This window comes from Lissotriton vulgaris, chromosome 8 (genome assembly GCF_964263255.1).
Source record: "Lissotriton vulgaris chromosome 8, aLisVul1.2, whole genome shotgun sequence".
Classification (NCBI taxonomy): Eukaryota; Metazoa; Chordata; class Amphibia; order Caudata; family Salamandridae; genus Lissotriton; species Lissotriton vulgaris.
Genome location: NC_141696.1, coordinates 110889457 through 110961545, shown reverse-complemented (window position 1 = coordinate 110961545; position 72089 = coordinate 110889457).

Sequence of the window (72089 nt, the reverse complement as noted above, 5' to 3'; positions counted from 1 at the left end):
TTTAACTGGATTTTTGGTTGAGGAGAATCCTCCTCCCATCCTACATCATTCTTGTATAATGCGGGCATTTGGGCAACTGCCCATTTCCTGGAATAAGTATATTTTAAATGAATTGGAATGTGGTTGGAGAAGGCTGGCATAATGATGTCCTCGCCATGTGGGCACTCCCTGACAAATTCTAGTGGCCAGTCTTGTTCAGCGAGAAGAATGTCATAACCCTTATAAAGTCACTCCCAAAACAGTGCTCTCACTTTTCTTGGTATGTCTCCCTCCATCCGGAGTGTTACTTCATATAACTTATGTGGAGAACTAACCATGGTATCTGCAGTTTCAACTTGAATGAATTCATTCAAGTCCACTGTCTCCAGATGAGCCTTCAGGTTCTGGCGAGCTATTGTGATCTCTGCTGGGCTGTCCAACATTGTCTGAGCCCATTCTCCGTTCTTGAGTTGTGTCCTCAAGATCCTCGGCATGTCTGATTTTTAGACCTGCTACCTTCTTTTTGGTGAATTGAGGTTTCTTGTTTTTCTGAATGTGTTGATCGTCTTTGTACTTCACGTGTTCTTCCTTGTTTTCTGACCGTCCTCTTCTTTTGGATTTCTCTGATAAAGTACGAAAGATACGTGAGGAATGTGTATCAGTATCTTGATATCTATCAGGTTTTTCAAATTATCCCTATTCCTGAGGGTATACCTCCTTTCAGAGGGCTCCTTTTGAGGAGACCTACCTCTGGAATGAGAACGCTTCTCTTTAGAAGTTTGTTTGCTATTTTCCCACTTCTTTTTAGAAGGAGTAGGAGTGTTTTTAGTAAAGACCTTTTCAGGACTTTCAGCTATATAATTCTATTAAATTTTGTAAGTTACTAAGTAAGTCTTCATCCAACATTGATTCAATGTCAGGGTCAGGTGTGTAGCCGGCCAGAGCCAACCATATTGCTCCTGGTCTACCTAGTGGACCGAGCCTGGGTATGTAATTTAAATGTTTTAGGGCGCCTTTAAACCAGAGCTCATGCTCCTGGTATATGAGTTGAATTTCATTATCCTCGAAAGGAATGTATTCCTCTGGTGGTTCATCTTCTCTGTAGAAGTGAAACACATGTGTTACTGGATTTCTTCAGGGAAGACTATCCATGAATAGAATACCTCTGTCTGGTGATATTCGTGTGCCTCTATAACAAAAACTGCCCTACCACCTCTCGATGATAGGACTTGTTTTATACGTTTTATAGTGATGGCTTTCCTTAAATTTAGAGGTATGGCTATAACATCCTCGTCGGTTTCTTGAAAACCTGAGATGTTAAAAACTGGATCGGCTGGATCAGCCGCAGCTCCACCAGTTTTGGTGTTGTTGCCCTTATTCGACATTGTTTAATGAAATCTGCAGAGCAAGTTTCAAGGAGACAAAGATAAGATGCACAATATTTTGGAACACTGTATCCTTCAACGTTGAACAAACCAAAAAGCTAATACATATAATTTTTTTGTCCTACTCGGCTATGGCGGATATTATCCCTTTACCCACTCCAGACGTCTGTTGGAGTATTACGGAAAAAGGGGTCTCTGAGAAAAGCACGACTGAGTAACTTCAGTATCTAGCGTCAAATTAGTGCCTTACTAATCGTTGGGCACCATGTAGTGTAGTTCCTATACTCCCAATAGGCTCTGCGCTTTGGAATAATACACACTATAGATTTGACATAGGACTGAGTCAGTATGTCTCTTATCGAGTATATTACACTTAATTGTGTGTTCCAGCAAACTCAGAGGTCACTAGAAACTTTCTCGAATAAACAAGAAGGGATTAGTTTCTGACAACCGCATAAACATGACAACAGCTTTGTTTCCCCAAGAATAAAACGTATCTTCAGAGTCGTGGAAACAATAGATAACTATTTCACTCAGTCAATTATGCAAGCTTCGTTTCTACATAGTTGCATAGAAATAGAGAGATGGGTGTTTCAATAAAAAGGGGTTTATAGAACAGTCTTCTTTCTCATGCAAGAGAGGTGAACTGCTACAATCGTTAGACAGAATGCAAAGTGTAATGCGTACAGCGCAAACAGTAATGTAAAATAATACTGTAATAGCATTGTCTGGTGCTATGACATATAAAAATACATACATAAATAACGCAGGCTAAAATACTCAACTGGTGCTCCTAAAATATGCCTACCCCAGTGTACCTAACTTAGGTCTAGTACGAGGGAAGAAGTGGGTGCTGTCTTTAGCATAGGTTTAGTTTTCCAATAAATGCCAAAGGTTTCTCTAGGTTCTAATCAGCTCCATACCTTAGAATGAGAGAGGTTGGTATCTCTTTCACTGGACTCGATTTCCCAACACCCCGCAAAGGGAGTCAGAAACACTGGAGCTGGATTTTTGGCGGAGGAGGACAGCTTCTGATCAGTGCGTCAGCTGGAGAGTTGGCTTCCTTCTGCATTTGCTGTAGAGAGCTGCATCGTGCAAGTAGGTAGTCGAACTGCACCGAACCACACCGTGCTGTGCCATAACAAGTGTAGGTATATTTATACCTTGAAGGTGTTTAGGAATGCCAGCTTTGACGTAAAGTCGGGCATATGAACGTCATGAATGAACCCCTAAGGAATAGATGCTCATGCATAATAACTGAGGGCCATATTATCAACCCTGGGCGATAAAATTATTGCAGTTTTATCTGCAGGAAACTGCCGATAAAGTGGCAATAATGGGCTTGAAAATATGCTCTATGGAATTCCAATCAAAGGTCATGTTAAATGTCCTTCACATCTAACATGAGCTTCGATTGGAATTCCATAGAGCATATTATCAAGCCCATTATCGCCACTTTATCAGCAGTTTCCTGCCGATAAAGCGGCGATAATTTTATTGCCCCGGCTTGATAATATGGCCCTCTGTTCTTGAAGAAATCAATATTCAAGCAAGGGGAAGTCCCTAACAGCTTAAGAGTCTGGTTTTCCAAGAAATCGTTGTGACGTAGATGAAGGGATGGAAGTAGCCATGCTTGTATTTGGGCAGCATGGGCTATGCCTAAATAAGGACTGGATTTCTATGCCTATATAAGGGCAACACTAATTGTACCTATATAAGGGCATGAATCTGGAAATTCAATTGTAATCTAAAATCGAACACAACAGTGTGAGTATCCATGGCCGCAGGGCATGCGGCCTGTCACCTGGTAAGAAAAATATGATGGTGAGGCAACATGCAGACAGACATGAAAGTGCAAATACATTTCAGTGTGGGCATGACATATGAGTACCTGGTAAGTATCCTTCATCAAAGTCACCTCTTTCTAATTTGTGGTATGTGCCACTGTGTCGCAAGATGTATGAGTCATGGGTGCTCCCAGGATGTTGAGGGAATGTGTGGTTTTCTATTACGGAATATGTATTCTATGCGGGATGGGGTTCATATGGGCACATGGGTCCCATCTATGCACCCTATGACCTGTGGAAACCTTGCTATTCTGTAAAATTGCAGTTTTGTATTTTCAAGTTCAACATCATCCCTAGGCATGTAGATTTGTTGATTTATGTGGTGTAGCATGGCAACTAGGAAACTGAAAGAAATGTGAAAGTGTACTCTGCAACACACCTCCAGCCACTGCAATCACATTTTGGTAGCTACCAGCGGCCAATAGGAGGAGGGAGCACAACACCTGCAAATGTGTGGGGATTGTATTGTTGTGCAAGGTTCTGCTGTCCAGTTGTGGCTTCAAGGTGTCTATGAGGATGACGGTGCCACTCGCTGTACTGGTCATATATCTCTCCCTCTGTCTTCTCGAACAAGGTTAGCCTGACTCTGAATATCCTCTCCTGTCACCGCCTCCGCTGCTGAGCAGCCAGTATCCGCATCCTCCTCGCTATCATGTACAGGGCAGCCATTGTGGAAAGATTTCTGATGCAGTCTGGGTCTGTTTTTACAGGTTGGGCCTGGTTACCACTGGTTTCTGATTCATGGTAAATTGCATGAGCAAACAAACCATTTTGCGAATGTTCGCTATTTGCGACTAGTCTGCACATTGTGATTTGCGACTCATAATTTGCAAGTCGCTATTTTTGGTGTGTAAATACTGGTCGCTTTTATTGTGACTGTCGTACATCCGTGCGACCAATTTTGCATGCGCAAATCGGTTTACGACCGATTTTGCGCTTGCAAATTGGTCGTAAATCTGGGCCTTAATGTCCAATGAAAGCAAAGCTCTCGGCCGCCGAGGATGGATTAGGAAAAAACGTGGGTAAAACAATAGATGGTAAGTTGAAGATAAGTTAGGTATAAATGAAGGATTGGTGCGCAGGATAACCCTGTCTGGCAAAAACTGAAGATATGGCTCTTTCAAGGTGAAAGCTTGGATTTCACTGATAAGCCTAGCTGACGTAATGGCCAAGAGAAAAGCCCATTCCAACAAAGGAATTTCAACTCGCATTTGTGCACTGGTTCAAATGGAGAGCACAGTAGCTGCAACAGGACTATATTTAGTTGCCACAGTACTGGAAGAGGTTTAACAGCCGGGAAAGCTCTAAAGAGTCCTTTAAAATTCTTTGATAAGTCTATTGGACCACAAAGAAGACTGACCTGAGTGTGTTCTATATCTAGAGATTGAAGCAAGGTCAACTTTTATGGAAGAATGTGAAAGCTCTGCTTTGGCTAGATGCAAGAGATAAAACAACACCTGCCATGGAGTAGATGAACAATGATGCAATGACTGAATGGTACACCATGCACAGAATCTCTTCCATTTATGTGGAACATGAGCCCATAATTCTATCGATGCCCAGGCCGCTGGCGCAAACCGCCTCTTAGTTCCCATGTTGAATAGTTACCAAATAAAGAGACGGGCGCTGGAAGCAGGGATCAAGAACATAGTTTAATTCTCATGAGGAGAGCCAGTCATTTCGGACACGAAACACAGTGTCTTTCAGGAGGTGCTCTAACAAGTGAGCTGAGACTCTTGGCTTTTATACCTTACAAAACACTTGATAGTACAATCAGGACAGTGTGACGCAAAAGAAAGACATCCCTACAATCCTCGTGTCAATCCTACCCCACATATGTTCACAATGGGGACCCTTGACCTGCTGATAAGAGGGGAGGGCAATCACGCAGCTGAGTGTTCCGTCAACTGTTTAGGATGTGTGCGCCTGATCATAGCCCAGGGGGTGGGGTGGCTAGGATCAATAGTGGATCCTTTGAAGAGGAGTGACTTCATACAATAAGGGCAGTAAATGGTATCTCCTGGCTCAGGCGATGGCCTCGGACATGTGTGGTCAGCCGGACTCGGGGGAAGGGGTCATCAAAGGAGTGGTATTCATGCCGCGTGGACAATCGAGCGCGGAAGGAAGGCTTGTCAACAGAGGGGCATTCATGGAAGGGAAGGAGGTGTTGGTCAGGCGCGGCCGTGACTCTCAAGGACAGGGTCTTGCAGAAGAAGAAGGTTTATGACTTGCCCATGTGAGGAGAAGGGAGGGGTAGCCAGGGTGGACACAGGGACAGAGTCACACAGAGAGAGAGAGAGAGATCTGGTGACCCGTACATGAGAGAGCGGGGGCAGTCAGGTGCAGCTGGGGAGGGCTACGTCAGCTAAGGCGAAGGATGCCTCTTCAAGAGGGAATGGGGGGGTTTTGTGCGGGTCAAGCAGGAGAGTTGCCTTTCACAGCAGGGTCGCGCAGAGGGAGAGGGTTTCATGGTCTATGCATGAGAGGGGGTTCAAGATACGCGCAGGAGAGAAGCCGGGGATTCCAATGGGTAAAAGGCCATGGTGCCTAGAATAGCTGTACATATGCATATGGGTACGGGCTCTTACTGGCAGGGTGATACGGTCAATAATTTACAGTATTCATGGTGCTCACAGGGAGAGGAGTGGGAGAAGAAGGGGAATGAATGCTGTCTATGGACATCAATTTCTTCAACTTTCACAGTCGCCCCTTTTTACATAACAGCAGTCATTTTTGCAATTGATGGGTTTACAGGTAGACAGGCATCGTTGATGAATTAGCATTTTGTCGATACTAACATTTGGCGCACAATCATAGACAGTCGAGGTGATGGGCAGAACGCAGCACATAGGAAATTGCATTTTCGTTGTGTTCCTGACAATTAAACGCACTACATAGCATAAATCTTTCTAACTTAAAAATGTGACCAATGAACAGTTTTGACCAGGTAGTTGAGAGCGGAATTCAGTTCAACATACAAGATTTCTTCGTCACAGTGTCTTTTTATCATTGAGCCATCACTGGTAGGCTCTAGTCCGTGTACTTTCGTTGGCGCTGTTGAGCACCGGCGGTGGAGCTATAGGTCCAGCTCGGTTCTATCCTTACACGTTGCAGGGTGCGGTCAGTCCTCTGCTGTTAGACCACAGTCCTGTTCCCTAAACAATCCGTTTGGTGGCGCCTTATGCTCGGCACCTACTTTTCCGTGGCAACACCCTATTCCCACTGGAATGCGGTTCTTTCCTTTGGCAAAAAGTCACGTGGAAAAGAGGGTGAGTGTGGTTCAAATAGTCGATAGGAGAGAGGGCGGAGTTGGGTCAGAGTTCCTGGGACACACAAAAAGGGACCAAGGGAGCAAAGGATAACAAGCAGGCAGGCCCATCAATCGGGCCCAAAGAAGGGGGACGGAGACTCCAGGCACACGTGGGTTAGCAGACGGAGGGCTTCAAGGCGGCCCGTCATTTTTCATTTTCCACGTTGAAATTGCGGTCTCGTCCCGTATCTTGTTGCTCTGCAGCTCCACCTTTGGTCGAGGTCACACGTGTCCCAAGATCTGCAGTCAGGCTGTACGTCACGTCTGACCCATCTCCTTCGGTGATCGTGAATCTTTGAATAGGTACAAGACAAGGTTTTAGAGAAATGGCAAAAGAAGATATCTACGCATGTGAATTCCTCCCTCAATTCTACGCATTTGGGAGATACGCTCACTGGTCACAGTCAGAGGTCCATTACTAAGCAGTGCATGTGTCAGTATTCCTACTGTGTTCATGGCAGGTCTATTCATCGTCCTATTTATAACTCAAGTGAGGAAAAATGAGATTCCCATCAACTGTGCATTACATCATATTCAACATTACGGAGCATTTCCCTTCAGGACTGGCTAACCTTTTCAAACAGGGCGGGGGTGTCATTATCAAGAGTCAGGCAAAACAAGGTTTTCTCGAGGGTCAACAGTTACTCATGGTCATCATGTTTATATCCGGGACAGCAACTGGGGTCTATCAAAAATGGGGCGGGGATGCTTCGGGCGCTTGCGCTTGGGCGCAAAAAGGGGGGGGGGTGGGGCAATCTGGGCATTGGGGGTCAATCTAGACGGTGGTGTTCGCCTCTGAAGAACAGACATAAGGTGCCATGGACATACAGTTCCCCTATAAATGGCCAGATTTGGGGGACTTTTAGTCGTCTTACCTGTCCTTTCCTTCTCAGCCAATTCAAGTTCATTCATTTTGCAGAAAGGAGAGGTAGTAATATGGCGAGATATAATCAATTTAGTTTCGGTCAATTTCGCTGAACACCTTCGCGTTCAGTATGTATCAATCAGACTGGTGCCGGTGGGGCACAATTTTACCAAAAAGAGGGAGAGAAAATAGGGAGACTCCCATAGAGAGTGAGAGTTGTCCGCAATCTAAACGAGCCATTCGGTACACGTATGACATGTAGAGAGAGGGAGAGAGAGAGAGAGATAAAGGGGTGGTGAGAGAGAGAGAGAGAGAGAGAGAGACGTGTACGAAAATAGGTCATTTAGTGCGCTCACAACACAGAACAGCAAAAGGTCGGGTAACACGCAAATACAGACAGAGGGAAGACATAAATCCGTACATCACACACACACAAACTCAGACAAGGAAGACAGCACATGCATTACACATATATAAGACATTCACCACAAGACAGAAAACAACAGGTGGCCAACAAAATTCATATTATATCCTACGTATCTTTACTATCCTATTTGTCTACGTGCTTAGCTCTTTCTACCCTTCCCTCCTTTTTCTTCTCGCTTGTCATGTCTGCGAGCGTTCTCAATTGCCAATACTTACACCTCTGTTGGTTGATCAGAAATTAACCTGGTTGCGCTATCCACCCATGGTTGGATCTTTAACCATTTTTCAGTTCCTTCCTTTGGGTGGGAAGTTCTCCAGGCTGAGGCAACGGCAAGTATTGATCGGGAGAACAGTCGGACAACTTGGCTATATCTATAAGAGTGTGAGAAAGGGGGCAGTGCATTTTGAAGATCAGCAATATTTCTAACTTCCTAGACGGGTGGTGTCGTGGCAACCCTTACCCGTATATTTTTCTTTGTCCTTTCCCTACCTAGTCAAACGTCCAGTTACATTATTTAACGCGTCATTTCTAGTCAATTTTTCGTCATTCAGTACCTGTCCTGTTTCTATGTTAGTCCATCCTCCCAGTTGCTATGTTCTGAGGAGGAACAGTCATGTTTAAGTCTACGTCTTTTAAAAACTTATCGTTATGAGGACTATGCACATATTCCCTCCTTCCCTTTTCGTCGGTGGTTCGACCATCGTTCTCCCATATTTCAGCCGACGTTCTGGCGTGACCTGCAGAAGGGAGGAAAAGAAGGGGTGGGGGGGGCAGCATTCAAAGCACATCAGCATGCAGTAGTCCGAAAATGTTTTTACCTACCACATACTCGACCTATCTCCACGTACTGCATTTCTTTACCATCTCGGCGTTTAAGCCCAGAGGGACCAGTAATGTCAGATAGATAATAATTGACGGTCTGCGTATCTACATGAGTTACTTGGTCGTAACCCTCTTTGTCGGGTGCAAGGGTGACGGTCAGGTGGCATTTCCGTGGTGTCGTTTAAGGGTGTCTAAAACACTTTTCTGGCTGCCTGTGACACATAATGTAGCTGCTAAATATCTGATCCTTTTTGATCTACATCCTTCATCATACTTATTCTTCGCTCACAGTAGTAAGACATCCAAAACTCATTAATGCAACTGCTACGACCATGCTTTCTTTTTCAAAATACTTTTAATAAACGAAATTGGTGGCAGTTCATTGCATAAAGTGCAGCAGTGCAATAAAATCGTATTAAAACTTCCCTACAGAGCAAGCATGATGCATGTCAGTAATTCATCTTTAATAAATTCATTATCCAATGTTCATTCATTACCTAAATTACACCAATTCATTTTCTAAATCATAATCAGTACCCACCCTAAGTCAGTTCATTGTCCAAGCACATACTCAATATCCTTCGTATCTACGTTCATTATCCAAGAAAACTGTATATATATCTCGGGACAAAAAGCTGCGCAATCAGGGTGCAACAAAGTTTATTCAAAACGTCTCATTTTGTGTCGGCGCCATTTTGGGTGGGGTCAGGCGAGTTCCAGCACAGTCAGAATGTCTCTAGTCTCGCATGGTTGGCCCAAAACCTTCCGTTGGCAGTTCAAAAAGTTTTGTGCTATGTGGTTAACAGTCTAACAAATATGGACCATTAGTCAAAGAGTGGGGAGGGCGGCAACAATTTTCCTACCGGGTCATTCTGGTGTTACTCCGGAACTGAACAAGTCTGTGCCGTGGCTGCATTTTAGCCATTTCCAATCCGAGGCTGGCGCCGGCAGGAGCTGCACCGACGTCGTGGTTCCCAGTGAAGGGGGCGGGGGCGCCCATGCGGAGGGATCGGGGTGCCCCCCGGCTCTTATAGAATCTTCAAGGTTGAGGAGAGAAGGCATGGGGTGCGTGCCCGTCCTGGGCAGAAGACTGCTTTTTGATGTTGACCCTCTTTAAGTAAGAGCATTGGGGTGTCGCTGGAAGCCTCCACCTGGAGGGAGGTGGGGGAGGCTCGTTCGCGCCGCCTCCCCCTTCCAGCGACCCCGCGCCGTTCCTCGGCTCCGTCGCTTCGATATTGGCCGTGCCAGCCATTGAAGATGGGGGGGGGGGTCGGTGGCTGAGGCAAGACATCCCCCCCTTTTCTCTTGACATGTGGCGGGACTACCTGGAACTGTCAGGCGTGGTCATGTGGCGGGACTACCTGTAACTATGCAGGCGATGGCATGTGACGGGACCACCTGGAACTGTCAGGCGTGGTCATGTGGCGGGACTATCTGCAACTCCCAGGGTTGTCCGACCTCGCCTTGGCTCCGGTCCTCGTTGATGGCCAGATCAGGCAAGAGAGGGGGTGGGGAGTGGTCGGCGGCTGAGGCAAGACAGCTCCCTCCCCCCGTGGCCTGCAGGGCAGCAGAAGAGAAGAGATGGAGAGGTCTTTGTCATTCTTTAGACCGCCTGCCCAACATCATCTCCTACCGACCGTGGCCAGGCGAGCCCCTCGTGCCTCGAGGCCTCGCCTTCCGGATGGGCGTAACCGCGGACCTGTTGCACTTCGGGAGCTTCCGGAATGGGGGTAGGTACCTATTGAATTGTTTCTATTTCATGTGACCGTTATTTGGGCGTGGCGGGCAATGAGGCAGACATGTTGGGAGCAGGAATAGGCAGTGAAGCCTAGCTACCTCGTGGCTATTTTTGCTGTCAAACTTTTAGCCATTTTACATTTCTTATTACGAACTATTTCTAATGTTTCTTATTTTTAGTGAAGTCAAAAGCTCATCAGGGGGTTACTGACTTAGCCTGATTTTTTTTTATTTTTCTTTCTCTTCCTTAGCGTGTTTCGAGCTAAAGCTTTCTGTTAGTAGGGAACGGTGATCACTTCATATTTTTATGTGTCCTTTTCACTAGGGGGTACTCCTGGACGGACCAGACGAGTTCCCCCCAATAAATGTTCCGGGGTGGAACGAGATTATCGATCAAAAGGGGAACATATATTCCTTCATTAGGGTATCATCCTGGACAGACCGAGCGATGTACTTCCACTTACTAGGGTAGCCTCCTGGACGGACCAGATGGTCTACTTCCACTAAATGGCCCATGAGCGGGGAGCATATGTCCTCCATAAGGGTAGTCTCCTGGGCGGACCATGCGAGCTACCCCCCAAATAACCAAACAGTGGGGAGTGGGTAGGACTGACGAATTCACAAAGGGGCATAACCTACCCTTTACTACTTGCAAAGACTAGACAGAATATTTCTACTCCACGTTGTTTGCAGGCAGAAAATACCTCAAACGAAACAATTCCTGGAACAACAATGTCCAGGCAACCAACCAATCAGTGGGGAGAAAAACAGGCATGACGGATTACAACGGGGACAAACGTCTGCATTACCTGCCCTTCGCTATCCAGAAAGGAAGACAGAATATTTCTACTCGTCTCAGTTTGTAGACAGGGAAGATCTCAAAGAGCAACAATCGATTATTAATCGACTTCAAACAATCAGTGGGGAGAAAAGTAGGCATGACGGATTACAACGGGGACAAAAGTCTGCATTACCTACCCTTCTCTATCTGCAAAGAGGGACGACGTTCCTATTCGCCGCTGTTTGCAAACAGAGAATGTCTCGTTCTCCAGAAGAGAACCAATATGTCAAGTAGCCTTCAAAGCTAAATGAACCAATACCAACAATATCAGTATACAAATACCGATTTCAATACAATCAATCAATCAATCAGGTGGATAGGACCACCCTACCAATCAGGCGTAAAAACACCCTACTTAATCTTACCCGGACCGGACCATACGGACAGTTCTTCATCTCCCTCCTCCAGCGCCCGATCGTTCTCTTACTCCATGTAGCATTCCTGTGGGATTCCAGTCAGGACAATAGGTCACTCAAGAGAGGTCCGTTCAGAATTGGCGAAGTTCTTTTGACCGGCAGCCGGGCGAGGGCCCTCTCAAGGCAGGCATACCCCGATCATTTTAGACGTTCACTTCTTCGTCTGGATCTCTCTTACCGAACCTTATGTCACTGATGGGCCCCGCGTTGGGACGCCAATTGTGGAACATGAGCCCATAATTCTATCGATGCCCAGGCCGCTGGCGCAAACCGCCTCTTAGTTCCCATGTTGAATAGTTACCAAATAAAGAGACGGGCGCTGGAAGCAGGGATCAAGAACATAGTTTAATTCTCATGAGGAGAGCCAGTCATTTCGGACACGAAACACAGTGTCTTTCAGGAGGTGCTCTAACAAGTGAGCTGAGACTCTTGGCTTTTATACCTTACAAAACACTTGATAGTACAATCAGGACAGTGTGACGCAAAAGAAAGACATCCCTACAATCCTCGTGTCAATCCTACCCCACATATGTTCACAATGGGGACCCTTGACCTGCTGATAAGAGGGGAGGGCAATCACGCAGCTGAGTGTTCCGTCAACTGTTTAGGATGTGTGCGCCTGATCATAGCCCAGGGGGTGGGGTGGCTAGGATCAATAGTGGATCCTTTGAAGAGGAGTGACTTCATACAATAAGGGCAGTAAATGGTATCTCCTGGCTCAGGCGATGGCCTCGGACATGTGTGGTCAGCCGGACTCGGGGGAAGGGGTCATCAAAGGAGTGGTATTCATGCCGCGTGGACAATCGAGCGCGGAAGGAAGGCTTGTCAACAGAGGGGCATTCATGGAAGGGAAGGAGGTGTTGGTCAGGCGCGGCCGTGACTCTCAAGGACAGGGTCTTGCAGAAGAAGAAGGTTTATGACTTGCCCATGTGAGGAGAAGGGAGGGGTAGCCAGGGTGGACACAGGGACAGAGTCACACAGGGAGAGAGAGAGAGAGATCTGGTGACCCGTACATGAGAGAGCGGGGGCAGTCAGGTGCAGCTGGGGAGGGCTACGTCAGCTAAGGCGAAGGATGCCTCTTCAAGAGGGAATGGGGGGGTTTTGTGCGGGTCAAGCAGGAGAGTTGCCTTTCACAGCAGGGTCGCGCAGAGGGAGAGGGTTTCATGGTCTATGCATGAGAGGGGGTTCAAGATACGCGCAGGAGAGAAGCCGGGGATTCCAATGGGTAAAAGGCCATGGTGCCTAGAATAGCTGTACATATGCATATGGGTACGGGCTCTTACTGGCAGGGTGATACGGTCAATAATTTACAGTATTCATGGTGCTCACAGGGAGAGGAGTGGGAGAAGAAGGGGAATGAATGCTGTCTATGGACATCAATTTCTTCAACTTTCACATTTAGAGGTGTAACATTTGAGCGTTGAAGGAGCTTGACACTTTTGTTGTATTGACTTGCATTCCTCGGATAGGCTTAAGTCTCCAAATTCAGCATGGTGAGGAGCCAAGCCGACATATGAAGAGAGGGAATTTGCGGATAAACCACTTGGCTCTGGTTCATACAGAGAAGATTCTCTTTTGGAAGAAAGAGATTCGGAGCCCACCCTGATAAGCGATGCAGCTCGGTGTACCCGAAATGCCTTGCCCAGCCGGGGATAATCAGAATGAGCAGACATGGCTCCTGCTTCCTTTTTGGAAGGACTTGAGGGATGAGTGGAAATGGGGGAAAAGCGTAGGCGACACATCCTCGTCCAAGAAAACTGGAAGACATCTCCCCACGATTCTGGATGAGGATTCAAGGTTGCGAAAAAAGGAGCATTTTTTGTTGAGGGACGTAGCAAACAAATCTAACATTGGAAGACCAGCTGCAGCTGCTACTCGTAGAGATTCTACTCGTGGCATTGCTTGGAAACCCTGCGCTGAGAGAGTTGGCCCACTCGTTGCAGACTCTTAGCATGTTTTCCACTCGCAAGGAGATGTGGTTGGCAAGAAGCCATTCCCAAATCTGTTGAGCTTGAAGGGAAAGCGTTTGTGATCTTGTGCCACCTTGCCTTTGAAGGTAAATCTTTGTATTAATATTGTCTGTCCAGTCGAGCACCGACAAACCCTGGATTCAAGGCAGGAAAGCTTTCAAGCCCAGGAACACTGCCTTGAGCTTTAGAAGGTTTCTGTGACACCTGCATGAACCATTTGCCATGAACCTGTAATTCCTGAAGGGGAGCCCCCCATCCTTCCATCGACGCATCCACGGTGATCTCCAGCTACAGCACAATGTGAAAGAAAGATAGGCCTTGCGAAAGGTTTTTCTTGCTCATCCACCAGGACATCGCAGCTCTTATTGCTGCTGAAATGTGAACCTTGTCAAAGAAACGATCCTTGAGAATTAATCCACTGTGCATCCAGCTGCTCCTGCAGCAGTCGCATGCAGAGACGGCAATTGGGAATTAGTGAGATGTAAGAACATCATCCCCAACATGGACTTGTATTGCCTCACATAAACAAACTTTTTTGCGGAGAGAAGCGGTGTTGTACCTTGAATATGCAATATTCTTTCGTGAGTAGAAAAGGCTTTGCCTAGATCGGTGTCCCAGAAAAGGCAGAGATTTGGAAGGAATGAGGGACAAATTTTCCAGATCGAGGTGAAGCCCTTGAGACAGGAAGAGATTCTGACAGGCCTGTGTTGAAATTTTTGCCGTCTGAAAATTCGGAGCTTTGATAAGCCATTCGTCCAGGTAGGGAAACACCTGGTGACCTGAACGTCTTACGAAAGCTGCTATCGGTGCCATGCACTTGGTGAAAACCCTGGGAACGGATTTTAAACTGAATGGAAGCACTTTAAAATGACAATGGCACCCTGCCACTTCAAACCTGAGAAATTTTGGATGCTTGGGTTGATGGGAATATGAAAATAGGCCTCGACGAGATCGAGAGAAGGCAGATAATTCCCTTTTTCCATGAGAAGAAGAATCTCTTGGCAAGAGAGCATCCTGAAAGATTGTTTTTTGATGAACTTGTACAGCTTTCTGAGGTCTATGACCTGCTTCCATTTTCCTGTCTTTTTCCTAATGAAGAAGAAATGTGATTGTGCTGGTTGAGGGCTACTTCCTCTATGGCCTGTTTGAAAAGAAGCGATCTTATCTCCTTTTTGAGATCCAGAAGATGACAAAACGAAACTGTCTGCGGTCGGACGTTTGGAGGATGCTGAACCAATTCCAGGGTGTGACAGTGCTGGAAGATGTCTAAAACACATTTGTCTGAAGAAATACAGTTCCATTTCAGAAAGAATTTGGAGAAGGTGGGACCTAATTGTAGTGGGACAGTGGTGGCAGGGGCCTGGTGAATCTCATCGTCTCCTATTGGAATCATGGGATTTTCCAGCAGAATGCCGCCTCTTGCATCCTGTTGGTCTTAAATAACACCGAGCAGCATTCAATCGGAAAGTTTGGTTGTGTTGCTGGTAGGTATTCTGCGGATATGGCTCGTAGCGCTGTTGGAATTGCAGCCGGGATAAATACTGCCCCTGAACACTACCCCTGAAAGGACTGAAAACGGCATTGCTGGAGACTGCCTAAAGCCCTAGTCGTGTCTGTGTTCGATTTTATGGACTGCAGTGCTTCGTCTACGTGCTTAACGAACAAGCACTTTCCATCGAACGGCATATCAAGTACCTTGACCTGTACTTCTGGACGGAAGGTTATCACTCTCAGCCAACCCCAACGACACAGCACCTCTCTCCTGCCATCAGGCGAAATGCGGTAAATGAGGCATCCATGGCGATCTCAGTGAGCTCTGAAGATGCTCTTTCCCCTTCAGACTGAATGTCCTTGGCCTCTTTCTTTATATCGTCTGGAAGATACTCCAACAGTGCAGAAATGTCTGACCACATCTGTCGGTCATATCTCCCTAAGATGGCCATGGCATTGGAGGCTCTAATGGAGGTGGCCACCAGAGCAGAGAACCTCTTTCATATGTTGTCATGGCGGCTACCTTCCTTGTCAGGTAGAGCTGTACATGGAGAGGATGGATTTTTGGATCTCCTCTGTGCTGCCTGCATGATGACCGAGTCCGGCCTAGAATGGCCAATGAGGCAAGTGGGCGAGTTGCCAGGGGCCTTGTGTTTTTTGTCCAGCTTTGGAATCACAGCTGGAATGGAAGCAGGTGTTTTCATGAGCTTGAGGCCCTCTTGCCATAACAAACCCACTATGGGGATTGCTCTGATGGAACGCTAAATGCCTGCCTTGAAGTAATACAAAAAACATTGTTTGTTTAGCTGGCATTGGTAGATCGAACACTTGGAGGCACACTAAAAGATTGTGAAACCCACTGATGTCTACAGGTGGAGAATCAGCAGAATGTGGGATAGGAGATTGTGGCATGGGGGGCTATGTAGTCATCCCATTAATCATGGACATCTATGTCAGTATGAATTTCACCTTCTTCTATTTGTTGCTGGGCCGCCTCCTGGGTAACCTCTGTGATGATTGGTGGAGGCAAAACTCTTTCCCTAGTGGATTTAGGAGTACTTTGGACAGCCAGATAAATAGGAGCCTCTTGCAGAGGCCGTTGAGGAGCGTTAGCATCTAGAAAAAGTCTATAATAATCATCAATTATATGACGTAAATCTGACACTAGGGTAACTGGAACGTTCACTGATGGTATCTCTAAAGTAATGGCATTCCTCCTCCGATCATCATATGGTTAACGCTCCTAGAAGGAATCAGGCTGCTACACACAAGAAGGATCTCTATCCGTAAAAGAATATTCCCCAGCAAGGTAAGAAGAAGGAACATTGTCCTCAACCTCTTCATCATCTGTATCTTGGCATTTGACCCTTAACTGTGATGGACAATATGTAGGGCCCAACAAACCTTCATCTTCCAAATCTTGGAAATTCAAAAGGCAAGCTAGAGGCAAAGAGGAAATCTTAGAGAAATCCAGTATTTGCTTGGGATGTAGGAAGCTGGTTTTTCCCTCTGTCGACAAGCCAGACGACGGTACCATCACCGATTTAGTCATCTGCCACACTGCTGACGCTGCATGGACGTCTTCACTTGCGGGACTCATTTTTTGCGGCTGTGGTTTGGCTTATGTAGGTGAGACGGGTCGCGAGTTTCGCGTCCGTTTCAGCGAACATAAGTCCGCCATTAGGACGAAAAAATTGTCAGCCCCCTTAGTTCAACACTGTCTGGAGAAATCTCATACAGAAAATGAGATAAAATGGTGTATCCTAGAAAAAGTGACACCTAAGTTAGGTCAAGCTAATGATATTACACGCAAGAAACGGGAAACATTTTGGATTTATTTATTGGACAGTGTGAAATATGGATTGAATGAAGAACTTGCTTGGCATGTGACTAAATAAATATCTCCGATATTTGAGACACATTTGTACTGGCCCTGATATGAGTGTCTGATTCTGTCTTGATCTCAGGGTTGCCAAAACTGCCATTTCCAGCTAACTGCACCCTTAGAGATTCCTTTAAGCCTGACATCCTTTCTTACAATTAGGCAATTACAATCTCGAGTTTATTAACTCTGTTTCAGAAGAATTGCCATACTGATATAATTGGAGCCCCGTGACAATATGTATTTTTCGATGGTGGGGTTCATCATCTTGACCCTCTCTTTCGGTCTTGACTAAATTAACTACAATTTTTTGTAACACATAAGTAATTTTTTTTCCCTAACTATGCCCCCCACAGCCCTGTCGGATGACTCTTAGCTTCCACGGTTGTCCTATTTTTATTTTCTTACCTGGCAGGTTTTTGTTAACTGACAGAGACTGTGCTCGCCACTTAGTCTGTTTTTTATGTCTATTGGGTGACGCATTGGCAATACGTACATAGAAAGCGACCCCACGTGAGAAAATGAGTCCTATAGGATCGGCTTTAAAACTTAGGATCAGTCAATGCCTGGAAATCTCCGGCGGAGGTGGCTTCGTGCGGCGTGGACATACGGCCCCAAACTGCGGTTTTTACAAGGTAAGGGAACCAACGCGTCTAGGATCATGAGACCCGCTAGAGTAACTCTTCGTTAAAATCTAATTACCGGCATTTCCGGCTGGTCATCAGTTACATTTATATCCTGGCGGTGCCGGGCTTACATGCCCTGCGCAGCTGCCTAATATCACGGGAGGCATATTTAACACAGCCCGGCTGCTAGGAGTGCCGTATGCTGGAAAGCGGCGCTTAAACGCTTAAATGTGTTTCGAGCTAAAAAGCACTAATGCTACTAACCATATGCCTACTGTCTAAAGTTAGACCAGCGATAGGCTTGGTGTTTTATTTAAAGCAATTGTTTGGATACTCTGAGCCGCCCCGCATGGAGAAGACACAATAACGTTCTCTCATTCCATTTTCAGGGGACTGACTGGAATAATCTAAACAGATATAAAGGACCTCTCACGCATATTCAAGTAAGATCACGCTTAAGACTAGGATGTACTTGTCGATTTGTGCTAGCTCAAACAGGGCTACTGTAAGATAGAAAGTTTAAAAAGATTACTTACGATGAATCTCTTTTTCTATTATCATTATAGATTATGGTGTAAAATATGCCAGCTGATCGTTGAAGCCCTAAGCCTCCACCTAACCTCAACCATCTATGAATAAGCTGCAAATCTTTAAAAAAAAGCTAAAGAAGTTTCTTAAACTTTAAAATAAAGGTATTTACCTTTCGGAACTTTTGAGCCTCAGTAGATATGGATTCCACTGTGGTGGTTGTAATGAGCCTTTCCCTAAATGTGCATTTAAGATAAAACATGAGATATCTCTTCTTTGCAGCTACTTACTGGCGGCATAGGACGTCTTGCCCCCTGAAATGTATTGAAGACGTTCTCTCTGGTGATTTTATTGCTGTGTAATAAGACTGGTAAGCTCAAGAGCTATGTCCCATGGTAGAACAAAGATGATTAATTGAGAGTATAGCTTGAGGTTTGAGACTTTCCTTTCAACTCTATTGTATGACAATTCAGAATTACTAAATTACAAGTAGTGTGGTTCCAAATACTTAGCCCCAGTTATATATCTAGGATTCTTGGGTATATGTATTAGGTCTGGTCCCTTTCCCTAAGAAACATAAGTCTTGCATAATTTTAGAATCTTTTTTGTTGTGGTCATGTTGTTGAGCTCCTGTCGTTGTGCAACAAAATTAATTTGTCTAAACGTTTTGGTGGTGACAATATGGTTACATATTTTTTGTAAATATATATACACATCTTTTTCAGATCCCTTGGTATCTGCACAGTTATGATGAAAATGGTCCTGATGAAGGCGGTTTAAGCTGCCGAAACGCGCGTAGACCTGCGACGGGAGCCTAAAGTTACATCTTGGCCCGACCTTTTTTAGCGTTGTCATCTTGCTAAAATATTAACTCAGTTCCTTTCACCATCTTAGTCTGGAGTTTGAGTGTGGTATGATTGTTAGCACGTGAGTGTGTTGAGAGATATGGGTGTTACCAAGGGTTATTACTAAATAATTTTGTATGTTGTATATATTTTTCTGTTGTAGATATTTAGGATTTAACTGTACTTGTCCGGGAAAAAATTTTTTTTTGATATGAATTGAAAAATGTTTGTCTTGTGATTTCTGATTGATAACAGAACTCATATAAACTAAAAGAGAAAAAGAGAAAAATAAATTTTATACGTTTTGAATAATTTCAGTATTTTTTCTATTTTTTGTCACCTGGTTAGATATTTATAAACTTAGTTGTGTAAGTGAATTAGCAGGCCACCGCAGGAACAATTTTCACATTAGAATTGTTGCTTATTCCCCTCTGTTCCTGGGCCACAACGTACTCTTTTGAGGGGGTCCCTTCGTACATGTTGCCGTCTTCACTTGCGGGACTGCCATCGCCATAGTTGCCGACGGGCGGTGGTTGACAGTGAAATTCTCGTCTCGTTTACGATGACGAATTAGTCGCAGTTTGAAACGATCCTGCCAATTATGCTATTGCCAACGTTGTGACCGTCGTCCTGTGGTAAATATTTGATTTACCGTCCTAATTTCTATGCAGGTAAGTACTTAATCAATAATAACTCAATCGGAAAGAAAGAGGCAGAGTCCGTGGTGTTAGAGTTTCTTAGGGGTTTTATTCCTTAAAAAGGAATGGTCAAGACCTGGATATCATGTTCCTGCAACCACAGGGGTTCAGGAAGGGATAGAGCAATATTTTATTGACAATACATAGCTTATATACTTAAGTTGCATTATAGAAACCAATACAGTAGGCGTAACAGCTGAGAGAAACAAGATAACAGCATCCACGTGGTAGTGATACGTAATTAGAAGGCGTGAACTAGGCGTGAACATAGAGGTGTGTGCTAGAAACGTCACAGGTAGGTGTCACAAGTGGGTGGCAACAAAGCAGAATCTTGTAATGTCAGCAGAAATCTGAGGCTTGGATGCGCGCGCAGCTGCATGACGTGTGATTGACGTGCAACTGGAGGGTGCAGGGGACTTGACATTTACACTGGCGGAAAGAGACAGAAGTCTGGCATGTCAGATCAACTCGTACTTCTATCATATCTGATATCTGATGTTTGGGAACCATATTATCTAAACGGAAAAGGTCTCTGGGGCAGAAGCTATTCTATACTGACTGTGTGTGCGTGTATAAGCGCCTAAGTGTCTACATGAGAATGCGAGGGGCATGGGCCTACCATGGTAACAGAGGCTATGAATTACTTGCACGGAGACAGTGAGGCCGGGCCCTTTGCTCTGCAGCTGGGGGGATGTTTACTTAAACTAGTAGGCAGGAATGCATTTTCGAGGAGCGGAACAGATAATTCGAAGGTTGAATACAGTCTTGGCAGGCAGCAGGCTGAGCTAAGCGCCGTTAGCCGCACAGGGAGTAAGGCAGAGGTCACGGGTACAGAGACAGCCTGGGCTGAGGCTGGGCTGAGGCTTCCAGAGTCAGAAAACAGGAAAAAAGGCTCGATGGCAGAATTCAGGGCCTACTTCGCCAGAGCTGAAAAACGTGTAAAGTACACCACAAAAAGACGTTGGCATAGCATACTTGGAAACGGAATATTCAACCCATTCAGGGTGGGTCTGAAAGAGGACATGTTAACGTTGGACGCAAATGTATTTGCGTCTTCATAGCTGGCACAGGAGGGAAGTTACATGCACTTTAAGCTGGTACATGGAGACGGTGGGGTACACGCTAGGGAACATTACTTGACCATAAAATTTATATTTCCTCATTCCCTCCTTGTTCCCTACGGACCCTTCATGATATATCGATCCTCATGAATCGATCAGTCTGTTCTTGTAACATCATTTGCTCATCTTTCTTTCTTTCACGTTTTGAGAAAAAACTGGAATGTTCAATGCACGATGTGGCACACAGTCCACAAATCGCTGGCCCACACTGTAGGCACAGGCAGCAACTGAATACTATGACAAGGGCAATGCCTAGGAAGGATAGGATCTTCCATCCCCAAGCGGTTAACGTTGTCCAGAACCAACCGGACCAAGTCCAGGTGCCTGGATTCTGATGTATCAGATTTGCAATTTTATGAAGACGTGTAATAGCTTGATATACCGTTGGCGCGTTTTCTGGGATGAAAACACAGCAACTTGACCCGATGACCTTACAAGCTCCGCCTCTGTCTGCCAAGATGACGTCAATAACAAGACGATTCTGAAGAACAACAACCCGCATGGCGGACTGCTCCTCTGTTAAGTTACCCAGGGCGGAGGCAGTTTCATTCACTACTGCTTCAAGTGTTCTAGTTAATCTGCGGATTAGTTTACTATTTTGGACGGGGCCTGTGAAGAAAAAGAATCCTTTATTGAAATCTGTGTACTGCTCCCATGCCGTTTCAGTATAGTCGACAATCGGGAGATCTCTTCGGAGTCTATTCTTTACTAGATTTGTATTTCTGTGATAGTCAGGAGGAGCTAGAAAAACAGGGGGCAGAAGGAATGCAATATAACAGGTACCATCCCAATCTGGAGGTAAGCGTATGTATGCGGTATGACCACAAACAAAGTAGGAATGACGAGTAGCTCTAAAGGAAGATTTGCCTTGGTCACTGAATTCGATCACAGTAGTACATTTGCTATGGCCTAGGTGTACTGAACCCTTCTTACTGACACATAAATCACCAGTGACTGGTAATACGGACATAGCAGGGAGAACTGGTGCAGCTTCGGATTCGACAGTAAGAATCATAAGGTTAATTGTATAGTTACCTAATCCATATACTTCATTTTCTAGATCAGTTCCTATTCTAATGGGAAGTCCCTTTTTGTCAGGATAACAGGCATTAAGCAGAACTAAGTTCAAGTTTCCCCAAACCCAGCTCCCTTTAAAAACAGCAATATCAGGATCTAAGGAATTAATTATTCTAAACCAGGCACCACAGGAGCCATTGTGAGTGAACGGGTACGGAAAGAGAGGCAGAACTCCCTTGTATTTCTGGTAGGGAGGGAGTCGGCCACATATCCAGCAGTTTGTAGCATTGTTAGTCTGATGGGAGTGATGTAACATACTAATGAATGTGTTGTTGCGCAGCGCAAGTCTGTAAGAAAGTTCGTGGGGAGGTAATTCACTAAAGGAATGTTCAGCAGTGACATTATAAGCAGATTGTTCACGCTTGAAAATAGGGTAGTATATAGGAAGCAATATACTAGCAACAATAATCAGAAGGCTTAGAAAAAACATAATCAATAATGTCACTATACAGTGACTACGGAGTGATTTGCAATATGTGCGTTTCTTGAGTTGTCTCTCTCTCTCTCTATCTCGATCTAGGGGGTACATGTCAGAAACTATTTAACCGATTCACCTAGGGGAGGACTTAAACAATTAAACTGTCTGACTTGCTAGATCGGAGTTTCATGCGGTACTCTTCTTGGGGAGTTTTCTCTTGTTTTGGAACTTTAAAGTCACTAGGTTCGATACAGTCTTTGGAAGGGGTGGACGAGTCTTTTTCTGGCATCAGTTCATTGCACTTTTTTATATGGCTTGTATGGATCCACCCCTTTCTGCCTTCAACTTTGATAGCGGTCCTCGTTGTAAGAAGGACGGTCTTCGGCTCTTTCGAGCGGGGCTCCAGCGGACTTTTCCTGTTGAAGTTCCTAATTAGGACCAGATCTCCTGGACGGACATCATGCGGCTTTACATCAGTGTTGTCAGGGAAAGCTGCGGCAACCTGTGAACGACATGATTGGAGTGCAGACATCAAGGAGGCAAGGTAATCTGTCAGCATATTACAATCAACATCGGTAATTTTCTTAGGTATGGGCGTCCCCCACATATTCGGTGGTCTGCCAAAGACCACTTCATACGGGGATAGTCCTGATCTCGAATGGGCAACCATTCTCATGTAGAACAGTGCAACGGGCAGTGCGACTATCCAGTCGACCCCTTTCTCTTTACAAACTTTAGCAAGATGGGTCTTTAATGTCTGGTTATGCCTCTCTACAAGGCCAGCGGCTTCGGGATGTCGGACACAATGGAATCTCCACTGATATCCTAGCAGCAAGGAAACCTGTTTCATGAGTTCGGATGAGAATGGCTGTCCGTTATATGAGTACACGACACGAGGCAAGCCGTATCGTGGGAAGAATTCTCGAACCAGCTGCCTGGCAGTGGTCGGGGCAGTGTAATCTGGGACTGGATATGCTTCGGTCCAACGGAAAGTGCACAAACAATTACGAGGACATATTTGAATCCTCGACAACGGTCCATCTGGATATAATCCATCCGGAGGACTTCAAAAGGGTGATCGGGAGGATGAAATCCACCTTGCTCTACAGGGACGCTTTTACCTGGATTGAACTGACAACAGATCATGCAAGTACGCACTTTCTGTTTTGCTGCTGCTCGTAAGTGTTTGTTATACCAGAGATTCTGTAAACTGTCTAACATCGCTTTCTCTCCTAGATGTGCTGGACTATGTGCTGTATTGATTATGACTTGAACCATAGAGTCGGGGAGAAACCATGTAGATTTTCCCTTCGTCATCCATCCTTGATCTGTCTGGATCCCTCCTAGTTCAGTCCATTTCTTTATTTCATCTGCAGTAGCATGTGTCTGAATATCAATTACATCTAGGGCGGGATCCCTGACTGTCATACAATGTGTCGGTACTATTGTCTTTGTCACATCAGTTGTCTGGGTGTGAGTCAATGCTGTATGTTTTGCTGTCTGGTCTGCCAGGTCGTTACCCTGGGAAACAGAATCTGTAACTTTAGTATGTGCTTTACACTTCATGACGGATATGCCTGAAGGCAGATGTATTGCTTCTAACAGTGCTTGAATGAGGGGACCGTGTTGAATCTTGGCACCATGAGAGGTCAAGAAACCTCGTTCTTGCCATAACATTCCGAAGTCGTGTACAACTCCGAACGCATAACGGGAATCAGTGTATATGTTAACATTTCTGTTCTTGGCTAGTATACAGGCTTGGGTCAGAGCAATAAGCTCTGCTGCTTGAGCGGACAGTGTATCAATACGATATGTTTCTTTGACTTCAGTTTCAGTGGTCACTGCATATGCGGCCACTAATTCTCCTGTACTTGTTCTCATACATGAACCATCCACATAAAGTGTCAGGTCTGGATTTGTCAATGGAACATCTGTTAAGTCTCGTCGGGGCTTTGTTACTGCATTAATGATCTCTATACAATCATGCGGAGCTGGATCTGTCATAATTGCAGGTAACAATGTAGCGGGGTTCAGAATGCTGCAGCGTCTGATTTCTATGTGTGGCTGGAATAGTGTCAATTCATAACCTGTCAGTCGTGCTATAGTCAAGTGTTGAGTCTGGGTTCTGTTTAAAAGAACCTCTACAGAATGTGGAACTTGTACTGTTAATGGATGTCCTAAAACAATTGAGTCGCTCTGTCTGATTGCTAGTGCTGTTGCTGCTACTGACTTTAAGCACGCAGGGAGCGCCTGGGCTACTGAATCCAATGTACTTGAAAAATAAGCGCAAGGCTTATGTGAACCTGCCTGATCTTGAGTGAGGACAGACAACGCTGTACCATCACGTTCTGTAACAAAAAGTGTAAAAGGTTTGCTGTAACATGGTGTCGCTAAAACTGGTGCTTGGCATAAAGCTTTCTTTAATTCTCCAAAGGCTTGTGTGTGTTCCTGAGTCCAAGGAAGGACAGTCGAAGTCGCTGCCTCCTGTGTTGTCAACTGAATGAGTGGTTTAGCTAGAAATGCATACTGAGGAATCCATTGTCTGCAGTACGAGGTGAGGCCTATAAAGGCCCGCACTTCCTTTTGTGTCTGGGGTTGCGGCATATTTACAATTAACTGGATGCGATCAGGAGTGAGCTGTCTCCCCACTTTGGACAGCAAGTGACCCAAGTACACAACTTGCTGAACACAGAATTGTAGCTTCGAAGGAGACACCTTGTGTCCCTTGTCGGCCAGAAAGTGTAAAACTGTCAGTGATGCTTGTTCACATTCGGGTTCACTTCGTGCGGTGATCAGCAGATCATCGACGTATTGCAGTAAGGCGGTGTTAACTGGCATTTGAATACAATCTAGTTGTCGTTTCAGTGCTTGACTATAGATGCTGGGGCTTTCTGTGAATCCTTGAGGTGCGCGTGAAAATTTGAAACTTCGTCCATTTAAACTGAATCCGAAGAGATATTGGCTCTCTGGATCAATAGGTACACTGAAGAAGGCGTTCTTGAGGTCAATTACAGTAAAGAACGTTGCTTCTGAATCAATGGCAGTCAATAGGGAAGAGATGTCGGGAACCACAGGGTACTGTGGAACGATACATTTATTCAGTTCTCGTAAATCAATCACCAGCCGATATACTGGCGGTGCATTGGGATCAGTACGTTTAAGAATCGGAATGATAGGGGAATTACAGATATTAGAGTCGGTCTCTACGACCACTCCTTGGGCAATGAGCTCTTCAATGATTTCCAGTAAAGCCACTACAGCATCGGGTGGTAACTTGTATTGTCTGATTCGTGGTAAAACAACACCTGGTTTCAGTGTAACACGGTATGGTGTAATGTGCATGCAGCCTACATCGGTTGGGCCTTGTGCCCACAAGTGATCCAGTACATTTTTCAATCTGACATCAAACTCTCGTAATACATAGTGACCCTTGAAATCTCGCAAAAAGAGTCTAACTCCTTCCGGAGAACAACATATCACTGCTCCTAGAGCCTTCAATGTTTTGATTCCTAACAGATTTTCTGGACATGATTTCGTAAGTAACAAGTCTGTAACACGTGATAACGGACCCACAGCCAGGGGGACTGGTTCTGATACCTCATTTACAATAGGTTGTCCTGAAAAACCAAGGGAAACATTCTGTGAGCCTGAGAGAGGTGCCCCTGGGACTTCGTCATGGCTGATTGTTGTGCGGCTTGCCCCTGTGTCAATTAAAAATTTTCTGTCTTTTCCCAATACTTGACTGTGTACATAAGGACCCTCTTGATCTACAGGAATCTCAATAAGAGGCAAGCCAAACTCCCTCTCTAGGCTGTTTCATGTGTATCGTGGATAATCGGGGTAAGCAGATTGGGCATACTGGTACATCTGTTGTGAAACTTGCTGAGTCGCGGCAATGGGCTGTGGCTGTGGTACCGCTACCGTCTGTGCTGTATGTGATGAAGCATGCGTAGGCTGTGTATTCTGCATAGGCTGTATATTCTGTGAAGTCTGTTGCTGGACCTGGTCTTGTCTAGGTGGACGCGGCCTTTCTTTAGTTTTACCTGTTGATATATTATGTTTCAAGACTGGGCATTCATGTACGTAGTGACCTGGCTGCTTGCAATAGTTGCATGTCCCTTTAACGGGAGCTGCGGCGTGACCTGTCTGGGTCGTACCCTTTCTCTGGCTGTCGGCTGGAACTGATTGGGCCACTAACATTTTCATTTTCGTGTCTTTCATACGTTTCTGTTCATGATCCTGTTCTTCTCTGATTCTGTTCTGATGGTATTGTAACATTTGTAACATCTGGGATGGCGTATTTGCTTGCCATGTACTCTCAACCTTGTATACACGGTTTTTAACTGCTAACAGGGAATTCTCCACTAACTTCGATACAAAAAGATGCGGGTACGACTCGCTACTTGGTTTAAGACCACTATTAATAATGAAACATTTCTCGAATCTTGAATAAAAGTCACTAGTATCTTCATCTTGCTTCTGTTTACAGGCCGAAATTGCGTCCCAATCTTCCTTTCTAGTTGTCAGTAATCTTGGCAGAACCTGTACTATTAAACCTGGTAATGCTTTAGTTTTCTCCCCAAGGCCTAGCCCTGGGGTACGTTTTTCCTCCTCGTCTTCTATTTCTGCCCATACAATCTTTTTGTCTCCCACCTCCCATTCTTTTTCCTTGAGTTTCTCGTAGATGCCCGTGGGCAGCAGTACCTTTAACATTTTCATGATATCTTCATATGTGTAATCCCCCATCAGTAACATGTCTTTAAGTTCTCTGTGAAAACCTGCAGGGTCTTTATCATGACAGGGTACTAGTTTCTTCATTTCTAACAGTTCTAATTTGGTCAGAGGCGTGTGTACATACACACGTTTCAAGTTATTATCGGTACCCATAACTGGATGCACTTCTCGTAAGGGGTTCTGACTTTCAATGCCATGCAGACGTTCCATATGATACATTTTTCTTTCTGGGGGCGGAGCGGGAACATATTCGGCACTTAAGAAAGTGTTGTATCTATGTCGTTGTTCTAGAATTATTTGTATTAACTTGGTACTTAGACCTCTCCATCTGTCCATGAGTAGTGCTTCTAATGTATCGTGTAAGGGACCTGGATCAGAACGTTGGTTTCTGTATAACGTGAGGAGGTGCTGAATCATGTATACACCTGCTAATTTCTGTTCGTCTGGGGAGAGGTTCAGAAATGTCTGCGCTACTGTGTCATCATTGTATATGTTCGGATTGTCAGCCCATAATACTGCTGACCGGGCTAGTTCTTGTTCATCCATAGAATTGAGTACATGGTACCCCATTCGTTCTTGAAGCCTTTTATCAGTCTCTTGGAACTGATGTTCAGGAGAATTCGGTTTTGTTATGCCAGAGAGAAAAACTCTCTTGCTTTCCGGACGAATGCCTTTCCTAAGGTAAGTTCCCTTACCTACATACGCTATCGTGTCTGTAGTCCTTTCTTGTTCTTCAGGTTCTTCCTCCTCCTCGGAGGAGGCTTTTTCTTTCTCTTTCTCGTGTATTTCTATCACTGCTTTTCTTATTCTCTTGTACATACTGGCTATGCAACCCCCTTTATCATGTTTTCCTTCGGATATATTTTGACCCCACTTGTTTAGTGCTTCTAATTCATCTTGTTCTGTCTCAGGCCTGTCTCGTTCTCTTATTACACAATTTATGAAAAAACGTAGTATATATGCTTGGGTGTCAACTTTCTGATGTGCCATGGCCTCTTTAATACTGTCAGGGTCTTCCCCAGTCTGGACAAAGTGATATATTCTATCTAGGTGCTCTTTCATTCCTGAGAAAAACAGTAGGTAATCTGTAGCTTGTCGTAAGCGTAGTGATGCTAAAAACATTCTATCATCTTTGCCGGGTACGGGATCGTATCTGCAAACTTGAAGCGGTTCTTTGAGTATATCGAGACGGGGTGATTGAAGTGTAAGATGCTTCTGTATATCCCTAAGGTGTAATCTGTGTGTTGCTGGCGGGGTCTGGTGACCCCCGGTCGCACCTCCTGAGGCGGAAGCTTGGACATTATCTCTCTGTGGAGTCTGTATCTGTACTTGAACTTGTCTTTTAGTAGGATCAGGTAGAAGCGGTTTCGGTATATCAATTTTAGGTGCGGGAAGTGGTGGAGGTGGAGGAACGATGGGCTGTCGAACGGGGAAACCTGGTTGCGGTAATGGCGGGGTAGGGTCTGGAGGCGGGTTGCCATCTCCGTCACCGTCAGTAGGCGGGACGTGGGCACGTGGATTGGTGTAAGCGGGTGCTACATCCTCTAGATAGGAATTCAGGAATATGTCTTTAGTAGTCCTGTGATTTACTTTAGTTGGAACCAATGGTGGCGGCAGATTTTTCGGTATTTCTGAAATGGCTTCAGGCGAACCCTCGGCCACAAGATACATACCATTTACGAGATTGTTTCGTGCGCGGTCTATTTGCTCTGATTTTACTCGGATCCCTTCAGTAACTAATTCGTTTTCTTGGGCCTTATCTGATTCTTTAAGTCTGTCTTCTCTACGGAGTGCTTTTTCAGCACGCTTATGTGATTCCTTACGCCAAAATTCTATGGCGTCCTTCTGAGATTGTCTGGCTTTCTTTTTCCACAGTGCTTCTTCTACCTTCATGATGCACTCGGCATCCCATGTTCCGGTGACAGGCCATCTGTATCTCTCGTCTAGATGCTTAGTATAATCGGCCCATAAATCTAGATACAATATGGCATCTAAGCCATGTTTGTGGTACATAAAATTTCCAGGAGTGTCCCTAGGGGGGATAGGAATTTCTTCCTCTAGTATCCCTTTCCTAGTTCATATCTGCTTTAACTTGTTGAAAAACGGCATCTTGTTTACTTAATACTGAATGCTCAATCCTTGCTACTTAATACTGAATACAGCTAGTTACACAAAAACACAATAATGCACATTAAAAACAGTCACTCATACCACGACATTTGTCACATGAAAGACATTTGAGACATATATGACTACCCCCCTATACTGGATGTACTGCTAAACAGCACAGATACACTGCTAAGAACAGTGCAAGAACTTGAAATAACTGATGTACTGCTAAACAGTACAGATACACTGTCTAAAACATTGCAGACCGAATTTGTGTACCCAAACCCGTCTTGATACGTCCCAGCAATGATACTCACCGGGAAGCACGGAAACAGAAGGCCTCGGAAAACTCGACTGGACCGGACTGGACTCGACTCGACACGTGGATACTTCGGAAACTGGTGGGCCTCTTGACACCTCGGACCTTGCTTCTGTCGGCTAGGCTCTGGTCGGGATCCTCCGCACTCCTCACCGCCTCGTCTGGGTGCTGATCGCAGTCTTCGTCACCTCCGTGGGCCAGAGGGAGATACAGGAAATCCTGCCAGTACGCGTAGTTCCGTCTAACTGATGGCAGGGGACAGAGCTTGCAACGCACCAACCGGCGCGTGGGGTGGGGGAGGGGTCCCTATTCGGGCGCCAGAATAATGTGGTAAATATTTGATTTACCGTCCTAATTTCTATGCAGGTAAGTACTTAATCAATAATAACTCAATCGGAAAGAAAGAGGCAGAGTCCGTGGTGTTAGAGTTTCTTAGGGGTTTTATTCCTTAAAAAGGAATGGTCAAGACCTGGATATCATGTTCCTGCAACTACAGGGGTTCAGGAAGGGATAGAGCAATATTTTATTGACAATACATAGCTTATATACTTAAGTTGCATTATAGAAACCAATACAGTAGGCGTAACAGCTGAGAGAAACAAGATAACAGCATCCACGTGGTAGTGATACGTAATTAGAAGGCGTGAACTAGGCGTGAACATAGAGGTGTGTGCTAGAAACGTCACAGGTAGGTGTCACAAGTGGGTGGCAACAAAGCAGAATCTTGTAATGTCAGCAGAAATCTGAGGCTTGGATGCGCGCGCAGCTGCATGACGTGTGATTGACGTGCAACTGGAGGGTGCAGGGGACTTGACATTTACACTGGCGGAAAGAGACAGAAGTCTGGCATGTCAGATCAACTCGTAATTCTATCATATCTGATATCTGATGTTTGGGAACCATATTATCTAAACGGAAAAGGTCTCTGGGGCAGAAGCTATTCTATACTGACTGTGTGTGCGTGTATAAGCGCCTAAGTGTCTACATGAGAATGCGAGGGGCATGGGCCTACCATGGTAACAGAGGCTATGAATTACTTGCACGGAGACAGTGAGGCCGGGCCCTTTGCTCTGCAGCTGGGGGGATGTTTACTTAAACTAGTAGGCAGGAATGCATTTTCGAGGAGCGGAACAGATAATTCGAAGGTTGAATACAGTCTTGGCAGGCAGCAGGCTGAGCTAAACGCCGTTAGCCGCACAGGGAGTAAGGCAGAGGTCACGGGTACAGAGACAGCCTGGGCTGAGGCTGGGCTGAGGCTTCCAGAGTCAGAAAACAGGAAAAAAGGCTCGATGGCAGAATTCAGGGCCTACTTCGCCAGAGCTGAAAAACGTGTAAAGTACACCACAAAAAGACGTTGGCATAGCATACTTGGAAACGGAATATTCAACCCATTCAGGGTGGGTCTGAAAGAGGACATGTTAACGTTGGACGCAAATGTATTTGCGTCTTCATAGCTGGCACAGGAGGGAAGTTACATGCACTTTAAGCTGGTACATGGAGACGGTGGGGTACACGCTAGGGAACATTACTTGACCATAAAATTTATATTTCCTCAGTCCTAGTAGCCGTCGCCGAAGAGGACGTCAACAGTGCTGAAAATGCCAGAATTTTCGACGGCAAAGCCATCAACGGACAAGATAACTGGTCTCTGACAGGAGTCAGTGGAGCAGAAACTGGAGATGAAGAAGATTTTAAAAGTCTTTGCCTGAGGTTTTTTTTTGTGTTTCACCTCAGATTTATCCTGGTCTTGGGTCTTTTTGAGTCCCCATGCTGGGAAGAGGAGCTGTCCTCCTTTCTCTCTAGAGGAAGAATAAGGTGTTTCTTTATGTTCAGACTCAGAATCTGAGGCAGTCTTCTTGTTCTGGAGCCACAGCAGTAGCCTACTCTCCCTGTCCTAGAAGGTTTTGGCTGAAAAAGTGCTGCAATATTTGCATTCCCTGGGTTCGTGGTCAGTGTACAGGCAATATATACTCTGTTTGTGGAGGGTCTTGGGAGAACAGCATTACAGGGCCTAAACATCCTTTTTAGGCTCTGGCATCTTAATAGGGAGAGGCAAAGACACAGTTCAGAAATCCCTTGAATGTAGCAGAAGCTGAAACTGGAGGTCAAAAGTTAAAAATAGAACACTGCCACTGAGAAGAGCTCAAAGAGACTCCCTATCACAAGACGTGCGGTAAGAAATCGGAGGTATGGTGGCTCTGTAGGGAATGGCACGCTGAGGTTTCTGCTGTGACTGGCTGAATTTTGGATGTTAAAAAATAAGGTTGACAGGTTACTAAATTGTGGTTTCTGTTCTATTGAGGTCAATGGTAATTGTTTACTGTTACCGTGGGACTCCCACCATGACGACGAGGAAGATTCAAGCATGTGACTCTATAAAAGATACAATACTGGACAAGTGGGCTTGTCTTGAAAGTGGTGGTTTTGGAGGTGGTGGAGGTGAAGGTGTTGCAACTAGTTGTGGCAGAAGTGTGTGGAAGGCAGGAGATGTGCATGTCCTAGGCTGAGTGGCTCTATAGAATCTTGTGCAACCACTGTCCATGAATAACGATACTGACGTGTTTTCCTCTATCATTTTCATGGTCGGGCATGTTGTCTTACACTCTTTCCTAAATCTTCAGAGATGTTTTTGGTGCAGAGCTGGCGGCACCACTATGGTCCATCTTAAATAGCTCTATCAAGGAAGGCAAACTTCCTACTGAGTGGAAAGCCGTCTAGATAATGCCCATTAGAAAACACACTAAAGTGCCCCCTGACGTGATCACCAATTACCGTCAGATCTCTCTGCTCCCTCTTCATAGCAAGATACTGGAAAGACACATTAACACACACCCATCCAATTTCATTGAATCCTCTGACTGCCTTGAACACTCACAGTCAGGATTCCGCCCTACACACAGCACGGAATCGGCCTTGGTTAATGTCATAGATGACACACGAATGCATGCAGACGCTGGCCGAGCAGTAATCCTCATACAGCTCGACCTGTCCGATGCATTCGATACCATCTCACACCAGATCCTGCTGGAGAGACTCCGCATCACAGGCATTCAGGACAATGCACTAAACTGGCTGACGGACTTTCTGAAGGGGAGAACCCAAACAGTAAACCTTGGTCCCTTTAAATCCCAAACCACCAATGTATCTATCAGTGTACCACAGAGCTCCTGTCTTAGCCCCACACTATTCAACATACATGTAGTCCCTCTATTGTCACTCCTAAGGAACATTGGATTAACTCCCATATCCTACGTGGACGACACTCAACTCTCCTCTCCTTTGACAAAAACACCCCTAACATCAAAAGCATCTTCGCAGAGGGCATGAAAACCATAACACCTTGGACGAGCAACAACTTCCTGCAGTTAAACGCAGAAAAAAACAAAAATAATGCTATTCAAAGATGCAGTAACCAGTTGGTCACCCAGCTGGTGGCCCGAGGAATTGGGCACCACACCATCCCCTAAGGCAGTGGTTAAGAACCTAGGGGTTCTAATAGACAGCAAACTTAAACTAGATGAGCATATTGCTGCAACTAACGGGCATGCTTCCATGCACTGAGCCTGCTCAACAAAGTCTTTCACTTCCTCCCCTACTCCACACGCACAACCCTGGTACACGCCATGGTTCTCAGCTGTCTAGATTACAGCAATGCTCTGCTGATCTCGGCCAAGGAAACCTCCCTGAGTAGTTTACAAGTGGTCCAGAACACTGCGGCCCGCCTAGTAACCAGTGCCCAGCATAGAATACCCTCACTCCGCCTGCTTTGCAAACTACACTGGTTAACCATACGCAATAGAATAACATTCAAAATCAGCTGTATGGTGTTCATAGGCTTAAACAAAATGGGACCAAGATATCTGGCGGACAAAATGATCAGACACATGCCTTCGCGAACCCTTCGTTCTAAAGGCAAGGGTTTCCTCATTGTTCCGCGCATAAAACAAATCAGACTAGGAGGAAAAGCGTTCTCCTACCAAGCCCCTAAAATCTGGAACCAACTACCTCTGGAAATACGTCAATGCACTAACTACATGACCTTTAGAAAGAAACTTAAAACATCACTCTTCTAGCTCCTATCTCACTGTCTCTCACATGGCCACAGCACAGAGATACCCCAACCGGGGTGATTCATGAGCTCTATAAAGGATGTAAATAAATAAATAAATAGTTGCCATGTTTGGTATGATTTTGCAACGTTATCCAAGGCACAGGTCCACCTGTTAATCACCTAAGGGAATCTTTTACGGGTGAAATCTAGCTCATTCAGCGTAGCTCCCATTGCAAGAATGACCACCTGCACAATAGACTGTTGTTGGAAAAAATTATCCTCCCAGAGAGCAGCATTAAACTATGCCAACTCCCCTACCCAGCATGTGTGCCTTTCTCACAGGTTGTCCAGCATGGAAAAGGGTGCCACTTGGTCGGTTAGGAGTAGGAAAATGAAGAATGACAGATACCTCTTCCTCATCAGGGGTATTCTCTCCCTCAGATGAATGAGAGAAGACTGGAGATGCACCTTCATTGGAGAAGGTATTTTCAGAGAATGCACAGAGGTACCCTTTAGTTGAGGGATATGTGGAGGGGAGTCTTGCTAAGGCAGAACATGTCCGTGGCTGCTTAGCTAAAGTCTGGGGACTAGCAATCCTCAGAACTGATTTTGGAGGAAGACTGCTGCCCAGCCTTCTTGGAGATGTTCTGTGTGGTAATAATGCCCTCCTACTTGTCCAGGTCCTCCTCCTCCACGACAAACTCCTACTCCTCTTCTTCTTCTTGAACAGTGTTAGCCACAGAGATTGTTGCCAGGAGGTTTGGATTCTCGCTTGCCTGCCATCCTGTGTTTGTAGATGGTTGAGTATCTTCGCAATGACCCCAGTATCGGTAGAACGACGTAAACAGTTCAAGTACATCAAATACAGTTTTGAGTCTAAAGTTCACATTACAGTGCCATGGGAACATAAAGAACCATATATATTTAAAGGTTGATTTATGCATGTAAATATTATATCTCAACAATGTCCCCTCCCAGCTCGAGCCAAAGATATTTAAGTTCTGGATAACCTACAGGAGGTCAGCTACTGAAACTGGATCCTCATTGTTGCTGTTGAACCAGCCGCTACTGAGAAAAGAGTTATGTTCAATGATTACTGACAATCGATAAAAGTGATCATGACCAGAAATGCTGACACGTTAAATATACATACACATTATACAATATAATATATTATAATACAAATGAAAATTAAGTTAGTGAAAGGACTAATGTGATGCAAAAATTAAGATCAGATGTCCCAGGCTCGTCTCACCGAAGGATAGTAGAGGGTCCAATTGCAGCTGCCAGGGTGTACCCTAATGTCATTGGTGCTGATGTTTGTAAGGTAGATGTAGGAAGGTGGAATCTGATTGCATGGTTGCCCCCACTTGTTTCCTGGTGTTTTGATGGTTTTTGACTTGGTTTGGCTGGGATCCTGCTATTCAGAGCCCCAGCCTATCTGCTTTCTCTTTTAAACTGATTCCATGTACTTTAGGTGCACTCCAGATTGGATACTGGGGTACCCTTATGAGTCCCTAGTATATGGTACACCAGGTACCAAGGGCATAGGTACATCAGAGGCCTACCAGGGGCTGAAGCATGTATTATGGCACCCCTGGGCAGCCTTCCAAAATGACACCACAGGTCTGCTACAGCAGCCTGTGTACGGTGGTGTATGCACCCCTTACTTAGATATAGGTTTCCTATATCTACCTTATATCATTACACATATAAACCTATAGTCACCCCTATAGCAGGCCTTATCAATCCTGAAGGCAGGGTGCTGGGTTGTATGTGAGTGGGTGCCCATGCATGAGCAGGGCCCCTCTACAGCCTTCAGAATCTATTCTCCGGGGTTGTTCTGTGATGCCGCCAGACCATATACTCTTAAGTGCATTATAACCTCGTGGTAAATGCTAACTTTGGAATGGCGGCAAGGAAACATGTTGTGTTTGGTGTCAAACACCTTGGAATCATACGCCCCGCCGCCAGTCATGGCGGCGGGGGTATGATTCCACCCTTCTAGAGGGAGAAACATGGCCACTCCGGTGCACCCGGTACCAGCTTAACAGAACCCTGGCATCACAACATAGATGCTACAGCCACAGATACAAGGCTGGCCTCCTGCTGCTGACATAACTCTGGCAGGAGAGGCCTGGGAAATAGCTTTCCTGTCACAGGGAGGTGTCACCACCTCCCAGACAGGCTTTAGTGTATTGGGGCAGGGTGGGGGCACTCCAAGAGTGCTTCGAAGTCAGCACATTTGGTGTCCCTGTGCATAGCCCAGTTCAAACCGGTTGCAGGGGCTACCAGCCCCTGCTCTGGCACGAAACTGGACAAAGGAAATGGGTGTAGCCACCCCTCTTTACAAACCCTCCGATAGGTGGGTCCCCCAGAGTTTGTCCCACCCCTTCCTTGGGTATAAAGTAGGAACCCCTGACTACAGGACTGTTTATTTACTTGGACAAAACTCTGATATTGAATCCTGGAACTTCGACGATCTACAAGGCGCTAGATGACTGAAGGATCTCCCTTGGAGTAAAGGAGTTACTCCCCTGCGTGGCAGGGCACCAAAGACGCATCTGACAGGTTTGCATTTCCGAAGCTTCCGCCGGACTCAGAAGAATTTGCAACACAGGAGGTGGGTTCCCGGACTTCCCAGAGGCCGACCCGAGTCCCCAGCAAAGCTGAGAGCCGTAGCCCTTGTGGGTACCGTGGATCCGGAACCCCTGGACACCGTGCACATTTGCAAGTGCATTTGCTACTTGACGATCCTTGAGGCTGTGCATTGGGTTACTTGTAGCCCAGAACCCGAGCAGCATTTCCACCGAAGATTGCCGGCCTACACTCCACGAGTGTTCCGTAAGCTAGTCCTTTGTGTTTTCTCTCGAGGTACCTTCACGATCCCTGATCCGTCGACTGGTGGGTCCCTGAGAAGGCAACCTTAACTTTCCGTGGGTTTTCCTGGTTGCTCCAGACGTGCCCTGACTCTCCATCACTTGGGGGGTCCCTTGGACCTTGCTGGTCCACACCGAAGCATCTTTTGTCTTCCTGTGTGGGTTGCTGTTGCCAAGGCTTGTTGTGTTCAATCTGAGCACGGACACCGCAGCACTCGACATTCTTCGTGGGACAGCTCAAATCCAGCTCCTGGTTGTCGTCAAGACCTCCTGGTCATCATGGCTGCAGAGTCAAGCTTCATCTCTTCGCACCTGAAGCACCCGACATCGGAGGGCATTCGTCTATCGTGCCCCTGGTCACTGGCAAGTGACCCAGACTCTGTCCCCTCTGCTTTCGGGTTCTTCACATCTTCGATCCAGGCTTGGATCACACCGGACACTTTTCTTCTTCACGGCAGCAGCACTTTGCAGCAGATCGCCATTGAAATCAACGACTATTCTCGACACAATTCGACACCTATGCACCCGGCTTCCCTGGGTGAGATAACTCGTGTACTCCGGTGCTCCCGTGGGTCTTGGACCTAGAACCTCTTAAGTCTAAAGGGGTTTGCTTAAAATCCCCTCCTAAGTGTCCTTTTTCTTTAAAATTCCAACTGCAACTTTCCCCATAGAAGCCAACGGCGCTCGCGGTTGTTTTCCCACACTGCAATAGTTCCCCGTGGGTCCCCTGTGTCACTACGTTGGGCGATTCCTTGGGGTCCCAGCGGTTCTACGTGCTCTAGGCACTGTGTCTAGTCAAGTCGTGGTTCTTATACCACTTTCTTAATATATGGTTTGGGTCCCCCCTGGGGCCCAGTGTATATTGTGCTATGTACTGAAGTTCTATTTTGTTTAAAGTGTGTACCTTGCTCTGTAATCTCATAAAGAGATTACTAAAGAGTGTTTACTGATAAATACATATATTTTATATATATACCTGGTGTGGTTCTCCTTTCATTTAGACATTCAAGAGGTTACAATCTGGTAAACCAAGCTGCTTTACACTCCTTCAAGACTTAGCCTGAAGGCTGCTCTCCATAGCTACCACTAGGATTGTTGTGGTTGTGGTTGTCTTTGAATCTATCATCAATAAGGGTTATTTGGACTGGTGCAAGGTGCCCACTAGAACTAGTGAACAGCATATGCCAGGCCAACTTCTCAGATTAGACACCAGGGGCTGTTACATGACAGAAGATGATGGTAGAGAGACATACATGGGATAGTAAGACATCCTAAATCATTTCTGAAGATTGCATTTTGATTGTTTACGTACTAATTTTGAGACTTACAAATATTCTCCTCCTGCAAATTAAGACATGGCTTAAGGGATATCTTATAGTGCTTCCCATACAATGCCAAGTCTAAGGGCAATTTTATCAGACAATATATAATTCATTTAACAACTGCATTATATATTGACCAGTTTGCAAATACTAAAGTGTGACAATACACATACATCTACTCAGTCAGTAACAAATAAATAAAGAGATCAGACCTCAAACCAAAAGAGCACACATTTAACATACCAGTCTCTATCATATGTGTGCTCTATGGTGCCACTCCGGGTTCTGGTGCACTGCTAGGAGTGGACACAGATTTTGTGGAAGATGCAATAGCTTAACAATATAAAGTAAAGGTCAGAATTGACTACAATCAGAAGTCATTACAAAATACTTTGTAAAATCTAGTGTTAGGGTTTAATCAAACAAGTGATCGAAATCCTCTATACTATGTTACTGACATTGCTATTGTAGGAGGCTGGCTTAGTACATGGTGCACACTTATTCAAGTGAAGCTGTGGAGAGCAGTCTTCAGGCTTAGTCCAGGAGTGTAAAGCAGCTTGTTTTACCTGTACTAATCATATAGTGTAGGTTAAGTGAAAATAAACCACACGGTGTGTTATAAAAATATGCATTTATTAAAAACACTCACTAACACATTGCAATATCTCCTACCCGGAGATATAATCACAATACACACAATACTTCAACAACAGAACATGTACGTAGCACAACTACACCGTGGTCTCCAAGGGGAGACCAAACTATATACTAAGAAATTGGAATGCGAACCACGACCTTAGTCAAGACTGGACCTAGAAGACGTAGAAGTGTTGGGGACCCAAGGTAAGTTCCCGAAACCCCACGGAGGCCGTATGCAGAGTGGGAACACGACTGCGTGAACAACACAAGTCAATTCGGAAATCGCGGTTGCAGTCTTTGAGAAGGACCCTTCCCAGGGGATCCTGAAGAAACCCTGTGGAAGATGGAAGGTTGAAGATTCACCCCACCTGTGGATACCCCGGGAACCAGGATACCTACACCAGGGAAGCTGGGTGAATAGGTGCGATGTGATGTTGGAAACTGCAGTAAAGATGCCGCTGGTGAAGAAGTTGAAAGAGTCCGGTGGAACCCAAGGGTGGATTCAGGATGAGAGATACCTGCAAGCAGAGACGACAGAGTCTATGCCACTTAAGAGTGACCAGGAGGCAAGGAAGGTGAATGCCCACCAATGTCGGAAGATACAGGAGAGTTGACGGTGACCTTGGCACTGTAGCTGTGTGGACCAGGCGAAGCTGTGGAAAACCAGGAGCCATTCACAAACTGTCCCACATCGGATGTCAATAGCCAGGGGGTCGGTGTCCGGCGCGAGCACCAACAAGCCTTGGCAGCGGCAACAAACGTGGAAGATGAAAAAGATGCAGTGTCGGGACCTGCAAGGTCCAAGGGACTCACCACGATCAGGTAAGTCAGAGTAGGCCCCGAGAAAACAGGAGAGCCCACTTGAGTCAAAGAAGACCCTCAAAAGGACCCTTGGTCTGGAGGCAGAGGAGTTGCAAGAAGAGGTGGAGAAGCTCACCAAAGATACAGGCTCACGGTGCAGAGGATGTGGTGACGATGAAGATCTTGGTAGCAAGAGATGCTGGAGGCTGGAGCTTCTTGGAGCCCGAAGATCTCTGGTGAAGAGAATCAACAAGCCTTGTCAATGGCAAGTCAGCGCGGTGCACCGGGGTACTGCTTCAGCGGCTCCGACGAGTTATGCTGGCTTCAAACTTCCTGCGAACCAGTGCAGGCCTCGAGGGAGTTGCAGAACCACCACTTGTGTTGCTGAAACTTCCAGAGTCCGTGGGAGCTCAGGAGCAGCTGACCGGTCAGCTTCGTTACAAATCCTGAAGAAGCAGGGGATTGACTCCTTCGCTCCAAGGGAGATTCCTTCAGGTGTCTTGGATGCTCACAGGCCTGGAGAAGAACCTGTTTGGAGCACAGGCACAAACGACTCAGAAGACTAGCAGGACGATGAGACCAGGTGCAACAGGAGTCTTCCAGATGCCGTCTCGGGTCCCAAATCGACGTCCAGCGAAGTCCAACATGCCCAGATGGTTGAAGATGAAGTAGATTCAGATCTCAATCTTGTCCCACAACCAATCTGAAGAGCCACCCACTGGTAAGCCCTGAAGTACCCAAGAGAAAGGGTTGGAATGATTCAGGGTTCCCTCCCAGAGGATTGGTGGACAGAGGAGAGGATACTCTCATGTCCTTTGTCCAGTTTCGTGCCAGAGCGGGAGCCAACGACTCCCTGAACTGGTTCCATCCGGAGTATGCAAGGAGGGCAACAAATGTGCCCTTCAAAGCAGTCTGATGGCGCTGGCAAGCGCCCCCACCCCAGCCCAATACACAAAGTCCTGTCTGGAATGTGGTTACACCTCCCTGTGACAGGAAACCTATTGTTCTACCTTCCCTTGCCCGAGCCTGGCTCAGCAGCAGGAAGGCAGAATCGTGCCTGTGGTCGGCAGCAGCACTAGCTTGCTGTTAGACTCTGAAAGGTTTGTACCGGAAATACAGGGGGCTCCCTAGGGGAGGCCCCCAGAACATGGGATCCTACATCCAACACTGGAATCAGTGTTGGAGTAGGATCCCAACATGTTTGATTCCAACATGACCGGTTTCGGTGCAGTCAATATATAGTTAGACATCTCGTACTTGACTTAATATCCACTATATATCTAAAATGGCTGACCACACTTACAAAGCCGAGAGAATCAACTCCTAGGTTTGTAGAGGGTGTCCTGCTCATGCAGGGCACCCTCACACTTATAACCAAGCACCCTGTCTTCAGGATTGAAAGGCCTACCTTAGGGGTGACATAGGTTTTAAGTGCAGTGACCTCAGATATAAGGAAAAGTATATCTGTCGTGAGAGTTGCTAGCACCAGCTCAGACAGGCTGCAATGGCAGACCTGTAGTCACAGTTTGAGTGGTCTCTCATGGGTGGCATATTACATGCTGCAGCCCATGGGAGATCTCTGGTGTACCAATTGCCTGGGTACCTCAGCACCATAGGGACTTAGAAGGGTACACCAGTAGCCAATTAGGAAGGTACCAAAGCATTTACCATAGTCCAATTTAGGGAAAGAGCAGTGTGACTGTGGTCCTGATTAGCAGGATCACAGTCAGACTAGTCAGAAAAACAGAGTGACACTAGTAAAAAGTGGGGTTAACCATGCAAGCAGATCCTACTTTCCGGCACTGCATGGGGGGGGAAGAAGAGCGCAGGGTCATCCAACCGGACTCTGCACACCTTGAGCACTCATCAGGCTGCACTTCCCACCCACAGGATGTTCACCTGCTTGGAGCCCTCCATCGCCAGGTTGACTCGGCCCTCCTGGCCTGCAGTCCGCAGTGGATGCTGCAGCTGCAACCCGGTTGGCTTCTCAAGGTCATCTGGATCTACTCTTTGGCTGGCTCAGTCCTCTCAAATACAGTTGTTTACGTGTGCCTCCACCTCAGAGGTCACGCCCGCACCGGCTTCTGTCCCCATGCCCCCTCAGCCGAGTACCACACTGCTACACACTGCCCCTGGCATCTGCGCTCTGGATCTTGGATCACCCCAGGATGTATTCTCTGCGTCGCAGATAGGCTCCAGTTGCAGATCACCACTTCAGTCAGAACTTCAGGTTAGGCTTTCCTGCAAGAGCGAACCTTTTGCATTAAGGTGGTGTTACTATGTTATTCTGGTATTAAATCAGTATAATTAATTGGATATTTGAGGGATTTACACAGTGCTCGGCAAGAGCTCCATCACAATGAGGCCATCTCACACAGCTGTTCGTACCCTCAAACAAAGATTGTTGATCAGGAAAACATATAAAAGACAAAAGGGCTGATAAATAACCTTTAATTGTGGCAATTACGCATCCCTGTCCTGCTAAAAAAAAAGAGCAAAACGAGGATATAAGATAGATGAGCTTTAGGAGGACCCAAGGAATTGTCCTCACACCATTTAGCAAATCTAGCCCATCTGCCAACATAAACAGATTTGCTGGAGTTTCTCTGGAAGACTTAGTAACATCCACCACTTCAGGGGGAAGTGAGAAAGAATTCAGGCTACCCCATATAATCTCTAAGCCTGTAGGTGGAGGCTATGGTGGTGGGGGTGCAGAACCTGCCTGTCAGAAGACTCTCACCTGGGTCTGCACTGGAACAGTACAATGATCTTTTCCCATGCCCTTCTCCAATCTCCTCTGCCAATCCTAAATGTTTCTAGACTGACAAACTAGCTCAAAGGGGGGAAAGGGGAATGAGAGAGAGAAGAGACAGTCAGGCCTAGCTTGGTTATGTGGTTCTTCTCTGGAGTGGAAACAGACACATACCATTTTATCTCCTACTACTACTCTATCAGTAATTAATTTATCAATCTCTAACTTGTTAATATACACAATAAGCCTGTAACTGTTGCCTGTCTTCTATAGCATCATACGCAGACTTAATCACTTATGCTCAAGTTGCTACTTCAGTAATGTAATCTTCTTCTATAAAAGTCTTTCTTTAAACATATTGCATTTTCACAAGTGTATATTAAGTACTTTAAAAAATGTATCACAGAGTTAGTAGGCGATAGATTTCTTATTTTACTTTTTTGTTTTGTTTTAGTTGTACTTGCTTGTCTTCTGCTACTTGAAGTATGAAGAGGAGAGACAAATTTCCTTTCAGCTTTCGGGTAATTTTTTTTTGCTCTTCATTCAGATTTAGTCCTTCACTGTAGCACTCTTCTCTGGAATCCTTAGGGTAAGGAGAATAGTCTTACATGAGTGCTTTGCCGAATGCCTCACGGTCACATTGATCCTGAACAAGAGGCTGAATTGTATTTAGGAAGAGGCACTAATTTCTCTCTGTACGGATAATCTGTTAGAGCAAGGAGGAATTCAGAGATTTCCTGACTGACTCTGTGGCGCGACCCTACCGTCTCTCTCTGAACCCTGCAGAGTGCCGAATTGTTGAACTCTGAGCTTCTTGGGTAAACTCTGAAGTTAAGCGTTACTCGCCTCATAACCGGTGACTCAATTAGCCAAAACGTGATGAACTAAACATCATGTACCAAACGACACAGCTAGTCGGCTGAACTTTTGCAGAGCAACGAGGATTCCGTCCTAGTCAAGAAACTTCTTCAGTGAAGTGCACTGTTCTGAGGCACTGAGCGCTGGACATTCGATTCCTGCCTCCAGATCTGCAACACTAGAGTGTTGAAAAAGTCGTGGCTTATCAGCGGCCACCTTGGAACTTCTTGTCTTACTATTTAGACACCAACTGAAGCTCTTATGCCTTAATCTAGGTAAGTACAGAAGTTTCCTTCCAGTTTTATCAGGTATCAATGGAGTTTTGACACTGCCCCTGCATCTGTAAGAGGTCTGACCTGTAAGGGAGATGGAGCGGAGGGCACAGGGAGAGGTGATAACTTCTGGCCTTCGTGGCCAGTCCAGAGCTGTTTTGATTATTAGGTTCCGGGAGCTATTTAGATTATTTGGTTCCGGTCAAAGCAAACCTTCCTCAACACCTGAGGAATCAAGGATATAGAAGGAAAAGCGTAAAGAACCTTAATGAGAGCTCCAGCTCAATTGAAATGCGTCCCCCAATGCTCCCTGCATCAGATACTACAGGGTATCGTCCAGAATGCTGGGCAGTATGCATTGTCCTGAGTGGCAAACAGGTCTATCTGAGGAGCCCTGATAGCCAGAAGTTGCTTTGCACTACTTCCAGATAGGGATACCACTTGTGATCGGCTAGATGACGCAGACTGAGTCTGCTTGCGTGTACCTTGAGCACTCTGGCCAGGTGATTTACAACTACAAAATGTTATGGTCCTGAGCCCAGGACAACAGTCATAGAGCTTCTCAACAGAGAAGAGAAGCCCTACTCCCCACTGCTTGTTGATGTACCACATCGCGGTTGCGTTGTTTATCAAGATATGGACCAACTAACCGCGAAAGGACAGGAGAAAGGCCTAGAGAGTTAGATGCATCACCTGCATTACAATAAAATGATGCGTAAAATCTGTTCTTCTGGAGACTAGAGACCTCTGATCTCCAGTTCCTCTAGATGGGCTACCCACCCTAGAGTGGAGGGCATCCATGAACACTGTGACCACCAGAGGGTGAAATGGTTTTCCTTGAAAAAGGCGTAAGACGTTCTGGAAGGGTAGGGGAGGGCATAACCCCTTTCCACAATTTGCAATACCCAACGGTCCGATGTAATAGACCTACATCAATGTGGAGAGTAGGATACTTGTCCTCCCATCGGGCATTGTGTTCAAAGAAGGGAAAACTAGAGCTGCTGTCTTGTGTTGGCTGAGGAAGAGAAGCAAGACGAAGAGGAGGGAAGAAGAGGCAGAGCTCGCTGTCTTCCTCTAGCCTGTCCTCTGTAACATTTGTAAACGGGGTTTGCTTCTGCAGTTGTTGCTGCTGTGCGGAATATTGCAGTCCTCAAAATGAAAACCCTCTTCTAAAGCGTCAAAAATAAAACAGCAAGTCCATGAGGGTGTTCTGTAAGTCGTGGGAGAAAAGAATTTCTCAACCACGCGTGATGGTAACAAGACAATTAAGTGCCCATAGCGCTTATCACCGTTTCAGCTCTATCAAGCCCTGATTGAATGACAAGTCGAGCCACTGCTTCACTATCATTAAGTGAGCTTGTATGTCAAATGGCAATTTTGGAATGACGTTTGAGCCGAGTCCAGTAGAGCATGAATGTATCTGCCGAGGAGCCCGTGGCATTCATTGAATTTAGAGCCATTCTACTAGATGAGATATTTTTTGCAGATAGCTCCATTTTCTATGACGCTGTTTGAAGCAGTGGATGTAAAAAAGCCAAGCGTAAATTCAGAGGAGCAAGAGGCCTGGACTGCCAAATGTTCTGTGGAAGGATGTGCTGACAGAAAGATTAAGGGGCATATTATCAAGGGGGTTTATCTCCGCTTTTTTGGCTTTAAAAGCCAAGAAAGCGGAGATAAAATTATCTCCCTATTACCTAGCTGCCGCTAACACCAGTTAGCGACAGCTAGTAGGAGATAACGACCATCTTGGGCCCCACTTTGCATGTCAGTGATAATTATCACTAATGAGATGCAAAGTGGGCGTGCCAAGATGTTAGCGACTGAAAACAGTTGCTAACATCGCTATCTCCTATTACCAACTTTTGGAGATATTCGCGCTAAGCGGGAATATCTCCAAAAGCTAACACCTGCCCTGAGCAGTTCTTAGCCATGTTATCCAATGGGAGGTGGATAACATGGCTAAGAGCATTAGCTCGCTAATGCATGAATATCGCTGACTTTTCAGCGATATTCATGCTTTGCGGCGATTTTTACCGCATTTGCGATAAACCTTGGTAATACCAAGGTTTATTTGCGGTAAAAATCGCCGCAGCGCTGCGGTAACTTTTTGTCTCTAAACAAGCAATAGCGATAATTATCGCTATTGCTTGGTAATATGCCCCTCAGTCTCCATGTGCAGGCTTGTAACGTCTTGCAATTGTTCGGGAGACAGCCGTAGTAGTCTTATGTCCCCAACAGCGAGGATTGGCTACATGAAGACCTCATTAAAAAGGTAGCAGAAGTGTGCAGGATTGTGAGGCAAATTGTAGGGCATTGGTCAATATGTTAATCTTCAATGTAGTGGTTGGAAGAAGTAAGCCTTTACCTAAGATGGCAGTCCGGTGAGGAGAGCTCTGGCCGGGAGCTGCAGGTTAGGGATTGCTGTTTCGGCTTAAATCCCCCTTATTCCCCGTAATATTGTCCGTATCCTGACTGGGGACTTCGAGACGACATGGCCAATGCCCGGTGGAGCCGTTTGGTTCAGCTAAAGAGGAGTCTGACCCGGGTTTCACCTGCGGCCGTCACCTACTCAGCCGGACATTTGGGCATTGCATTACTCGTCCTGCTGCTGCTGTGTTCTCCCTCTACTGCCTCCTCAGAACGAATAGCTGCTGATTGCTGTTAATTGGACTTACCTTGGTGCAGTTCTGTCACCATTGGAAAACCCTGGATGGCAGTGGATTGATCGGGGGCGAGATTCCACTCTTCCGGACCATACCCCTGCCCTCCAGGCCGGGAGTAGCTGTCTGCCCTGACACCTGATCACCTGCAGGGATGAGCTGTATCGAGGGTGAGTGCCACAGCGCTGTTGGTCCGGTGGACCCGAATTCCTGCTTGCAATTCTACCGATCCAGGGCCGGCTCGCTGTCTCCCAGCCCCCGCTGCTGCCTCACTGCCTCCACCATACCGGCTATCTGCTTGGGTGTGTTCCGCCTCAGTTCCGACTTCGGGGACCCGTGAGCCCTTTCCAGGTATTGGGGTGCAGGAGCTACGCCCTGCAGATTTTCAACACTGATGCCCCGTGGTCCTGAGCCTCTGCGCACCTTCCACAATCTTCCGCCTGCCTTTTTTGGTTTTGTGGCTGTATCCCCCCTTTGACTCTTCGCACTTAAATCCTGCTCTCTGGTTCTTTGTTATGGGTTTTTGAGTTTTGGGAATCCCACGATTTTGTTGTTGGCCTCTGTCGATATCCTTTCCCCCTTCCCTCCGGTCTCCCCCTGACGATCCTCAAACGTTTTTCTCCTTCTTTCTGATCTGCCTTAACCCCATCCTCCTCTAGTTCCCTCCTCTCCCCTCACCCTCTCACAACCCTCCTCTTGTCCCCCTCTGCCTTCTCTCCCCCCTATGATATTTCCACTCACTTTGTAATGACTGTGTAACTTATTGTTTAATTTATTGTACCTTGTAACTCGCTATTTTTATTTCTTATGTATAAAGCTCTGATACCTTGATTCTTGTGACTTCTGTGCATGCCGCCATTTGTTTGGAGATGGTCTCTGTCGACTCCCTTGATCAGGACCTGCCATCTTGTCTGACCCTTGTCCATTCCTTCCTCCCTCCTAACTCCTCCTGATGACCCTCAAACGTTTTGTCTCTTTTTTGTTGGACTGCCTTTACTCTATCCCCCCTCAGGTGCCCTTCTCCCCTCTCACCTATTCTCAGACTCCTACTCTTGTCCCCCTTTTCCTTCTCTGCCTTTTATGATTTGTCATTTACTTTGTAATTTGTGTGGAAAATGTTTAAATTATTGTACCTTAGAACTCGCTATGTTGTTCCATATGTAAAGCGCTCTGATACCTCCGGGTCTAGCCAGCGCTATATAAAACTCAAAAAAACAAACAAGCCTAACATTTCAGCTTCTTTACGCTCTACTGAGTGGTATGAAGTCACCTCTGGAGGTGGAATAACTGTAGGGGACAGTAGTTCCCACTCAAAAGGTTCATCTAGATCACCTTCTTCCATCAAGCCCTCAAAGTCCGAGTTCAATGAGAGGTGGTCACCACCAGTGCTGCTGTGACCTCCGGAGGACCAAGGAGCCTTCCCTATTTGCAGGCTGGTGGCACAGATTATCTGGTCTTCCGCCCCCCTGCTGCTTCTAAATCGCTTCTTTCCAGGTATTTTTTGATCTCATCTAGTGGGACCTTTTGGAATACGGGCCGATCCTGTGGCCTCCCACCAGTCTGAACTCCTCTGTTCGTGTTCCCATGGTATGCTTGAAGCATCACCGCATTATTTGCTCTCACAACTTGGACCATGCCCACTGAGACATTTATCCGACCCGAATATCTATCCCCTCAGATTGTAGTGTGGAACTCGTTGCTCCGGGTCTCCAATTCAGTACAACCTTTCCTGACCAAGTGTGTCCTATCATGTTGTTCCAGGCGCATCACACTGTATGTCTCCCACATGACCCATGCGCCCTGAAGAAAGTGTGACCCACAACCGGGTTAGACACCAAAACGCACGTCTGCGCTGGAGCTGATCCTAGCTTTTCTGTTTTCATCCAACCTATTGAGAAAGCATTTGGATGATGAACTGTATGATCAACATACCATGGGAACTTTAGAGATTACTATAGATTCCATTCAACTATTTGTCTCAATTTCTGCATACCCCTATTTGACAGGAAGATGTTGTGATTATTTGTGTATATAGATTTACATTGTGTTTGTCCTGATGACTAATGCTTTGCTTGAATTAACAGTATGCAAGAGGTTGTCTAGGTATGTGTCTGGTTTTTTGTGACTGAGTGGTCGATTGTGTGATATTTTGGATGCCTTTGGAACTTTTATTCACCATGTTCATCAATTTGATAAAATCAAACAAATAAATGTGACTTGTCAGCCTATTAGGTTATGTATATCATAACTGGGATGGTCAGAGCTGTCGGGCTGCTTTCTATTTACCAATGACTGTTTAGCTTCTTATGCATCAATTTTGGGCAGAGTGATTTTCGTTGTGATTACTGGTCACCACCTTCTCCAGCATCCTCTCAAGGGTCATCCTCCCCAAAAAAGAAACCTTCTATTAATCTTTAAGCTTCACTCCAAGTACAGTGAGCCAGAAGTGGTAATGCATACCTGGATGTAGTCGACTGGTTTTTCAGGTGATCTCCAAGCCCATCTCATGGACATGCCCTTCCAAGGTTCCGGTCTATTCGGGGATAAAGCTGACTAGGCCCCAGAGCACTTTCAAGATAGCAGGGCCACAGTGCGCTTCGTCTGCTTGTCTGCTCCTCTCTGTCAGTCTCATCATCAGTTTCACCCCTCTACGGATATAGTAAGATTTTCCAGTACCACCAGCAGGTGCAACCTTTACAGCAATCCATCCCCAATACCTTTTGTTGCCACATGAACAACAGGGACAGTGCGCAGCTCAGTCTTCAGTTGCTTCCTGCTGCCTCACACCTCATTAGCGTACCCTTGACAACACACAGTAACCCTGTCAGAGGCATGATCTGACATTCTCTACCAGGGTGGCAGGATATAACTTCGGGCTAGTGGGTCCTGCAAATTGTTCAGCAGGGTGACTCCTCACAAATCATTGCAACCCCGCTGCACCATCCTTAGAGCGGCTGACGGAGGACCATCTACCCCTACTTCAGCAGGAAGTGTAGGCTTTTTTGGCCAAAGGAGGCATAGAGAGCGTACAAGCGCCAGAGGTTGATGGTATTCTTTGCTCCTGCTACTTCTTAGTACCGAAAAAGATGGATGCCTCCATCCAATCTTAGACCCTTGCTTAGTCAGTGGCTTACTGCAGACACATTCAAGATGCTCACCCAGGGCAATATCTTGTCTGCCCTGGAGAGTGGATGCTTATTTCCACATCCCCAAGCTGCAGGTGCACAGATGTCACGTACGTTTCACGATGGGCCAGGACCATTTTCAGTTCGGTATCCTCCTCTTTGCCCTATCAGTGCCTCTTGGGTGATCACAAAAATGTTAGCAGTGGCAGCAAAACATATTTGGTAATCGGGAGTCCCAACCTTCCCCTGCCTCAAAGACTGAATGCTGAAGGTGGGCTTGCTCCAGGCAGTCATCACCCACCTCCAGACTACGGCAAACCTCCTGACATTATTGGGGTTCACTATCCATGTGCCGAAGTCATACCTGACTACTTTAAAGACGCTCCCCTTTATCAGAGCCATTCTGGACACTGTGAGGTTTCACACCTTTCCCCAGGAGTGGAGTATCCAGGATATGGGGGCTTTGATCTTGATGTTTCAGCCTGGGTCCAAGTTTCAGTGAGAATGACACTGAGGGTGCTAGGACTGATGGCCTAATGCATCAAGCACATCAGGTGGCATATGTGGGCTCTGCACTGAGATCTGAAGTCCCAGTGAGTACAGCACCAGGGGGATCCCTCTGATCAGGTCCAGATTCCAGAGGAGACAGCAAAAGACCTGCAGTGGTAGCTGCTGGACTGTGATTGGGTTAGTGGCAGACTACCTCCTCACTTGGAGATAAATGTGGTGACAGATGCATCACTTCTGGGTTGGCGTGGCTACCTGGGAGAGGTGGAGATCAGATCTCTGTTCTACGGCCATGGGTCGTCTTCACATCAATCTACTGGAGCTCCGAGCCATCGGCTTGGCGTTGAAAGCATTCCTTCCTTTCATCATAGGGAAGCTGGTGCAAGTGCTCAAGACAACACCACTGCCATATGGTACTGCAACAAGTAGGGTGGGATGGGGTTGTGGACCCTGTGCGAAGAGGTCATGCGCCTCTGGACATGGATGGAATGCCATATTTTCTTGGGGGTGTGCCACCTGGTGGGATCTCTGAACACAAGAGCTACAATATCGTGAGTCAACAACTTGCAGATCACCAATGGAAATTTCATCTAGAGGTGGTGCAAGGACTCTCATACGAATGGGGAGAACCTTAGCTCAATCGGCACGCTACCGCTGAAAATATGCAGTGTCATCACTTTTGTCCATTGGAGCTCACTCTCAGAGGCATTCCTCGTAGAGTGTAACTTGAGACTACTCTACGCCTTTCCACCGATACCTCTCCTGCCCCAAGATCTCAAGAAGAACAAGGCCGACCTGGCAAATGTCATTTTAGTGGCCCTGAATTAATGCACGGATAGTATGGTATCCCAGTCTCCTGAGTGTGAGCCAGGGCAGGTTTTAGCACTGGTGGCTCCCGGTGCGGCTATGTTTCTTGGCGCCACCAATGTCCACCTTCGCCGCAGATTCCCTCACTACCACCCTTTAACAGTACCCCTCCAGTCTCCATAACAACTCTCTCTCAGATGCATTTAATTCATTTTACAGCACCCCTCATACCAGGGTAGAGCGAAAGAGCGCTTTACAACATACACACATTACAGAGTCAATCAATCAAACATGTGTGAATCAGTGTATAGGAAATGTAACATATGAAAGGTGGAGTCACGTCATCCATACTGATAGGCAGTATAGTCAAAGCCAGTGGAATTATGCAAGTGTGCGGCTGCAGCAATTTATGCATTACTATAAATTTGCTGCATTTGACACATAACCCATCATTTGCTGTCTAATTACAGATTATAACAAAATACAATTTTTGTTTCTAGCTCAAATGGTTATAATGTTACAAAACATTCAGTGTTTACGCACAATTCAATGCCCTTTGCAAAGGTTGACTGGTTACCTTTCTGTTGCCTATTGCTATATTTGGGTGCTAACCTGGTGCTAAGGAGATGCACTCAATGCCCAGACAGTGTTAACACATGTAAAATGTACAAATTAATGAATAGTATAAAGAAAATGTGCCATATTACGCTGCATAACTTACCTTTTTTGACACTTAAGTTACTCAACCTTGCAGCATAATTTAGCCCTCTGCTGCTGCATAATTCCAGTGACCAAGAGTATAGTTTAAATGTGCTTGGTCTGAAAAAGCACAAACTCAATTTAAAACGTAACACCATGGTTGGGGGTTCTCTTCAATAATAAGAATTGATTTTTACCGAAATTAACCCTTTTTGAAACATTAGGATAATGAACTATATCCTGCAGTTTGCAGGCAGATCTTTGATTACAGTTAAACGCTCACTGTTCCATATTAGGATTTTTACTTATAACTGCCAGTAACGAAAGGATCCCTTTGACAGAAGTAGTAATCACTGACCTATTTTGATTATATTCATTGTGTGATCTGCATGGTACACGTTCTTTGTAGCAGGCCTATTAACCCTCTGTGCTAAGTTATGTTAGTCACAATTCTACTAGAGGAAACTCCGATCTCTCTCCAGGAAGAAAATGAATCACCAGAAATATCTTGACATTTTTATTGTTGCCTGAAAATAACTGGAGGCAAGAAATGCAATATACTTACAAACACGGCGTCCCTCCCACCACCACTGAAGTCAGCGCCCGGCGCCATGTCACCGGTCACTCCGCCCTAGACCCAACCCTGGAATGAACATTTGTCCTCCAATCAGGCTGCACATTTGGGAGGGTCTCCTATCGCAGCAGCAGGGCAAGGTCCTGCAGCTGAACGTACACATACTCCACCTCCTTGTTTGGAGATTAAGCTGCAGCGGTAAAGGCTTTCATTCTTCCTCCTGCGGCCATGGATGTGACAGCCAGACGTCCCTCAACCAAGTCTGTATATGCCTGCCATTGGGACAATTTTGCAGTTTTGTGCTGTTCCTAGCCCAGCAGAGTTGCTTTGGGCACTGTTAAGGGGTAACTGTCAGCTCTTACAGCTAGATTCATCAAGGTAAATTGCGCTCGCAAAGGGCCAGATTCTGAGAATCTGGCCCTTTGCGAGTGCAATTTTTGCATTTGGGATTCATCATCCCAAAAGCAAAAATCGCTATTTGCGAAATCGCATATTTGCGAGGAATTTGATTTAAGGAATCTCTGTTAGAGATTCCTTACATGCAATTCATTAACCAATTAGAAATTGCGAATTTGCAATATTTGGTCGCTATTTACCACGAAGTCTGACTTTGTGGTAAATAGCGAAAAAATAGTAAAAAGCACTTTAGTGCATTTTTCTCTGTAGCATGTTACACACACACATGTCCTTTGGACATGTGTGTGCGCAACACCTGTGTAAGTTTGCATTTCTGGGGTGCTACAGGGTGTCCTTTGGACACCCCTGGCACCCTTGAAATCGCTATCTTATTTGCGATTAGCTAATTGCTAATCTTATTTGTGATTAGCAATTTGCAAATCGCAAATAAGGAATGTGTAGGAATCGCAATTTATTTTGCGATTCCTACATGAATCCCGTTTTGCGAGTCTGTAATAGCGATTCCTTATGAATCGCTATTAAAGACTCGCAAAACGGGTCTTTGATGAATCTAGCAGTTAGCCTTTTTTGGTTGCTGGACCAGCCCTCGTTGTTTAAATCCTATTGTGATGGGCTTTCAGAAGGGTTTACAAAACATGTTTTCCCCTCTCCGTTCATTATGCCAGAATGGGATTTGAATTTGAGTCTTAAATCCTCATGTGCGCTTCCATCGAACCTCTACCCAGCTATCCTCTCTGGTACACTACAATCAAAGACAGACTTTCCTGTCACCATAGAATAGGCACAACCGGTGAACGCGATTTAAGCCCTCTCCATCAACGCACCCTAACCCACTTTCCAACCAGACAAGCTGGTCCTATGGACTTGGGCCTCCTTTCTTCCAAAGATAGTGACTCCATTTCTTGTTGGCCAGAATATCCCCTTCAGGCGTTCTTCACTCTGCCACACCACTCTAAGAAGGAGGAGAGATTCCATCAGTTGGATCCAAAAATCGGTCTTAGTTTCTATACTGATCATACCAGAGGGCCCCAGATGGAAGATCAGCTTTTAATCGGATTCTCCCGAGCAAAGAAAAGCAATGCAGTGCATAAGAGGACCATATCTCGTTGGATCGTGCTCTCCATTTAGATCTGCCACACACTGACGGCCTCCTGTAGACTTGCAGGGTCACTCCACCAGTGTCAATGTTACCGCTGCGGTAACATGCTTGGTGCCAGCCCTGGACATTTACTAGGTGGCTATGTGGAAATCGTTCCCCACGTTCACAAAGCACAAAGTACGTGTAAGGCACAGCCTTCGTACCGTGGCTAAAAAGCTGTGAGCCTAAAATAGATTAAGGTAATCTTTAGGTGGGTGCATAGAATAATTATAAAAACAAAAGAGGTACACAGACCTCAGGTGATTTCTTACCCAAATAGCTTTTTATGGGAAGTTCACAATCCTCCTGTGTCTCGAAGAACGTGAAGAGAAAGGCCAAAATCCCACTCCTATAATTCATAAGGGATATTTTGGTTATTGGTTCCCAACTACTTTGTAACGCTAAGAATTGTTCACTGGAACCAGAGTGGTGTAATTGCTTACCGATTTAATGGTCGTGGACCTTCAACATAATAACTCGGGTGATGGTAATAAGAGTACTTAATACGGTTCATCCGTCACTGTAAAGAAGCACATAATGGGAAGCACTGTAAAGAAGCACTTATGTTGAAGGTCCACTTACACGTCCTGAGGAAGACCCGCAGGTCGAGGTTCCCAGTCACCCTTGTACCCCAAGACGGGTCGAAACATCGACGCCCCCCCATTTTTCCATAAACAGGACCACTATTCTTTCGAACATTATACATGCCAGTCAAGACTGTATGAATGTCAAAAATGAATAATATCATTAGTGGCCTGACTGAATAATACGCTGGATTATTTCCAATATTGTTTCAATTTAACAAAACCCTATGTCACTTTTCTGTTGAGGCTTACACCCCTTTTTTCTTCAAATCACTTTTTCTTCTTTTTCCGGCACCCTTGTAGAAGCACGTTGCCTTTTCTTCTACCGTTTGCTCTGAATATTGTACAAATGTATAGAAATAAATTTCTCGCTGTGTTTGGAGTATTCTATTAAAACTCCTTTTTGTAAATAAATCCGTTTTGATAGGTGGTTGCTTTCTTAACAAAATGAATACTTTTTGATTTAATCAACAAAGAGGAGAACAACTTTAATCCTCACTTATCCTTGGAAATGATCAACTGTGAGCATATGATTTATTGAACCAACAATCAATCACTGGTTGGGCCATTGTTTTTTGATAATATCTCCACAGTGGGCAGCAGCATCCATTTCTCTGAATAATGTGTCGATCATTACGTTAGTTGAGACATCAGGCAAGGAATGATCCAGTTCAGGTTGCGAGACATAAGCAGTCTTTAAAAACTAAAACTTTCAGCTTGCTGTCCTGCAAAATGTGAGACTGACGGACAGTCTTGGATACGGTCTGCTGCTGTACCTTCTCGATGTGTTTTGAGGCCACTGCATCTTCGTCTACAACTGCCAGCAGGCAGTAGAGAACTCAGCAGGCAGTAGAGAACTCAGCAGGCAGAAGAGAACTCAGCAGGCAGAAGAGAACTCAGCAGGCAGAAGAGAACTCAGCAGGCAGAAGAGAACTGAGCGAGTTTTACTGAGAAGGAAAACCTGTTCGATACATGTTTTACAAAGTCTATTTCTAACTGTTTTTAGATTGTCACCATTTTTGTGGAGCTGGTGATTTACTGGGGGGGTGTCAGGAGAGAGGAGGGAGAGACTAAGAGAAAGGAGGGTGAGCTGTAGAGAGTAGAAGAGATCAAGCCCACAGGCTTAAACCCCATAAGTTAGGAATAACGTTAAACCAGAAAGACAATATAAGAAACTTCTACTAGGATATAAATATCCTGATTGCATGCTAATTGTACTTACTTTTCTTGCAATGACAAAATCCTTCACTGTTTCTGCCATAAAACTGTTACAATCTCTTAATTCCTGTGTGACAGGAGCTTCTTGTCTCGACATAGTGGGGATGTCTCAGGTACCCCTTCTGTTTACACAGGCACAGTAAGACTTGTGACTTCACCAATGCACTTAAAGCAGTCCAAGGAATTGGAGTTGTGTATGAAAGTTGCAGTAGGTTGAGTGCGAGCTGTTTTTTTCATTAACAAAAAAGAAAAGAAGGCTCTCCGATTGTGAATGGGACTGGGTGGGCCACAGGGCCATCTCCGATTGTTACCCACTTTTGACCAGGCCCGTTATACCGCAGGTGTCACAGTGGCTCCATCCCCTGCTGGCAAAGGCCGAGTAAGCAGGCGCTCCATTGGTGGCATCTGGCCACGATTATTGACACAATATATTGGAATGACGGATTTTCTTTAGGGCACTTGTGCTTCGAAGCATTTCCAAACGGGGGAGGGGGGTGTTGAATAAATTAAAGACAGCAGAAAAGAAAAAGTCCCAGATTGTTTTATTTGCTTATAATTGTGTTTCAGGAAAAAAGGGAGCCAGCATGCCTTTGAGCAAACAGCGCGGGTGAATGGGCTGCTTGTGACATATCCAATAACTGGGCCACCGAGGCCTGTCGCAGAAACAATAAAAGCAGGCCGGCTCTGAGGGAGAAACACGAGGCTGCGACTGGGGGAATTGAATTAGCGCCGGCCTCCAGGCCCGTGCCGGGCCGGTAACTCGATTAGAAGGAGCAGGCCCAGCTCGCAAGGGGCTGGGCGGCAGGCCCCCAGCCGAGGCTCCGTGTCTGCCTCAGCAAAAACCAGGCAGGAGACGGGTGTCCATTCACACCGGGGCACAGGTGCGGCAGAGGGTGAGGGGCGCACCAACGACTGCAAATGCTTTTGTTTTGCTGCTGGAATTTTTTTGTAGTCAGTGGTTCCCTGTTTGTTGATTTTGCATTTCCAATGGGTAATGATGCTCAAATTGTTATGTTATATTTAAAATGTATGTGATGAGTGACGTGAAGCATTTAACTGCATTGTGAATAACATAGGGATACGTGTGTGGTGTATAAAGCAGTGGATTGGAAATGCAATACGATGGTTCCACAATGATTCCACGTCTAGGATTACAAAAAATACCGTCCGGCGGTACAGAACAGCACAAAGTAACCCCGTTCCACTAAAGCACGCAGGAATTAAAAGGCAGAGTTGACTGCCAAGTCTTTTGAGGTTGATGCTCCATTTTCTATTGGGGCATAGGTCATGTCTCCTCGCTCTTAGGAGTGCTCCCACACACCTCAACAGAGCTCGGTGGAGTCATGCTTGGGCCGCAGGCACACATTATCCACATTTAAATCAGCAAAAATCTGGTAAAAATATTGCATTGTACTAGTATTTCTATAACGTTTTCCATGCCCCCTGCGAGGCTTAAGTATGGTGGCGTAAGCACGCACATTACCTGCTCTGTAATACAGAATTGGGAGAGAGAAATTAGGGCCTCCTGAAGTGAATGTGAACACAAAACATTTTGAGGAGCTCCTAAAAATAGTCACATTTTTATTTATTATTTACATTTTTTTATGAATCTCCTTTTCCTTTTAGAAAAGATAATTTTATTTAAAAACGATCACAGACATGGTGATCTACTGAACCCAACAAGCAATCACGCCTGCAACTCTAACCAATTGTACTGGGTTGCAATTTGCGAATTACCTCATGCATATTAATGGCTATTTTGTCAACCAACCTATTAATGCAGAGGCTGGTTCACAAAATACCAATGCATTGGTAGAAGTCAGTGCACAAATTGCAACCACTAACACCAAATACATTCTAGTCCATTCCAAATAAGCCTGCTCGATCTGGCACTTACTCGCCTTGATCGTGAGCCTGCCTTGCGCAGTGCCATCAACACTTCCCAGAGGTGGTGCAGGTGTTCTTCCCAACGGCGCTGAACACTGGAATGTCATCCAGGTAGGCAGCGCTGAAATCCTCCAGCGCAGCCAACACCTGGTTGACCAACCTCTAAAAGGTTGCAGGGGCATTCTTCATCCCAAAGGGCATAACCCGGAATTGGTAGTGCCCATCTGGTGTGGAAATTGCTGACCTCTCTTTAGCCCCATCAGTCAAGGAGATCTGCCAGTACCCAGACGTCAAATCAAACGTGCTGAGGTACAGTGCAGCCCCTAACCGATCGATGAGCTCATCAGCTCTGGGGATGGGGTGCGCGTCAGTCCTGGTGACTGAATTGAGTCCTCGGTAGTCCACACAGAACCGGAGTGCGGGTGTGGCACCAGGCGCAGCAGCCTTTGGGACCAAAACCACTGGGCTGGCCCAAGGACTGTTAGAGGACTCAATCACCCCTAAAGCAAACATCTTGGAGACTTGCTCCATAATGTAAGCTCTGACCTTGTCAGTCACTCGGTAAACCTTGTGCTTCACAAGAGGACTGTCTCCAGTGTCCACATCATGGACGCACCAGTCTGTGACACCAGGGACCAAGGAAAATAGATCAGAGAATTGTCCCAACAGTTGGCGACAATCTTGCTGCTGATCAGGGGTCAGTGTTGCAGAGAGGCTAACACACTCCACTGACCCATCTTACTCTGTTGCAGACAGGAGGTCAGGAAGAGGCTCTGTCTTATCCTCCATTCATCATCCGTCGCTAGGAGCATGCCCACTTCGGACCTTTCTAGGACCCTCAAAAGGTTCCTTTGAGACCGCAAGTTCACCAGATAGGTGACATCACTCTTATGCTCCACCACCTCATATGGACTGGTCCACCTGTCCTGGAGCGAACAAGGCTCCACAGAGGCCATCACCCAAACTTTCTGTCCAGGTTGAAGCTCAATCAGAGTGGCATTCTGATCGTACCACCGCTTCATCTGTTTCTGGCTGGCTTCCACATTCGCCTGAGTGAGATCTCTGAATTGCTGAGTCTGGTTTCTGAAGGCCAGCATGTAACTATAGACATCCTGCAGAGGTTTCCTGGGAGATTGCTCCCAGCCTTCCTTGACCAGACTCAAAGGTCCTCTTACCGGGTGACCATACAACAGTTCAAAGGGGCTGAACCTGAGGGACTTTTGTGGCACCTCACGGTAAGCAAACAGAAGGCATGGCAAGAAGACGTCCCACTTACACCTCATTGGTTCTTCAAGACCATGATCATGCCTTTAAGGGTCCGGTTGAATCTCTCAACCAGCCCATTACCTTGTGTGTGGTAAGGAGTGGTGAACTTGTAGGTAACACCACACTCCTTCCAAAGAGACTTCATATAATTGGAAATGAAGTTTGTACCTCGGTCAGACACCACCTCTCTGGGGAACCCCACACAGGAGAAAATCCCCATCAGTACACGTCCCACCGCGGGGGTCGTCACTGTCCTGAGCTGAATGGCTTCCGGGTACCGGGTAGCATGATCCACCAAGACCAGGATAAACCTGTTGCCCATGGCTGTCTTGGGGTCCAGTGGCCCCACAATGTCAATGCCCACCCATTCAAAGGGGGTACTGACTACAGGGAAAGGTTGGAGAGGGGCCTTGTGTCTCCTTCCACTTTTCCCACTTGCCTGGCAAGTTTGACAAGTTCTACAATGAGTATCTGAATTCTTCCGCATCTGGGGCCAATAAAAGTGGGAGACAAGCCTTTCAAAGGTCTTGTTCTGCCCCAGATGATCAGCTAAAGGAACATCATGAGCTAAACCCAGTAGCAAGGCTCTGAAGTGCTGGGGTACAACCAGCACACGGGCTGACCCAGGCTCAGCAACCTTAGGCTCGCTATATAGGAGACCATTCTCCCAGTAGATCCAATGTGATCCAGACTGATCGCCTGGTTTGTGGACTGTTGCCTCAAACCCACAAGAGAAGGGCACTTCTGCTGCTCTTCACAAAATTCCTCCCTGGAGGGACCCCCTTCTTGCTGCCAATGGGTCATCTCAGGTAGGTTCCCCAGTTCAGACACTTGCTCACCAGTGGGTTCCAGGGCATCCCCCTCAAGGTCTGCCTCCTCCTGGACCATGGGAACAATGGGGGCTAGTTTCCTGCGCCCCCTACCTCTTCTCTTTAAGGCAGGTCCCTGGGCCATTCTTTCAGGCTCCAGGGTCTCTTGAACACCCTTAGCTACCATAGACCAAGTGGTCACACACGCCCATTCAGGCAGACCCAACATCTCTAAATGCGCCTTCCTCTCCACCTTAGCCCAAGGGGAGCTTTCTAAATCATTGCCCAACAGACAGTCAACAGGCATGGAGGCCTCACAGCTACTTGAAGAGTACCAGAGACCCCCACTGAAAGGGAACTTGAGCCACTTTGCAATGGCTCTCTGTGTTGTCAGCGGCAATAACTGGGAAGAATGCATTGGGGACCACCTGCTCTTCAGACACCAAGTGACACTTGACAGCTGTCACACTGGCTCCGGTGTCTCTCAGAGCCTCCACTCTATGGCCATTGATGGTCACCCACTGCATGTATTTCTTAGTGTTATCAGGAAGCTGAGTTTTAGACACCATCTCAAAGTCTCCTAATGAGACAAGGGACATTTCTGCGGGACCCCACCCACCTTTGGCACCCATCTACTCCCCACCCAGGGCTACACTGGCCATCTGACGGGGTGGTGCACTGGGTGGCACATACTGACCCTATTGGGGACACTGGGGATCATACCAACAGTGTCCCACCTGCTTACACAGAAAGCAGGTAACAGGCCCCCTACGAACAGGTTTACCTGTTGGGGATCCTAACTTCTTCTCAGGGGGAGGTTGAGAACCCTTACCTTGGTTCCCTTGGGAATTACTTTGCGGCCCTTTCTGGAACTCCCTCTGTTTACCCTTGTCCCCCTTCTGCTTGGGACCCTGCCCACATTTGGTTGAGTCTCCCACAATACCCTTGTGGACCGTGGTACTGACCCAGCGGTCCGCCTCCTCAGCAAGCTTTCTAGGGTTAGTCAACTTGCTATCAATAAGGTGCTGGCGTAGCTCTGGAAAACAACTAGCAGACAAGTGCTCCCTGGCAATCAAATCATAGAGAGCTTGAAAATTACCCACATTGCTACCCCTTACCCAACCATCCATAGTTCTGCAAAAGAAAGACACATATTCTACGCAAGTGGTTCCCTCCAACTTCTTACAATTCCTGAACCTCTGTCTATAGAGTTCTGGAGTCAAACCATACCTTGTCACCAGTGCTTCTTTCATGTGGTTATAAGAAATGCTATTCTCACTGGGCAGGTCTAACAAAGTATCCCTCCCCTCAGCCAAAATGCGGCCCCACAACCCTGCTCCCCAATCTTTCTCAGGGACCCTGTGGGCCAACATTGCTATCTCACAGGCTGCAAACCACTGCCCAAAATCTTCACTTTTGTGGAAATCTTTGATGACATCCTTGGGAATATGTACCCTGCCTTCTGAAGGCACAGAGGGTGTGCTGCCACCAGAGGGATTGATTTCTAAGCCCTTGGCCTTGATCTCTAACTCCCTCAACATCCTCTGATGCTCCATTCTCATTCTCGCTCTTTCCAAAGACAACCTGTTATTCTCTGTTTCCCTCTGACTCTCCATCTTAAGCTTAGCCAACTCCAGCTTGAGTGCCCTATTTCTGTCTCTGTCTTCCAGCTCTCTGGGGGACAGGTCTTTGGAAGAGATGCTGCTGCCGGGTGGGGACAGCACCCCACCCCTGGCTGGAAACACTGGCCTATCAATTTGCTCATCTGCATCCCCAACTGGCTCCACCACAAGATTAGGGACATTTCTTGCTTCTACCCAGGCCCTCAGCGCCTTTTAGTAGTCTTCCTTTTTAGAAATGTCTGGTGTAGCAACTTTCAATTTCTTGCAGAGATACTTGAGCTGTTTCACAGTGTAGGTTTCCAACCTCTCTTCCTCAAAATCAAGATCCATAGATGCAACAGATGCTGGTTTACTCATGGTAGTAAGAATCGGAAGTTTTAAGGAAAAATAACAGTTCCAAGGAAAAAGATTCTATCAAAAAAACGTATGTGGTCGCGTTTGGTCTGCATTTACTAATAGTGTACATCAATCACTGTATATGAAACTCAAATGCAAAGTCCAAATCCTCACCGCTGACCACCAATGTTAGATCTGGGGGTCTCTAGTTGGCAATGGTATTCACCTTTGTCCAAATAGGGACCCTTACTAAGTCAGGATAAGGGGATTACACTCCTTAATAACCCCTACTCACCCCCTTGGTAGCTTGGCACGAGCAGACAGGCTTATCTCAGAGGCAGTGTGTTAAGCATTTGTGAATATACACAGTAATACAGTGACAACACTACTGATGGACACAACACAGGTTTTATCAAAATAAGTATTCCTATACTCCACAAACGACAAAAATCCACAATACTATCCTAAAAGTTGACTTAAAGATGATAAACGTTGCTTAGTTCAAGTTGATGATAAATGCGAAAAAGTTCTCAACAAAGTACCTGGATGCGTAATGCAAAGTGAACAAAAGGCTCGCAAAAGGGAAGATGCGTCGGTTCCGTGATCCAGGGGAAAGGATGTGTCGGGCCTCAATGCTTGCGCAGAGTAGGGGATGCGTCGTGATCCTTACCGGTGCAGAGTTGATGCGTAGATTTCTCGGCCTGCGGGCCCGTTGCGGTCCCCAAGATGGCGCCTTGATGCGATGCGATGATCCGGTTGCGATGCGAGAAGATGGCGCCTTTGACGCGGCGATGCGATGACGCCCTGGTAGCCTTGCGACGACTCTGTACATTGGAGCCGCGACAGGTCCTGCGACACGCTTCTCCAGTGATGCGATGACAACTCTCTCAATGGCGTCACGCTTCTCCGGTGATGTGACAGTAGGCAGCTTCGATTAATACATGCTTCCAGTGAGATGCAGCGGCAGTACACTTCTCCGGCGATGCGACGATCTCAGCTGCGGCGGCAACGTGCTTCCTCTCGGTGCGTCGCGCTTCCAGCTCCCAGCGACGCGCAAATGTCTGTAGATAGAATTCCCAGCAAGGAAATTGACAGGGGGAGCTGGAGGTGAAGTCTTTTGTCCCTGAGACTTCAGCAGGAGGCAAGCACAGTTCAAGCGTTTGGAGAATACTCTGTAGATGAAGAAAGTGCTTAAAAAGTTCCTCCTCCTTTCCCTTGACAATGAAGCAACCACTGAAGGCCAACCCAGCAAACAGCACACTGGCAGAGGGGCAGTCCAAACTCCTGCAGTTTCCTTGGTTCTTCTCCTTGGCAGAAAGGTTTCTTGTTCCAGAAGTGATCTCAAGTTCTTGGGACTGGGTCCCAATACTTATACCCCAAAATCCTTTGTTCTCTGAAGGCAGAGAGGCCTCTGCCTAGTCCAAACCAGTGCCTGAGCACTTTGTTTACATGGCTCCTTCCTTCTATTCACTGTGCAGGGCAGAGACATCGGAGGCCCACAGGAGGTGGAGCCAGCACAGGGGAGGGAAGGCACAGCCCTAGAGCACTTTGTTGACATGATTCCTTCTCTCCTTTCACAGCGCAGGACAGAGACATCAGACAAGCCACAGGGGGTGGAGCCAGCATTTTAGAGGGAAGGACCAGCCCTATTCAGGTCCCAGGTGCAACTCCTCCTTCCCATCTAGATGCAGATCTCTCTATTCACCGCTGGGCTGCCCCAGCCTGTCTCCTGGAATCCCCCAGCCATGTCACTCACACATCCAGACGAGGAATACACAACCTAGCAGAGGTAGGCCTGTACAGTTAGGCAAGAAAATACCTACTTTCTAAAAGTGGTATTTTCAAACACTGAATATTAAAACCAACTTTACTAAAAGATGTATTTTATTATTCTGAGTTCAGGCATACTAAATTTGAATTTCTACCGTGTTCCCTGAGTCAGTTAGGATTAAAAGAATGTAATAATCTAACAGCCCATTCTGGCCTATGGAGAACAGGTAGCCTTCAATAGTGAAAAACGAAAATGGCTGTAATCACTATTAGGACCTGCTACACACATCAGGGCATGCCCTACCTTATACTTACAATGCACCCTGCCCTTGGGCCTACCATAGGGGTGTCTAATATGAAGCATAGGGAAGGTTTAGGGACTGGCAAGTGGGTGCACTAGCCAAGTCGGCATGGCAGTCCTAGACTACGCGGTGTCACGGAAAGCGGGCAAGGGAGCAGGACGCCACCCAAGGAACAGTTGTGTTCGAAGGGGGAACCTCCCGCAGGGCACCAATTCGGGTTCATGAATTTAATGAACTCGTGAGTGTTTTCCCGTATTTTGGGACAAGTCTCTACGTGTAACAAGAGGGGGCACGGATCTGTAGAGACCGGCTCAGTTCCAAGGGGCCCAATATACCGAATTGCTGTAGGGCTCAGAGAGAAATAAAAGGCGACTGTCCTGAAGAAGAACGAGGTGACCAGCACTGGCACGTTTATTACGGTTGAAACATGTCGACATAAGCAGTATTAGGAGGGAGGTCTTGCGAGATCCTTATGTCTCGAACAAGACATTTCCCATCCCAATTTGAGTTTTTAATCCTGATAGGGGTACCAGGTAATGTCCAATAAAATACTTATTTCAGTTGGCACCCTTAATCAGTTTTAACACTTCCCATTAACTGCACTTTAGTCACACTATTTATTTCTGACACTTGGTGATTGGCACAAATCACACCTCATCACATGTTACATGTTGTCAGTGATTTATGGTTTGTTTTGTTAAGTGGAATTTATTATTATTTTTTTCCCCTTCCCTAATGCTCCGCCCTGAGTGTGGCTACACCAGGGCGTATTGCAAGCAGGCCCAATGATGGTAGAATGTCACATACTTTGGTATGTGAGTGAGGGCAATTTTTTCCAATGATTGGATTTCCCTATGTCTACATTTCGTTGTGGTCATTATTTGTGTGTACTCTACTACCCCTTTTGTATGTACAGTCCTAGACTGAACATAGGCCTTGCAATGGCAAACCTGAGACACACTTTACAAGCTGCTTCTGTGGGTGGCACAACCAGTGCTGCAAGCCCACTAGCAGCATTTGATTTACAAGCCCTGGGCACACATGGTGCACTGTACTAGGGTCTGACAAGTAAATCAAATAACCCAATCATGGAATCACTAATCAATACATCAATTTAACATAGGGAGCACTTACACTGTGGAACTGTTTAGCAGTGGCACAGTGCCCAAAACATATAACTAGCAAAAACATATCAAAACAGAGGAGGCAATCCGTCAAAAATGGAAGGGAGACTCACGCCAATGGTGACAGGTTTAACACTGATGAAGAGCGGTCCTGTTCCATGTATCGCTTTGTGGGTGATACAATGCAGCTTGAACGTGGATCTTCTGGCAACCGGTAACCAATGCAGGGCTTCCAAGGCAGGGGAGATGTGGACTCATGGTTTGATATGTAGGAGTAGTCTGGCAGCCGAGTTCTGAATCCGTTGTAGTCTTTTCATGGTCGTTAAAGGTGATCTGTTGTTGAGACTATTGGCGTAATCGAGTTTGGACAGAACAAGGGAGAAGGTAGCTTGGACCTTGTGTGGAAATCCAAAATGGGGGAAGATTCAGCATAGAGTTTTTATAGTAACAAAGCTTAATCTTGCTAGTTTGTCCACTTGGGCATTCATCGATAGCTTAGAGTCCATGGTCATTCCGAGGTTTCTTACTTCTTTTGGTACTTTAGGCGGTGATCCCAGTTCATCAGGCCAGACGGCGAGTGGGTCATATGCTTCCAATCGCCACACATGAGTATTTCTGTTTTGGAAGTATTCAATTTGAGATGGCCCCACGTCATCCATTGATCCACGGCTCTGAGACAACTGAAAATTGGTGAGTTTCCAATGTCTTTACGGCATTTCCGTTTTTGCTTGTCATCTGCCTAGTTATAGCTCGGGAGGTGAAACCGATTAATCAGTACTGGTAATGACTTCATGTAGATGTTGAAAAGCATGGTCGAGATGATTGAACCTTGAGGGACCCTTGCTTTTGTGGAGTATGGTTTGGACGAGAAAGGTGGGGTAATAATGACATTAGTTCTGTTGCGAAGGTAGGATGCAATCCAGTCTAGAGCAGTCCCCTCTACGCTGGCTTCGCAGAGTCTTTGTATTAGAGTGTTCTTGTCAAACGTGTCAAAGGCAGCCGAGAGGTCCAAGGGAAGAGAAAGGAAGACGAATGCAGAACATATTAATGGAAAGGATAAGGAGACATTAAAGGAACCACGCCCAAAATCACGGGTAAAACATTTTCAGAGTTAGAGACAGGTATAAAAGGCATCTATTATGCATAAGGTAAGGCCCCTTATGCCCAATTGCAACCTAATTGGGTAGGCAGTTGCTATACAGCTCTGGTTTTCCCTGACATCTATCACACTAATGAGTTATACTTTCCTCTTTAGCAATACATAAGACGTAGCAAGTGTAGGTTTATACAGATACATAGTGAAATCTTTGGAGTATTTATACCTTCTACAGGAGTGGCACTAAATTATGTGGAGATTAGAAATCTATCCACATTGGTAGATCAACTTGCTGACAACACAGCAGGAGCGCTAATGGTAATCAATAAGGAACTGCATGCAATGAGAGCTATGATTTTGCAGAATTGCCCTGCGTTGGATTTACTCCTTGTGAGAAGTTGGCCCGATATGCAGCGTTCGCTATTCTAGCGACCACTATGCATCGGTCCAAACGACCCTTATGGTGATTGGTTGTAAGTCAACCTTAGACCAGCTATCCTAGTAGCGTGGATACGAGCAGTCTTCGGGCTAAACTCTAATGGGCGTGTTAAGCCAGCTATTATACCATCACATACCCCTTGAACACCCAGTGAAAGGACACCACACAAGTGTTATGAAAATAAACAGTATATTTATTAGAATCACAACAGCCCTGGACTCTTTATGAGGACAGGGTACTAAGCACAGAACAAAACTCTTAAGAAAATACTTCAGGTGCACAGTTAAAACAAATGCCCGAGGGCACGGAAAGTTCTAATGGTCTCGGGCGGACCCGATAAGGCAAGTCGGAAGCGTGGGACTCGGGACCCTAGAGTAAGGAGGCTATGCAGGCACCGGAATGCCGAAGTTACCTAGCCACGAGGGCTGCGGCTGCACAAGTCTTACAGGCGTCGGGGTCTTCGCTGACAAGCCAGGAGCCGGAAGAAAAGGAGTTGCTGGCCGGCGACCAGTGATGAATAGTTCGTAGAGATCCAAGCCTGGATCAGTGATCGTTGATACCTGAAAGCAGAGGGGACCAAGTTCGTACTACTAGCCAGTAGTCAGAGGGTACCAGGAAGGCACCGGATGGCCGTCACCTCAACTAGGTGAGTGGGCGACGCTAGGCTCTGCAGTCTCACGGACCAGGAGGCGTTGTCGGCGACCAGGATGGAGGTGCGAGCTGTCCCATGAAGGTTGATGCTGTCGGCGTCACTGGGCTCAGGATTGGGGCAACAAGCCTTGGCAGATTTCAGGGCCACGTGGTGGGCCTAAAATGGCGTCTTGAGGGGACCAGGAGGGTCCGGGGTGCTTCTCTCAAAGAAGGAAGCAAAGGCCAGTCTGGAGCAACCAGACCAGCAGCGTTGGTTGTCGGATGTCGTCAAAGAAGGGCACAAGCCAGCGGCTAGTGACCAGACAACGTGCTGAGCAGCGAGCAGAAGGGCCCCATGCAGATCGTGGAGATGCTGGGAGACTGCACTTCGGTGCGGGAGCTGCTCAGGGTCGGGGCTTCTCGGACCCCAGAGCACTCGCCAGAGAATTGCTTCGATGGTCGTGCTGATTAAGAAAGCGTGTAGGTTTTGATGATGGCCGGTCCCTCGAGGTCTCGTCGCACCCACAGATCTCAGCTGAGCTGACGACGTGGGTAGAGGTCAGAGGTGCCAGGGAAGCCGGTTCTCGTCGAGCTGGGCCGTCGGATCCTTGAGGAAGGACTTGCAGCAAACCGCAGAGTTCTTAGATGGTGCCCGCTGATGCAGGGTGACTACTCCTTAGCCACAAGGGAGAAATCTTGAGAAGAGTCTCGAAGTCCTTTCGTAGAAAGTATTCTTGATTCAAAGATGATCTAATTTGGAAGTGTCCCCGCTCCGGCCTTTATCCTAAAGAAAGGGGTGGGTACATGACTAGGTCCTGCCCTAGGGGTGGGACCAAGAAGGGGGGTAGTTACACCCCTCTCCCCTGCCGGACTTTCCCCAGGTCAGGGGCTGCGCGCCCCTGGAACTGGTTCTGACCGGCAGATGCGTAGTGAGCACCGGGGTGCCACTCCGCAGTCACCTTCTCCCAAAGCCCTACCTACCCAGAATACACAAACCCTGTCTGGGACGGTGCGAACACCGCCCTGGACAGGAAACCCTTTGTCCAAGCTCTCCTCGCTGGAAGGACTCCCAGCAGCAGGAGGTCTGACTCGTGTCTGTGGTGGCAGCATCCATTTGTGGAGCTGAGGCTTTAGGTAACTTTAACCGGGGTTCACAGTTACGTACATGTCGTGTCCTTCTAGAAGGGCGGAATGCTAACCTCGTCGCCAGAATTGGTGAGGGGGCAGCATCCCGATTCGTATGACACCTTACTCGACATGTCTTGATAACGCTATACCGAAGTTACCGATATGATACGCGTTATCATGGAACAGCCATTGGGTCTTGGTTCCGCAAGCTGCAACCGGGCTCGGCTCGTGCCAGAGCCCAATTCACACGGGTCCATGCACTCTGCCTTCAGGATTGTCAAGGCCTGCCATAGGAGTGACTGATAGGAACCCGGGTGTCCATTGTGAGGTTAGATATAGGGATACTATACCTAAAGCAACAAGCGAGTACGCTACGTTGCCCCAACTGACGTGCAGCCAGTTGTGTCAGTTTTAGATGGCCATCCAGGGGTGGCATAATACATGCTTCAGCCCCTGGTAGGCCCTGGGTACACCGATGCCCTGAGTTACAGGGTCTGACAAGGTGGCCCAGTTCCAATTGGGTACACGCATCAATTTAGTGAGAGAACAGCTAGGCTGTGGGTCTGATTAGCAGGCCCACAGCCCGAGAAAGTCGTAAACCAGTGAAACAAAAGCAAAAAGTCCGGGTGATCATAGGATTGCAGACCCTACTCTCCTACATGACCCCCCCCCCCCCCAAACGTTGGGACAATAAGCTAACCTTGACCAGGTGAGTCTTCTTGTTCTAAGTGGAAATACCTGGAGAGCCCATCTGCATTGCCATGATCAGTGCCAGGTCTATGCTCCACTGTGAAGTCCATCTCCTGTAGGGAAATGGACCACCTAAGCAGTTTGGGGTTTTCACCCTTCATCTGATTTAGCCATAGGAGGGGCTTATGGTCGGTCTGAATCTTGAAATGAGTGCCAAACAAGTATGGCCTCAGTTTCTTCAGGGCCCACACCACAGCGAAGGCCTCCCTCTCTATAGCTGACCAATTTTTCTCTCTGGGGGTCAGCCGTCTGCTTATAAAAGCAATGGGCTGGTCATTACCATCGAAATTCAGTTGAGATAGAACAGCTCCCACACCCAACTCAGACGCATCTGTTTGGACAATGAATGGTTTGGAGTAGTCTGGACTCTTGAGGATAGGCGCCGTGCACATGGCCTGTTTTAGGTCATCGAATGCTTTTTGACAGCTCGCTGTCCACTGAACTTTTTTGGGCATTTTCTTACTCGTCAGTTCATTAAGCGGAGTCACAATCGATCCGTAATTTCTGACGAACTTCCGGTAGTAACCAGTCAGGCCCAAGAAAGCTCGAACCTGAGTCTGGGTGGTTGGAGGAGCCCAGTCCCTGATTGACTGTATCTTGCTCTCCAGTGGTTGAACTTGGCCTCCACCGACAAGGTGGCCCAAGTATACAACCTGTGTCTGCCCTATCTGGCACTTGGTAGCCTTGATAGTGAGACCTGCTGCTTGCAGAGCCTCTAACACTTTCCGCAGGTGGACCAGGTGATCCTCCCAGGTGGAGCTAAAGACAGCAATATCGTCAAGATACGCCGCACAGAAGTCATCCAGCCCAGTGAGAACGTGATTCACCAACCGTTGGAAGGTGGCAGGTGCATTTTTCAAACCAAAGGGCATCACCACGAACTGATAATGCCCACCAGGGGTAGAAAATGCGGTCTTGGGCTTAGCGTCCTCAGCTAACCTGATTTGTCAATACCCAGCTGTCAGGTCAAACGTACTTAAGTAGTTGGCCGAAGCCAATCTATCGATAAGCTCGTCTGCCCTTGGTATCGGGTGGGCATCAGTCTTAGTGACTGCATTGAGACCCCTGTAGTCTACGCAGAACCTCATCTCTTTCTTACCACCCGTGGTGTGAGGTTTCGGCACTAGAACTACGGGACTAGCCCAGGGGCTGTCCGAGGGTTCAATGACTCCCAGCTCCAACATTTTCTGCACTTCATTCTTGATGCAGTCTCTAACGTGATCGGGCTGCCGGTAGATTTTACTCTTGACGGGCAAGCTGTCACCAGTGTCGACCTCATGGGTACACCAATTGGTCTGACTGGGTGTTAGAGAGAACATATGCCGGAAGGATTGAAGAACCTGTTTACAATCCTCCTGTTGATGTTCAGAGAGGCTGCCACAAAAGACAACACCGTCTACCGATCCATCGTCAGGATTCTGAGTGAGTAGGTCGGGGAGAGGGTCACTCTCCTCCTCCTGTCCCTCATCTATGGCCATGAGCAAACTCATGTCCTTCCTGTCGACATATGCTTTGAGCCTGTTGACATGGAGCACCCTGTGGGGGCTCCTGGGAGTTTCAAGGTCTACCAGGTAGGTGACCTCTCCCTTTTTCTCCAGGATGGTGTAGGGCCCGGACCATTTGTCCTTGAGTGCTGCTGGGGCCACTAGCTCCAAAACCCACACCTTCTGTCCGGGCTGATAAACAGTCAAGACAGCCTTTTGGTCATGCCAAGCTTTTTGGAGTTCTTGGCTGGCCTTAAGGTTTTCAGATGCCTTCTCCATGTACTCAGCCATCCGCGAGCGGAGACCAAGAACATAGTCCACTATGCTGGTTGCAGGCTTTTTGAGAGGTCTCTCCCATCCTTCCTTCACCAAACACAGGGGTCCTCTTACAGGATGCCCGTACAAAAGTTCAAAAGGGCTGTAGCCAACCCCCTTCTGTGGGACCTCTCTGTAAGCGAATAAAAGGCAGGGAATCAGGACGTCCCATCTCCGCCGAAGCTTTTCAGGTAGTCCATGAATCATCCCTTTTAGGGTCCTGTTGAATCTCTCAACAGCCCATTGCATTGTGGATGATAGGGTGTAGTGAACTTATAGTTGACACCACATTCCTTCCACATAGCAGTTAAGTAGCTCGACATGAAGTTTGCACCTCTGTCGGAGACGACCTCCTTAGGGAAGCCCACTCTGGAGAATACTCCAACTAGGGCTCTTGCCACCACAGGGGCTGTAGTGGTCCTAAGGGGAATAGCTTCAGGATACCTGGTGGCATGATCCACTACCACCAGTATAAACTTGTGCCCTGATGCTGTTGGTGGTTCCATGGGACCGACGATGTCGATCCCCACCCGTTCAAAGGGCACCCCCACCACAGGCATTGGTATAAGGGGGGCCTTTGTCGCGCCACCTGACTTACCACTGGCTTGGCAGGTGACACAGGAGTGGCAAAACTCCCTGGTATCTTCGTTCATGTGAGGCCAGTGAAAGTGCGAGACAAGCCTGTCCCACGTCTTCGTCTGGTCTAGGTGTCCTGCTAAGGGAATCTCGTGGGCCAAGGTAAGGAGGAAACCACGCTGAGACAAGGGGATAACCAGCCTCCTGGTCATGCCAGGCTTGGGGTCTCTGGCCTCAGTGTACAGGAGTCCATCTTCCCAGTACACCTTGTGGGTACCTGTGGCGTTCCCAGCAGCCTCAGCTGCAGCCTGCTGTCTGAGGGGTTCAAGGGAAGGGCAGTCTAACTGGTCCTTCCCCAGGTCTTCTCGTGTGGGTCCCCCTGAGCCCAGAAACTCAACTTGATCAAGTTCGAGCTCTTTAGGTTCAGTTTCCCGCAATTCCTGGAGGTCAGCCTCCTCTGAGACTTGATCCTCGACCTGGGGCAAGGGGGAAGGCGAGGCCTTAACCCGACTGCTCTTCTTCTTGGGAGGTGTCTGGTCCGTTGTTCCAGGATCCAACACCTGTTCAGTGGGGCATCGTCTGGCCTGTGACCTGGTCACAGCATACACATGTGCTGGCAAGCCTAACATTTCCATGTGAGTCCGTTGCTCCACTTCCGACCATTGTGATGACTCCAAATCATTGCCCAACAAACAATCCACTGGGAGGTCTGAACTAACAACAACCTTTTTCTGGCCATTTACCCCTCCCCAGGAGAAAGCAACAATCGCCAAACTATGACTGGTAGTGACGTTGCTGGCATTGGTCACCAGGAAATCTGTACCTGGCATGATCTGTCCAGGGTCCACAAAGTGAGGCGTCACCATCGTGACACTGGCACAAGTGTCCCTGTAGGCCTGAGCCATTCTTCCATTTATTAAAGGCGTCTGTCGGTATTTGCCCAAAGTATTGGGACTGACATCAGGGGATATATCCACATCCCCCGTACAGACAAGGACAGCCTGAGTGAGCGTACCAACTAAGTTGTCACACCCCTCAGAACCCAAGGTTAACCCAACTAGTCCCTTGGGAGGCGCACTACTACTGCTGGCTGTACTAGGGGGCACAGGTGCCTTAGGGGCTGCAGTAGCAGGAGTCTGCCCTCCTTCCTTGGTGCACTCACTAAACCAGTGAGTTTTACTTTTACAGTATTGGCACCACCTTTTTGATTGACCTTCTTGATTCTTCTTTTTCTGGGAAGCCTGACCCCCCCCCTCTTTGGGTTGTTGGGGACCTGTCGAAGACTTCTGGTCAGTTTGTTCCCCTTTCGAATCTTTACCCTTCTGGTCTGCTTTCTTCTGACCACCCTGGTTCTGGCCCTGGTTTTGCTTAACCCTTGTTCTGACCCATCTGTCTGCCTTCTTTCCCAATTCTTGGGGAGAGGTCAGATCTGAGTCGACAAGGTGCTGATGCAACAACTGGTTCTGACAATTGTTTAAAATCTGTTCTCGCATGATCAAATTATACAATCCTGTGTAATCAGTAACCTTACTGCCCAGCAACCAGCCCTCCAAAGCCTTAGTGGCACAATCAACGAAATCAGACCAGTCCTGAGACTGAGTTTTCTGGGTATCCCTGAACAGCAACCTGTACTGTTCAGTGGTTAGGCCGAACCCATCAATCAGTGTGTTCTTCAGGACCTGGTAATTGTTAGCATCCTCGACCCTTGTGGTGAGGAGCTTATCTCTACCTTTACCTTCAAAGGAGAGCCACAAGATAGCTGCCCACTGACTCTGGGGGATGCACTGTACAGTGCAGGCCCGCTC